The sequence below is a fragment of the Vipera berus genome, assembly GCF_964194415.1.
Source record: "Vipera berus genome assembly, chromosome: 4".
NCBI lineage: Eukaryota > Metazoa > Chordata > Lepidosauria > Squamata > Viperidae > Vipera > Vipera berus.
Window position 1 is genome coordinate 3,650,590 of NC_138206.1, and position 70,827 is coordinate 3,721,416.

Here is a 70,827-nt window from a genome sequence, read left to right on the forward strand (position 1 = left end):
GTGTCATCTGCAATATATAGATAACTAATATATAATAAATAAATAAATATATCATAAATAAATATAAATAATTGAAAAGAAAAAAAGAAATGGAACAAACAACAGAACTGAATGGCCAGATTTGATGGAGTCCTGGATCTTTTTTTCCTGTCTTCTGTTTTCGATGTCCCTGTGTTTCTAATTTTTCAGACATGGCAAAATGGACTTAATTAATTTAATTAATTTAATTTAATTCCATTTATATCCCGCCCTTCTCCGAAGACTCAGGGCGGCTTACAAGCTTAGCAGTAGCCTTCATTCTATGTATATGCCTGCTTATTAGGGCTTTCACACACACACACCCAAGCGGCATTATTACAAAGTCAGCTTAATTGCCTTGTTTAATTAGGAAATAATACTACTACGGTAGCATATTTATTCGTGACTGGATAGCCTTTCTGGACTTTTTACTCAAAATGGAGGAGGTCGGGGAAATAGTATGGCGTTTTATAGATTCGGTAATTAGGATAAAACGTGAAGAAAGAGTTTTGGATGTTAACTTAAAGAGGGAGGACAGACAATAAATTTATTTGTAAGCATGGCAGTCGAAAGCTGCTGCTTTGCACTTTTTTTTCTCTTTCCTTGATCTGAGCACAAAGGTGCTTTCCCCCCCCCCCAAAAGGCAACTGGACTTTCTTGCTTATGTTTCTTGCTTATGACCAGAATAGTCAAAAATCTCCATAGACATTTATCTACTCATAACTTTGATGTAAGTTTTTTTTCTTTTCTTTTTTCTTCTCTTTTCTTTTCAAAAAAGCTAATTTAGACATAAAGTGACCTTGGGGGTTGCTTGCGTAGCAAGAAGCACAAGCTGAAGAAATGGGTCAGTTCAAGGACCCACAAGATAGATACCAGTGGAAATTAGTTGAGCTTGCAAGAGCTAAGGATGCTTTTGTGTGTGTGTGTGGGGGGTGTTTGCCTCCATCCTGCCCCACTTCTTCACCGGGGACGCCCCATGTAGCTTCTAAGGTTGCCCAAGACAGGAAGAAGTCTGGGCTGCTTTCTCTCACGCGCGAAGCCACTGTGCCCTCCTGTGCTCACAACTGCAAATCGCACTTTTTTTCCCCTCTCCTCGTGTCAGCATCAAGACGTTTTGCTGAAGCATCAGCCATAGAAGGTTATTTCAGTGTGTGAGCAGAGCAGTGACCTTATCGTACGCCAACGAAGGAGAATATCGTGAAGCTCAGGGTTGAAGCAAGCGGGTTGAAGCAAGCTTGGTGGTTTTCGTGCAGACATTTCGTGACCCGACTAGGTAATGTCATCAGTGCAAGGAAGAAGTGGGGTGTGGGGGGAGGAGGAGGAGGACTCTGGGGTCCTGGGTGCTCTCTAAGCTTGGGTGGTTTTCTGGCAGATGTTTCATGACCCAACTAGGGAATGTCCTCAGTGTTAGTAGCTAGCAGGACTAGCGCTGATCATGTTACCTAGTTTGGGTAATGTCTGCTAGAAAAAAAAAACCCAGCAGAGAAAACACCAAGGACCCCACAGTTCTCCTCCTTCTCCTTCTCTACTACTAGTTTCCTCCTCCCCTTCTTTCCTTATCCACTCCATAAACCTCATTCCCAAGCTCAGAGAGCATCAAGAACCCCACATACGTATGTATGTGTGTGTATGTATATACACACATAGATACCACCAATCCTCAACCTCCTCTCCCTCTCCTCCTCCTCCTCCTCCTCCTCCTCCTTCCGGCACTGATGCAAGAAAACCACCAAGCTCAGAGAGCACGAAGGATTCCATAGTCGTCGTCCTCCTGCTCCTTTTCTACCACCAGTCTTATTCCTCCTCCTCCTCTTCCTCCTCCTTGCATTGATGATGTTCCCTAGTTGGGTAATGAAATGTCTGCTAAGCTCAGAGCACCAAGGACCCCATAGTTCTCCTTCTCTACCACCAATTCTCCTCCTCCTCCTCCTCCTCCTCACATAACCTAGAGCAGGGGTAGGCAACCTTGGTGGACTTCAACTCCCAGAATCCCTGAGCTAGTATGGGGAAACTATGGTCCCCTCATGACTCGTGGACTTCAACTCCCAGAATTCCTGAGCCAGCATGGGGGAACTATGGCCCCTTCATGACTCGTGGACTTCAACTCCCAGAATTCCTGAGCCAGCATGAGGGAAATATGGCCCCTTCATGACTCGTGGACTTCAACTCCCAGAATTCCTCAGCCAGCATGGGGGAACTATGGCCCCTTCATGACTTGTGGACTTCAACTCCCAGAATTCCTCAGCCAGCATGGCTCAGCTTGGAAACCTCTCCATTTCCCCTCAGCATAGCTGGCTCAGGAATTCTGGGAGTTGAAGTCCACGAGTCATAAAAGAACCAAGGTTGCTTAGAGTCACACAGTACCTGAGTTAGCCTGGCTTAAAAACCTTTTTAAAATTAATGATAAAATAATAAATAAAATAAAATAAATAAATACAATAATAATAAAATAATAAAACGCTGGACTAGTCAGGTGTTGTGGAGATGATAACACAGCATGTTGAAAATTCATGGCTGGGGGAAAAGAATGCGGCGGGGCAAGTCTTTATACCCCATTGTCAGAATCACTTATGTGAGATGGGAGGTTATACAAGTTGAATGAATTTAAAAAAAGATCTCTGACGAAGGAGCTTCACAGTTATACTTCAGCTGTCCATGGAAGTTCTATCAGTTTACTCCTCTTCATTCCCCAAAGCAGAGGTCAAATTATTGTTGTTGTGTTGATTGTGAGTGTCGTTCCTAATACTGAATATTGTTACTATACTAACGCCCAATTAAACTATTTTCAACCTCAGCCTACATTTCCCAAAATCCCCTGGTACATTTCCCCCCCCAACCCAAAACAGCTCGACCAATGGGAAGCAGCGAACAATCATTGGCGCCTACCCGCGCCAGAGAGCGGCCGGCTCTCAAAAGAACGTCAACTACGTTTCCCAGCGTGGCTCGCGGCTCTTTCCGCCCGCGTGACGCCAGCTGGCCAATGACGAGCGGGAGAACGGCCCTATAATCCTCTGCGCCGGCGGAAACCGCCTCTTTTTCCGCCAGAGCGGCGCGGCTCAAGATGGCGGTACAGATCTCCAAGAAGCGAAAGGTGAGGCTCTTCGGGGGGGGGGCCCTACCGATCCTACGGCGGGGCGGCGGGGGAAGAAATACGGCCGGGAGAAGACGCGACGGGTCGGGCGGCGAGGCGGACCGGCGAGGCGGGCTGCGACGATGGCGGGAGCCTCGGATGGGAGTGGATTGGCCCTGAGCCCCCTCCATCCCTCCGCTGCTCCGGCCCAAAGCCTACCGGTAGTTGGGTCTGGCTGGGCCAAGAAGGCAGCGAGACCGCGGCTAGACGGGCCCGGAAGCTGCCCTATAGCTTTATAGGTTTGCACGTGCTTCTTCCTTAGTAATATTCTAGGAATGCCGCATGGGGCACGTTTCCCTCCACAACAGCCCTGCGAGGTGGGTTGGTTTGCTAGAGAGGGGCTGGATCTGGTCTTGAACCTGGGTCCTCCCACCCAGCTTCCACAACAGCCTTGAGAGGGAGGCTGGGCGGAGAAAGAGGCCTAGACCAGGGGTAGGCAACCTCGGCTCTTTTATGACTCATGGACTTCAACTCTCAGAATTCCTGAGCCAGCTGGATCAGGAATTCTGGGAGTTGAAGTCCATGAGTCATAAAAGAGCCAAGGTTGCCTGCTGGCTCAGGAATTCTGGGAGTTGAAGTCCATGAGTCATAAAAGAGCCAAGGTTGCCTACTCCTGGCCTAGAGGCACTTTTTTTTGGGCGGGGGGGGAGAGCATATAAAACCCAGGATAAGACTGAGGAATTCTGGGAGTTGGAGTCCATACACTTTAAGATTGGAAAAAAAAAACATTGTTTTAGGGGTTCAAGGGAATGTCTATAGCAGGGCTCTTCAAACTTGGCCCCTTCGTGACTTGTGGACTTCAGTTCCCAGAATTCCTCACCCAACGTGTCTGGCTGAGGAATTCTGGGAGTTGAAGTCCTCAAGTCATAAAAGGGCCAAGTTTCAAGATCCCTGGTCTATAGTAACTCCCCTTCCCCCCCCCCCCCAAATAAAATAAAATAAAAAATCCTGTGAAGTGGCCTGGGCTGAGAGCACCAGGCCGAATTCCCCTGGACTTGCTTAATTTTATTTATTTTATTTTAATCCCATGTATATCCCGCCCTTCTCTGAAGACTCAGGGCGGCTTACAAGCTTAGCAGTAGCCTTCATTCTATGTATATGCCTGCTTATTAGGGCTTTCACACACACCCCAAGCGGCATTATTACAAAGTCAGCTTAATTGCCCCCAACAATCTGGGTCCTCATTTTACCTACCTCGGAAGGATGGAAGGCTGTATGATTCCCTTAACGTTTGTATTGGTTCGCTTAACAGAAGTCATAAAATGGGGCACAGCTCATTTAAATAATCGCTTTGCTATCGGTGGAAATTCTAGTCTCAGTTGTGGTAAGTCGATGATGTAACTACAGGTAGTCCTCGACTTAACGACCGCAATTGACACACACACCCCCAGAGTTTATGTTGCGAAGTTAGACAAGTGAGCTTTGCCCCGTTTTACCATCTATCTTCCCACCGTCCTTAAGTGAATCACTGCAGCTGATATATTAGTCACACGGTTGTGAAGTCTTACCTGCCTTCCCCCATTGTTGGAAGGTCGCAAAAGGGGATCAGGTGGCCCCTGGGACCGTCCTATATATGAACCAGTTGTCAAGCATCTGGATATAAATTGCATGACCCCGGGGATGCTGCAACAGTTGTCAGTGTGAAAAAAAAGGGTCATGTCACTTTTTTCGGTGGCGCTGTAACTTCAGATAGTCACTAAATGAACTGTTGTAAATCGAGGACAACCTGTACTTCTAACTGCTGTGAGTGGATCTGGGGGCCTCGGGTATTAAGTATTGTGACAGTCCCATTTCCAAAGTTATTATTATTATTATTTGGATTTATATACCACCCCTCTCCCGAAGGACTCGGGGCGGTATACAGGGCAATGAAAACACTATATACAACACATAATATACAGAAATTAAAATAAATTAAACCAAGTAGCCCAAAACAATAAAACACCTTCCAAAATTTAAAATCGTAATATCCCAGTCCCTCAGTCCAGGCCGGCAAGTTCAAATAGCCAAGTCTTCAAGTTGCAGCTTGCATTTCTGGCCTGCTGTTGTGGGCGGCATTAGGATAGAATAGGATAGGAGAATAGAAATAGAATAGAGATTAGGAGCAGAACAGAATAGAAATAAGAATTAAGAGTAGAATAGAATAAGGTAAAGGTTCCCCCGCACATGCGTGCTAGTCGTTTCCGACTCTAGGGGCCGGTGCTCATCTTCGTTTCAAAGCCGAAGAGCCAGCGCTTGTCCGAGGACGTCTCCGTGGTCATGTGGCCGGCATGACTAGACGCCAAAGGCGCACGGAACGCTGTTACCTTCCCACCGGAGTGGTCCCTATTTTTCTACTTGCATTTTTACGTGCTTTCGAACTGCTAGGTTGGCAGAAGCTGGGACAAGTAACAGGCGCTCACTGTTACGCGGCACTTCGGGATTCGACCCGCCAAACTGCCGACCTTCTGATCGACAAGCTCAGCGTCCTAACCCACTGAGCCATACAGAATAATAGAGTAGAAATAAAGAATAGAATAGAATAGAATAGAATAGAATAGAATAGAGATTAGGAGCAGAATAGAAATAATAAGAGTAGAATAGGAATACAGAATAGAAGAATAGGACAGAATAGGAATATAGTATAGAATGTACCCCTCTCCCTTCGGCAAAGACGCAACTGTGGCCTCTGGTGGACGTGTCAGTGGCCTCTCTTAAGCGTCGTGGTCTCTGCTTAAGGCAAAGAGGCCGGGCCAGGCTTCTGCGCCTTGTCTCTCTTGTGACGGAGCCGTCCTGGGCCGCCTTCTTCGGAGCCAAAGGAATCCCTTCGGTGATGATACGATGACGAGTCAGAAGAGGCCCCCCCTTCCGCCCAGGTTGAGCAATGCCGCGCCACGTTCTGTGGCTCTGTGTTGGTGGCTTTGGCAAAGGGGGGGGGTCCGCTCATTGGATGAACTAGAGGCATTTGTCTGAGAAGGGAAGCTCTTGAAAAGGCTCACTTGTCCTTAACGCTGAAATTTAATTAGTTGGTTTTTGTTAATATTTTTGGAAAGAACCACCTGGAAGTAAAGTTAGGATAGGATAGGATGGTAGAATGGAAGAGAACAGAAGGTGGATTATAGGTGCAGAATCGCTTACAGAATCAAATCATGGAATGGAATAGAAAACATGGAGTAGAATAGAATAATAGGAAAGAATTGGAATAGAATAGAAAATATAAAATAGAATGATAGGAAAGAATTGGAATAGAATAGAAAATATGGAATACAATAGAATAATAACTTTATTGTCACTTTGAATGTACACTAATCGGCATACATTACAATGAAATTTCATTTCGTTCAGCTTTCAACCTCGGCTCTTTTATGACTCATGGACTTCAATTCCCAGAATTCCTGAGTCAGCATAGCTGACTCAGGAATTCTGGGAGTTGAAGTCCATGAGTCATAAAAGAGCCGAGGTTGCCTACCCCTGCACTAGATAAATATGACAAAAATAAATACAGAATCGCGCATATACCCGCATGTATTATATGACACAGAGAAACAACAGTCTGGTTCGGGTTAGGCATACGTGTGCATGGCAAGACAAACGACTCTTGCGAGTTTACCAGACGGAGGGAACAAAAGTTGTGACAGAATCGGGCGGTCCTGCGTTGTTCCTCTCGTCGAGGAGGGTCTGCAAGGAAACGCTTGGCCCAGCATCTCACCGTTTGCTTTTTTCGTTTCAGTTCGTGGCCGATGGCATCTTCAAAGCTGAACTCAACGAGTTTTTGACTCGGGAGCTGGCCGAAGATGGCTACTCCGGGGTGGAGGTCCGAGTTACCCCAACCAGGACCGAAATCATCATCCTTGCCACCAGGTTATTTGTGTGGTCCTGCTGTCATTGTAGTTGCAAAAAAAAAAGTCCCTGAAACTCTTGTGTTTTAGCTCCCCCCACTTACTTGGGAGGAGCAGCTTCCTTTGTTCTTATTCTGGTTATTAGTCTATTAGTTGAGAGGGCCCTACTAGGGGGTGTAGATGGGACGCTGAGCAGGGCCTCTGTCCCAAATCTTAACAGTATGGGCACATTTATTTTCAAGTAAGTGGTCTTAAATATAATCAGCTCTGAACCATGCTAGGCTGGGTAAAGTTATCACGTGGGCAAGTCTAGATGTACCCATCACCACCCAGGCTGAAAACCTTTTGAGTTTCTGCGAGGTCTTCAGATCAGGACTCTGTAGTGTGCTTTCTAACTCTTATTAAAAGCCACAAGTTATCCGCTCACAAAAAAACATCCGCCTTATAATAAAAATTGTACTCAGAAAAGGTGCTAGCGGATACAAGCTTGTTTGCCACTGCAAATCTAACACCAGTCTCTGCCTATAGCGGATGTCCTTCAGCCAGTCCGTTGCAGTAGTCCAGTCATGAGGATGCCAAGGATGTGAGTGTCTGTGTGCAAGCTCACTTAGTCCAAGAAAGTTCACAACTAGTGCACGAGACATTGTCGTACGAGATTCCCCCGGGCCACTAAAAAAATCAAAAGCGGCCCCTTCGGTTTCAGAATCAGAATAGGAGCTGGAAGGGACCTTGGAGGTCTTCTAGTCCAGCCCCCTGCGCAAGCAGGAGGCCCTATGCCACTTCAGACCAATGGCTGTCTAGTCTCTTCTGAAAAACCTCCAGTGATGGAGCATTCACAACCTCTGGAGGCGAGCTGTTCCACTGGTTCACTGTCCTCACTGTTAGGTTTTAGAGTGAGCAAAATAACAAAGAGTTGGAAGGGACCTTAGAGGTCTTCTAGTCCAACCCCCTGCTCAGGCAGAAAACCCTGTCCTACGCTGGCTGAGGAATTCCGGGAGTTTCAGTTCGGAAGTCATAAAAGGGCCATGTTTGAAGACCCCTGCCCTACCCCATTTCAGACAAATGGGTGTCCAGTCTCTTCTTAAAAACCTCCAGTGATGGAGCCCCCACGTCTGGTGGCAGGGTGTTCCACTGGTTAATTGTTCTAACTGTTGGGAAATTTCTCCTTACTTCTAGGTTGCTTCTCTCTCTGACCAGTCTCCAACCATTGTTTCTTGTCCTGCCTTCAGGTGTTTTGGAGAACAGGTTGACCCCCCCCCTTCTTTGTGGCAGCCTCTCAAATGCTATCATGTCCCCCCCCCCAGTCCTCCTTAGTCCATTTCCATTGAGAAAAGATTTGCCATGCAAATCTTTTAATGCAGACATCATATGACCTTTCTCCCTGCAGTAGTTAGTAGCCGAGGTGGACCATTGTTGACTTTGTGTTACTCCTGAACAGTCTTAAAGGATCACGGGTGTTTGTAGGAATCTCTTTGCTTGTGAGCCTAGCTCTCTTATAAATTAAGTAGGTAGGTAGATAGATGTAGATAAATAAATAGGAAGGAGAGATATGTAGTTCTTGATTTATAACTGGACATTTAGCGACTGTTTAAATTTACAGAGGACACTCTGTCACATATCACTGGTGTGATTTTTTGCTTAAAACCAGCGTTTACTTCTGGGTTTGAGCAGAAACACCCCATAGTGAACCACGGACTGGCTTAACGATTGTTGCAAAAAGTGAAAATTGTGCTGCGATGACCCGCTTTACGGCCACGGTAGGCCACAGTTACAACCGGGACGGTCGTAAATTGAGGAGTACCTGCAGGTACATAAAACGGGCAGCTGTAGTCAGAGTAAGCGCGGTGTAAGTCACTTTAGATGCATGCCAGTTGTTGGAATAGAGCAGAAGAACTTGCGGACTGCTGAGAAGAGTTGGATCAAATCAGATGATCATTCCAGTAGCCGTTAAATGCAGGCTAGATTTTTTTAAATATATATATATATATATATGTATATGTATATATATGTGTATATATATATGTATATATATATATATATGTGCGTGTGTGTGTGTAAATTCAAATTGCTAATAAAAGAATTTTTTAGGGAGGCTGAAATGATCATTTCGAACTTCTTATGTTCTCATCAGTCAGTCAGTCATACCCTTTTTATCTGAGATTCGAACCTGGGCTGATTATCTATTAGGTAGTTGCTTTAACTTGACAAATGACTTGACATATATATATATGATTTTTTATTTATTTATTCATTCATTTATTTGTTTATTATTTAAGGGGAAATTTTCAAAGTCGTCCTGGTGGAACTGACCTAATGCCGTATCTTTGCCTTTCCAATTCAGAACTCAGAACGTTCTCGGGGAGAAAGGACGTCGGATTCGCGAGCTGACGGCCGTCGTTCAGAAGAGGTTTGGCTTTCCGGAGGCCAGCGTGGAGGTACAATGGCGGCCCCCGGGCTGGCTGGCGGAATTCTGGGCGTTGATCACTCCACCCGGTTCTTAAAACTTGCCAAACGCGTGGAAAAGTTTGCCTTGGCGCTTCTCTTCCCTTCAGTGACGATATCTTTGTCGATCAGAAGAGGGAGACCCCCTTGCTCAGAGCGAACAGCCTGGAGCCACGTTCCGTGGTGCTTTGGTGGTTAACTCTGACAAGGGTGTCCCGTTCCTTGTATGACCTAGTGCTTTTAGTCTGAGAAGGGAGTGATGAGAAGCAGAATTTCTCCCTTGAATTTAAAAGTCCCAAAGGGTGCTTTTCCAGCAGGCAACTGGACTTGGAAGACCTTTCCCTTCTCCAAGAAGCTTCTTCGGCTCTGACTGGATGGTGGGGAAATGGAAGGATTTATACTCCTTACAGGCAGCTGGTCATATTCCTTACGTTGGTCCTTCCATCAATATAAGGAATATGACCAGCTGTCTGCAAGGAGTATAAATCCTTCCATTTCCCCACCATCCAGTCAGAGCTGAAGAAGCTTCTTGGATGTCTGTGGAGATTTTCAATCCTCCAGATCCTGGTTGTCCCAAAGGTTGCTTTTTTTCAGGAGGCAACTGGACATCCTTCGATTTTCTTTGAAGACGTTTCGCTTCTCGTCCAAGAAGTTTCTTCGGCTCTGGATGGTAGGAAGGGAAGGATTTATACTCCTTGCAGGCAGCTGGTCATTTGCATCCTTTTAAAGGGTCGTTGAGGCCACTTGGAGGTTTGTCTGTGTCCTCAGGGTCACCTGAGTGGTGCAAATGGGGGTGGAGCCTTCTTGGAACTGCTGAACTGATTGTGTTGTAGACTGGAGATAGATCGATCCCCCGTTTGCACCACTCAGGTGACCCTGAGGACACAGACAAACCTCCAAGTGGCCTCAACAACCCTCTAAAAGGATGCAAATGACATTTTTTTCTGCAAGGAGTATAAATCCTTCCCTTCCCCCATCATCCAGTCAGAGCTGAAGAAGTTTCTTGGATGAAAAGCAAAAGGGTCTTCAAAGGGAAAACCAGAAAACCATCTTTGGGACAACCGTGAACTGGGATGACTGAGAATCTCCATACACAAGAATTGTAAAAGCCACAAATGGTTCAGTTGTGGCTTTTAATGGGCCATTTATTGTCTTATGTGTCGGTTGCGTGCCGAGTGTTGAATTTAAAAGGCAGCTATTGAAAACCTCTAGTGTGCGAGGAATCTACGTCTGAAATTTCTTGACAGGTGGTCTTCCTTTTAAAACAGTCCCATTTAGTGACCGAAGTTACAAAGCCGTGGAAAAAAGTGGCCTATGACTGTTTTTTCCACACTTGTGACAATTGCAGCATCCCCGCAGTCAACGTCGTCAAAATTCTGACACTTGGCACGTGTTTACGACGGTCGCCGTATCCCAGGGTCACGCGATCCCCTTTTGCGGACTTCCGACAGGCAAATTCGGCGGGGAAGGCAGAATCAACAGTTTGACTGATTTTAACAACTGCGGTGATTCACTTAACAACTGTGGCTAGAAAGGTCGCAAAGGTCGAAAACTGCCTCGCTTGGCCACAGAAATGCCGGGCGTGTGGTCTTAAGTGGGGAAATGGTCATAGGTTCCATTTTTTTTTCAGGGCCATCGCAACGGTCACTAAACAAATGGTTGCTAAGTCAAGCACGGGCCCGCATCTTCCCCAGAGCGGAAGTAAATTATTTTCCAAAGCAAGACGACTCCTGCCTGTTGCATGTGTGTGTGTGTGAAGCACGTTGCTTTTTCTTGCAGCTCTATGCAGAGAAAGTGGCCACCCGCGGACTCTGTGCCATCGCCCAAGCGGAGTCCCTGCGATACAAACTCCTGGGGGGCCTTGCCGTGCGTAGGTAAGCATGGAGGGCGTGGGGGGGGGGCTGAAGCCGGATCCGAGCTATCTTCTTCCTCCACTGGGTCTAGAAACTCTTGATTTGGCGCCACTTGCCTTCACATCTCCCAAATTAGGCAGAAACAACAAGGTAAAAGCGTTGGAAGGAACCTTGGAGGTCATCTAGTCCAGCCCCCTGCTCAGGCAGGAAACTCCAGACAAATGGTTGTCCAGTCTCTTCTTAAAAACTCCCAGTGTTGGAAGCAGTGGACTATATCCTATTCTATCATTCCCTATCCTATCATTCTATTCTAATCTATTTGTATTCTATTCTATATTTCTATTCCATTCCATTCCATTCCGCGTGCCTGGCTGAGGAATCCTGGGAGTTGAAGTCCACAAGTCATAAAAGGGCCAAGTTTGAAGAAACCCTGCTGTACACATGGAAGTGTGGCCCCTTCATGACTTGTGGGCTTCAACTCCCAGAATTCCTCAGCTAGGCACGCGGAATGGAATGGAATAGAATATGAGTAGAATAGAAATATAGAATAGAATAGAAATAAAAGAATAGAATAGAAATAAAAGAATAGAATATGAATAGAATAGAAATTAAGGATAGAATAGAAATATAGAATATGAATAGATTAGAATAGACTAGACTAGAATGATAGGATAGGGAGTGATAGAATAGGATCGAATATAGTCTATTGCTTCCAACACGGGAAGTTTTTAAGGAAAAACTTAAATTCCTGGCTCAGGAATTCTGGGAAGACCAGAAGTCATGAAGGGGGCCGTAGTTCCCCCATTCTGGCTGAGGAATTCTGGGAGTTGAAGTCCACAAGTCATCAAAGGGCCAAGTTTGAAGACCCCTGCTTCAGTCACTGAATAATTGTAAGTCAAGGACTACCTGTAGTTTAGCCGGTGTACACGCACACACACACACAGAGATTTCCCATTGCCAGCTGAGAGAATTCTGGGAGCTGAAGTCCACACATCTTAAAATGGCCAGTGTTGGAAACCCTGTTTTGATGTGTCCTTGTCTAGCTTCTTGTGCAACGTCAGCACGATGAAGTTTGAGTGCACCCCTCTCCCTTCAGCAAAGACGCAACTGTGGCCTCTGGTGGACGTGTCAGTGGCCTCTCTTTTTTTTTATTGAAAAGTTTTATAAAAGTTACAAAAAAACCCCAAAACCAACCCACCCTAAACCCCCCCTCTCCCTCCCCCACTTCCCAGAGCTGAGTACAGGGTTACAAATATAATAATCATAATCTAACTAACATTAACCAACTATATAAATAACCAAGTTCATAATGCGCTTTAACTCCCCTTTAACATAAATACAAGCAAAATAACAGTATACATAATAATAAAAACATAAATTAAAATCCAAATTATTAAACAATACAATATCCAAGTTATTAAACAATACTAATACTAAAAATAATAATAATACCATATACTTAAAACTAATAAAAATTCCACTATAATAAACTATTAATAATAATAACAACCTAAAATTTACTCATAGGCTAAATGGAACTTTTTAGTCCCATATTTATTCTGGATATAATCTGTCGTGTCAGTGGCCTCTCTTAAGCGTCGTGGTCTCTGCTTAAGGCAAAGAGGCCGGGCCAGGCTTCTGCGCCTTGTCTCTCTTGGGACGGAGCCGTCCTGGGCTGCCTTCTTCGGAGCCAAAGGAATCCCTTCGGTGATGATACGATGACGAGTCAGAAGAGGCCCCCCCTTCCGCCCAGGTTGAGCAATGCCGCGCCACGTTCTGTGGCTCTGTGTTGGTGGCTTTGGCAAAGGGGGGGGTCCGCTCATTGGATGAACTAGAGGCATTTGTCTGAGAAGGGAAGCTCTTGAAAAGGCTCACTTGCCCTTAACGCTGAAATTTAATTAGTTGGTTTTTGTTAGTATTTTTGGAAAGAACCACCTGGAAATAAAGTTAGGATAGGATAGAAAAAATGGAATTAAATAGGACGCGGTGGGTTAGGAGGCTGAGCTTGTCGATCAGGTCGGCAGTTTGGCGGGTCGAATCCCGAGTGCCGCGTAGCAGAGTGAGCGCCTGTTACTCGTCCCAGCTTCTGCCAACCTAGCAGTTCGAAAGCATGTAAAAATGCAAGTAGAAAAATAGGGACCACTATGGTGGGAAGGTAACAGCGTTCCGTGCGCCTTTGGCGTCTAGTCATGCCGGCCACATGACCACGGAGACGTCCTCGGACAAGCGCTGGCTCTTCGGCTTTGAAACGGAGACGAGCACCGGTCCCTAGAGTCGGAAACGACTAGCACACATGTGCGGGGGAACCTTTACCTTTACCTTTAGAATAGTTTATAGTTGCAGAATTACTTCTAGAATCAATGGAATGGAATAGAATATACATGCAGAATTGCTTATACAATCAAATAATGGAATTGAATTATAATAGAATAGATCTGGAAAGGACTTTGAAGATCTTCTAGTCCAGCCCCCTGCTCAAGCAGGAGAACCTACACCATCTCAGACATGTGACTGTCCAGTGTTTTCTTAAAAACCTCCAGTGATGGAGCGCCCACGCTTTCTGGTGGCAAGCTGTTCCACTGGCTAATTCTCAGCCCTATGCGATTTACACAACACTAAGCTGAATTCTCACCGGTCACGGTACATGTGCAGATGTCCTCTTATTAAGCGGGGCAAAATGCCGCCATCAAATTGTGACGGGCTGGAAAAAAAACTATCCAGCACACAACGTCAGAACGAAGCCTATTATTAATGGAGATTTTGCCGACTGCGTCGTTGTGACAAATGGAAGTAAAAAAATTTCTATTTGCATCGTAGATAACGTTTGTGATCTTTCCATTAAGCTTTCCGATTTTTGTGTTTTTACGGAAATTCGATGCGAGTGTGCCCTGCGTGGTTAGTTTTAAATTTTAATTAATTACACTTAAGAGGGCTGCCGACTCTGGTGCTTATATTTAAATCCTCCCCAGTTCTCACCCGGCTGTTCTCTCTGCGCAGGGCGTGCTACGGCGTCCTCCGTTTCATCATGGAAAGCGGAGCCAAAGGTTGCGAAGTGGTGGTATCTGGCAAACTCCGGGGCCAGCGTGCCAAGTCCATGAAGTTTGTGGATGGGTTGATGATCCACAGCGGGGACCCGGTCAACTACTACGTGGACACCGCCGTGCGCCACGTCCTCCTCCGACAGGGTAAGGGGGAGGGAGACCTCCGCACAGGCTCCATCGACAGCTCAAGATTTTGGAAGCCTCTGCCCCCTTCTTCCTTGTGGGAGGGTGGGGGTCTACCTCGAGGAACCTCTGCTGTGCTCCCTCTCAGGTGCCCACAATCCAGAGCATTTGTTGAGTTCAGATCAGAGGAGAAGTTTATCGTTGCTAGCTGTGCGGGTAGTTTTTGACTTTTAACAACCAGATTTAGCAATAGCCCTTCGGCTTACATACCGCTTCACAGTGGCTTACGGCCCTTTCTGAGCAGTTTTACAGAGTCAGCGATATTTGCCCCCCCAACAATCTGGGTCTTCATTTTAACCAACCTCGGAAGGATGGAAGGCTGAGTCCACCTTGAGCCTGGTCAGGATCGAACTGCTGGCTGTGGGCAGCGTGTTAGCCTGCATTCTAATCCCTGTGCCGCAGAAAGGGAGGGAGGGAGGGAGGGAAGAAGGAAGGAAGGAATAGCAATGGCACTCAGACTTACATACCGCTTCGCAGTGGTTTACAGCCCACTCAGCAGTTTTACAGAGTCAGCATTTTGCCGCCCTGCCCCCCCAAAAAAAACTGGGTCCTCATTTTACCGACCTTGGAAGGCTGGGTCCACCTTGAGTCAGTCATTCTAAACTTCCCCACCACAGCCCTTCCTTCCTTCTTCCCTCCCTCCCTTTTCTTTCCTTCCTTCTTCCCTCCCTCCTTCCTCCCTCCCTCCCTTCTTTTCCTTCCTTTGTTCCTTCTTCCCTCCCTCCCTTCTTTCCTTCCCTCTTCCCTTCCTCCTCCTCCCTCCCTCCCTCCCTCCCTCCCTTCTTTTCCTTCCTTCCTTCCTCCATCCCTTCTTTTCTTTCCTTCCTTCTTCCCTCCCTCCTTCCTCCCTCCCTCCCTTCTTTTCCTTCCTTTGTTCCTTCCTCCATCCCTTCTTTTCTTTCCTTCCCTCTTCCCTTCCTCCTCCTCCCTCCCTCCCTCCCTTCTTTTCCTTCCTTCCTTCCTCCATCCCTTCTTTTCCTTCCTTCCTTCTTCCCTCCCTCCTTCCTTTGCAATAGCACTTAAGATTTGTATACCGCTTCACAGTCCTTTACAGCCCTCTCTAAGCGGTTTACAGACTCAGCATATTTGCCCCCCCCCCAACAACCCGGGTCCTCATTTTACTGACCCCGGAAGGCTGAGTCCACCTTGAGCCCGGTCAGGATCGAACTCCAGGATGTGGGCAGAATTGGACCCGCTTAACCCTGCCTTCCAGCCCCGCCCCCTGTTCATCTCCTACAGCTACTTTCTAGCGAATCCGGACGCTGAGCAAGGGACCCTGGGCGTGTGTTCGGCTGCAGACCCATCGCGCGATCCATTTGGCCCCGATGAGGATTTCTGGAAAGGAGCTCCCCACCCCCACCCCGGTGAAGAAAAGGCCCACCTCACAGGGGGAGCGGGAGGAACGCTCGCCTCTGTTGCAGCCTGCCTGTTGCCCCCTCCCCTCCACCCTTCCAACCTTGTGAGTTTCTGCTCCTCTCATGGGCTCGCAGGCCAAAACGATCCCACCGCCTCAGTGGCTCTCCTTCTTTTGTTTGCAGGTGTGCTGGGTATTAAGGTGAAGATCATGTTGCCCTGGGATCCCAGTGGGAAGATTGGGCCCAAGAAGCCCCTGCCGGACCACGTCAGCATCGTGGAGCCCAAAGAAGAGATTCTGCCCACCACCCCCATCTCCGAGCAGAAGGGCACCAAGCCGGAGCAGCCGCCGATGCCCCAGCCTGTGCCCACGGCTTGAGAGGTAAGGGCCTGGCTCGGGTTTTTGCCCTGAAAAATGGTCTGCGGAGGGTGAGCTAATAATATAAGCCACCTTGGGAGGGGCTGTGGGGTCCTTGCTGCTCTCTGAGCTGGGTGGTTTTCTTGCGGACGTTTCGTGACCCAACTAGGGAACATCCTCAGTGCTAGAAGGGAGGAGGAGGAGAAGAACTCTGGGGTCCTTGGTGCTCTCTGAGCTGGGTGGTTTCCTTGCAAACCTTTCGTGACTCAACTAGGGAACATCCTCAGTGCTAGAAGGGAGGAGGAAGAGGAAGATTGGTGATAGAGGACATCTGTGGGGTCCTTGGTGCTCTCTGAGCTGGGTGGTTTCCTTGCAAACCTTTCGTGACCCAACTAGGGAACATCCATCAGGGTTAGAAAAGAATGGAGTTTGTGCAGAGGAGGAAAGGGACTAGGTCAGGGGTCTTCAAGCATGGCCCTTTTATGACTTGTGGACTTCCAACTCCCAGAATTCCTCAGCCAGCCTCGACGCTGGCTGAGGAATGCTGGGAGTTGGAAGTCCACAAGTCATAAAAGGGCCAGGTTTTTGAAGATCCCTGGACTAGGACGAGGTCCTTGCTGTTCTTTGAGCTGGGTGATTTCCTTGCAGACGTTTCATGACCCAACTAGGGAACATCATCAGTGCTTGAAGGGAGGGGGGTTTGTGGAGAGGAGGAAGATGATTGTGGGGTCCTTGGTGCTCTCTGAGTTTGGTGGTTTTCTTACAGACGTTTCGTGATGAAACTAGGGAACGTCATCAGTGCTAGAAGGGAATGGACTTTGCTCTCTACAAGCAAGCTACTTGTATATATAAAAAAACAGCAAACACCCCCCCCCAAACTCCCTTCTAGCACTGATGTTCCCTAGTTGGGTCATGAAACGTCTGCAAGGAAAGAACTCAGAGACCATCTAAGGATCCCAGTCTCGTCCTCTTCCTCCTTCTCCCCCCACTGATGATGATCCCTAGTTGGGTCATGAAACGTCTGCAAGGAAACCACCCAGCTCAGAGAGCACCTCCACCGTTCAACCCAAAGAGTTTCTCTTCTATAGACATAAGTCCCCTTCTCCAAAATGTCAGTAGCACATAAAAGACCTGGCATTCGTATGCTTGGGTCTTCTTAACCCTAGAACCAGGGTAGGCAACCTTGGCTCTTTTATGACTCGTGGACTTCAACTCCCAGAATTCCTGAGTCAGCATAGCTGAGTTTTTCTGAAGCATAGCTAGCTCGGGAATTCTGGGAGTTGAAGTCCGCAAGTCATGAAGGGGCCTTAGTTCCCCCATGCTGGCTCAGGAATTCTGGGAGTTGAAGTCCATGAGTCATAAAGGGCCATAGTTCCCTCATGCTGGCTGAGGAATTCTGGTAGTTGAAGTCCACGAGTCATGAAGGGGCCAAAGTTCCCCCATGCTGGCTCAGGAATTCTGGGAGTTGAAGTCCATGAGTCATAAAGGGCCATAGTTCCCTCATGCTGGCTGAGGAATTCTGGGAGTTGAAGTCCATGAGTCATGAAGGGGCCAAAGTTCCCTCATGCTGGCTGAGGAATTCTGGGAGTTGAAGTCCACGAATCATAAAGGGGGCCATTGTTCCCCCATGCTGGCTTAGGAATTCTGGGAGTTGAAGTCCATGAGTCATAAAAGAGCCGAGGTTGCCTACCCCCTGCCCTAGAACATTGCTTGAAAGTAACGGTGATTTTAGCACTGATACACGTTGACTGGCTTCTGAGGCCCTTTTGACGGATCGCTTTGTAATTTGCAAACGGCAAATGTATTATTCTTCTCCAACTTGGTAGCCTTACCCACCCACCCACCCACCCACCCACTGTGCTTCCTCCTCGGCAACTCTTACCAGGACATCCTCAAGGCACCAGTTGAGGGAAAACCGTTGCAAGTTACACGGGCCTATTGGCTGCGTGTCCTTCCAAAAGAATTAAAGACAATTTTGCATTTATGGAAGAGTTAAAAAAAGAGGTCTTGCCACCCAGAGTTCTTTTTAAACTAAAGGCGGGGGCTGAATTATTCCCTGATGCTTTTTTTTCTTTTTTATCTTGCAGGTTTTTGATTTAAAACCTTGAAGTTCTATTAAAAAGAAACATCTCTTAATAAAAAAAATTAAAAGCCATCAAGAAACGGTTCTTTCCTGCTCTAGGACTGAGATCGTGTCCTTCGGGAACTTAGTTTAATCCTTCCCAGACCAAATTGTGCTCTCAAATTAACGATAGCTTAGCCCGACTAACGTATCAGTTTTTCAGAGACCAGAGCTCGGGGGGGGGGGGGAAATAAAGGGTGGTGCTTGGACTTCATTAGTCCCTGGGATGGGAGACCACCAGGAAAGGCCAGGACTGAAGAGCTACTGTGGGCAGTTACAGGCCGCCCTCGACTTAACAGCCCAAATTGAGTCCCACAATTTCTGTTGCTAAGCAAGAGAGTTGTTCAGTGTATTCTGTCCCATTTTACGACCTTCCTTGCCCCGATTGGGGTAGGCAACCTTGGCTCTTTCATGACTCGTGGACTTCAACTCCCAGAATTCCTGAGCCAGCCATGCTGAGGGGAAAGGGAGAAGATGCCATGCTGAGCCATGCTGGCTCAGGAATTCTGGGAGTTGAAGTGCACAAGTCACAAAGGGGCCATAGTTCCCCCATGGTGGCTCAGGAATTCTGGGAGTTGAAGTGCACAAGTCACAAAGGGGCCATAGTTCCCTTGCTGGCTCAGGAATTCTGGGAGTTGAAGTCCACGAGTCACAAAGGGGCCTTAGTTCCCCCATGGTGGCTCAGGAATTCTGGGAGTTGAAGTCCACGAGTCATAAAAGAGCCAAGGTTGCCTACCCCTGGGATAGACCATGGCTAAAATGATGAGGGCGGCGACCAGCACACTAATAAGGGCTAAACTATTTTGGCCTCCAGGAGTTTCACTGTGGACGGCCTATAAAACTACACTTTTCTTGGTAGCAGTGCAGGAAAAGAAGGGGGTCTCTTCTATACCCTCTCTTGAAGTGGGTTAAGTCTCCTGCTTAAATATATATATTTTGCCTCCAAAATTTTCAGGGTAGGCTTTACCTCACCTCCAGCACTGACAGCCCCACCCAGCCGGTCCACTTCTTCTGGGGCTGAGGTTCTGAAGCTGCATTCGTGCCTGCATTTTGCAGTCAGGCCTTTCCAGAAGGCCTAAGCAGCCGAGTACCGAGCTTATATTAGGCCCACCCACCCACCCCCCAAAAAAAATCAAGCTAGGGCTTATTGTTGGTGTAGGCCTTACTTTTGGGGAAACACGGTATGTCCAAATTGAACAGCCCTCCTTCAACATAGGGGGAGGGATAAGACATCCTATATCTACAGTCTACAATTCTGGGAGTTGAAGTCCACGAGTCATGAAGGGGCCAAAGTTCCCCCATGTTGGCTCAGGAATTCTGGGAGTTGAAGTCCACAAGTCATGAGGGGGCCATAGTTCCCCCATGCTGGCTCAGGAATTCTGGGAGGTGAAGTCCACAAGTCATAAAAGAGCCAAGGTTGCCTACTCCTGGTCTAGTGACTTCAAAAGTTACGTTGGTGGGAAAAGTGACCTATGATGGTTTTTCACACTTAGGCCCACTGCCGCCTCCCCCCGTGGTCACGTGACCCAAATCTGCACGCTTGGCAACTGCCATGTGCTCAAGGCGGTTGCAGTGGCCTGGGAGGTCACGCGTGATCCCCTTTGGCGCCTTTCCGACGTGCAAAGTCCACGGGGAAGCCAGAGTCGCCTTAAACAACACTTATACTAACTTTTAACGACTGCAGTGATTTGCTTAACGACGGGTGGCCAGGAAGGTCCTAAAACAGGGCCAAATTCACTGCATGGCAACCGAAATTTGGGGCTCCGTTGCGGTATTTAATCGCCTGCCTTCTGGAATTGGGCAGCCGGGGAGGCAAAAGAGTGAGGAAGGAGCCAGGTCTTTTTCAGCTATTCCTGTCCACTTGGATGTCCGGTTGGAGGTGGATGCAAACAGCCGGAGTTTCCTGTCCTGTTGAAAGGGGCCATTTGGGAGGTCATTTGAGGACACACACCCCCAACCACAATGGCACCAATGGCTCACAGCCATATCGCTGTACGAACATCCTTATTCACAGGCTAGCATTGGATGCAACTCTGTGTTCCATCTTAAGAGGGGTCCCCAACCCCCCCCCCCCCCGGCTGTGGACCAGCAACCGGTCCACACAAACAAGGAAAGCCCCATCTGTGGGATGCAAGCAGCACACGAAACCACGTCCCCTTCGGTCCAGGGAATAACCCCATTTCACAGAACCGGTCCCTGGTGCCCAAGAGGTTGGGGGCTGCTGCCCTGTCCCCTTTGGGGGCTGCGTTCAGGACTCTTTCCTGCCATTCCCTGTCCACTCTGTAGGACCGAGAGGGTGACTGGCCCAGATCCCACCCCTTTCAAGTCCACATGTGCTGGATGGGGAATTCTGGGAGTTGACGTCTACACATACTAGGGGATTCTGGGAATTGAAGTCCACATGTGCTGGCTAGGGAATCCTGGGAGTTGAAGTCCACACATACTAGGGAATTTGGGGAATTGAAGTCCGTATGCTGGCTGGGAATCCTGGGAGTTGAAGTCCACACATACTAGGGAATTTGGGGAATTGAAGTCCGTATGCTGGCTGGGAATCCTGGGAGTTGAAGTCCACACATACTAGGGAATTTGGGGAATTGAAGTCCGTATGCTGGCTGGGAATCCTGGGAGTTGAAGTCCACACATACTAGGGAATTTGGGGAATTGAAGTCCGTATGCTGGCTGGGAATCCTGGGAGTTGAAGTCCACACATGCTAGGGGATTTTGGAAATTGAAGTCCATATGCTGGCTGGAAAATTCTGGGAATTGAAGTGCACTCATGCTGGCTGGGGAATTTGGGAATTGAAGTCCATCTGCTGGCTAGGGAAGTCTGGGAATTGAAGTCCACCCATGCTGGCTGGGGAATTATGGGAGCTGAAAGTCCACCTGGCCAAAGTTAAGATATGCTGATCTAGAACATTCATTCATCCCAGCCAACGTCAGAATTATTCGCAGCACAACCCAGCCTATCATTTCGGGACAATTTTCATTTTAAATCTTTTTCAGGGCTCTGCAAAGGGAGGGATTTTCTATTCCCCTCCAGAGCTGACGTGTTTTGACCAGGGATGTTAAAACCTGGCCCTTTTATGACTTGTGGACTTCAACTCCCAGAATTCCTCATTCAGCATGCCTGACTGAGGAATTCTGGGAGTCGAAGTCCGCAAGTCATAAAAGGCCCAGGTTTGAAGATCCCCTGGTTTTGACAGATGCTGTGCAGGGGCTGCTATGCCCCGCCGCCAGAGTCCTGTTCAGAAAGAGTACCGTTCACGGAAAAATATTTTATTGCAAAAATTGTACAACGGAAGTTCTGTGTGGTGAAGAAAATAGAGAGACATCTGAATCGCGAAGCATGGTTTAATTCACCCACCCACCCCCCCTTAACCTGTAATAGCACCTTTATCCCGCGTGGTCTGCAGTGTTGCGTGTTGGATCTGGCTTGGGTCTCCCCAAAAGACCATCTTGAGGTACCCTCCCCCCCCCCGGGTGGTGAGGCTGATCACACATGTAACATGGGAAAGGCATGAGGTTAGAAAAGGGGACACAGAGGTTCTATGCATGTTTTTTTCTACTTTACCTGAGTCTAGCCCTTTAAATTTAGACACACATGCTTCATCTTCAATCTTTAAAACGGGTCTTCAAGCTTGGCAACTTTTAAGGCTTGTGGACTTCAACTCCCAGAATACCTCAGCCAGCCAGGGCTGGCTGAGGAATTCTGGGAATTGAAGTCCACACGTCATAAAAAGGCCACGTTTGAAGACCCTTGCTTTAAAAACTTAAAAACCTTCATAATTTACTCTCATGTAGGATTCTACACTGCTGCAAACCAGCGCACATAGCTCGAACCGAGGGTTTAGCCTGCTCTGCAAATAATACCTGTTGGAATTGCTTACTAACCTGGTTAAGGCACATTCTGGGCACACCACCATCGGGAGAAAAAAATGTACATTCCTCTCTTATTTCAACTGTGGGGATTTTCAGCTAAACTCTAAAAAGTCTTGCTCTTTTCAACTAGGAGGTGCAAAATTTAAACAAAGCCCCCAATTTCCTAACTCCTGCATATTTAGTACGCCTGGTTTCACTTCGCCACTGCTTCAATTAAGGACGAGAGGCCAGTTGTGGTGGGGGGTTGTCACTAAACCGAGGAGTGCCTGTAAAAAGGTGGGCTGTTGTTTTGGGGAGTTGTGGCTGCCCTGTTGGCATTTTGAGGCGTGCAAACCCCGCTGCTCCATCTAAGCCAGGGTTCTTCCAACTTGGCCCTTTTATGATTTGTGGACTTCAACTCCCAGAATTCCTCAGGCAGCGTGCCTGGCTGAGGAATTCTGGTAGTTGAAGTCCACGAGTCATGAAGGGGCCATAGTTCCCCCATGCTGGCTGAGGAATTCTGGGAGTTGAAGTCCTCAAGTCATGAAGGGGCCATAGCTCCCCCATGCTGACTCAGTTATTCTGGGAGTTGAAGTCCTCAAGTCATGAAGGGGCCATAGTTCCCCCATGCTGGCCGAGGAATTCTGGGAGTTGAAGTCAAAAGGCATGAAGGGGCCATAGTTCCCCCATGCTGGCTGAGGAATTCTGGGAGTTGAAGTCCACGAGTCATGAAGGGGCCATAGTTCCCCCATGCTGGCTCAGGAATTCTGGGAGTTGAAGTCCACGAGTCATGAAGGAGCCATAGTTCCCCCATGCTGGCTGAGGAATTCTGGGAGTTGAAGTCCACCAGTCATGAAGGGGCTGTAATTCCCTCATGCTGACTCAGGAATTCTGGGAGTTGAAGTCCACCAGTCATGAAGGGGCCAAGTTTGAAGACCCCTCCCCCCCACCCGATTAATGCAGAAAAAAACAGGAATCAGATGGAAGTAGAACATTTTTAATTAGGGGCTTCCTTCCCATACTCTGCCTTGGAGCTCAGCTTGCAATTTCTGTAATTTTGAGTGTGGGTCCTCCAACTTTTTGTCTCCTTGGAAATACGTGTGTGTCCCCCCCTCCTCCTTTTAACCGGCTTCATTTCAGGCTACACCGCCAGGACTTCCTGTTCCGTTTCATAAAACTGAAAATGCAATACTCGTCACCCAGTAAGGACTTTAAATATTAAGTATATATGTGCCTGGATACCCACAATCAGTGCAGCCAAGTCCATGTTTTTAAAAGGAACCAAATACTCAAAAGCGTGCTTAAGCGGAGCACTTGCTTAAGTAAGTAAAAAAAAATAAAAATCCCCAATTCCTCTCAAGGTCTCTGTAAAAACACTCGGCGAGGTATCAATTTTCTCTTTGCAGAGTATATGTATTGCTTGCTAAATGCCCTCGTGGCCTCTGCCAGGTAGTCCTCAATTTACAACCACTCGTTTAGCGACTTCAAAGTTAGGACAGCAGTGAAAAACGTGACTTAGGAACCGTCCTCACCCAGCCTGCCCCAGCTATCCCACCCAGTCACGTGAACAGAGCTTGAGAGCTTGCAACTGGCATGTACTTACGCCAGTTGCAGCGTCCCAGGGTCATCTGATCTCCCGTTTGCCACCTACCCTGCTGGCTTCTGACAAAAATCAATGCAGGAAGCTGGATTGGCTTAACGCCATGTTAGTCGCTACGCACCTGCAATTTGCTTAACAACCGTGGGCAAAGAGGTTATAAAAATCGGGCAGGTCTCGCTTAACACCCGGCTCGCTTAGCCAATGGTGGTCGTACGTTGAGGACTGCCGCATTCTCCAAAATGCCAACTGGTTTTTTTTTGCAGCAGTGAGAACTTGGCAACGGCTGAGAAATTAAGGAAATAATTCTCCTTCCCAAGGTTACAATCTCACAACCCCGAAATTGGTCAAACTGGCAATTTAACCCTTTAGGGGGAAAAAAAAGAGATCCTCAAAAGCTGAACAGATCATTTTTCCTAAGAAGAGCACCTGGATCACACACACACCCCTTTCCTAAATCTTGGACTGCATGAAGAAGCTTCCAGGGCAGATAAAACTACACATAACCCTCGACGTAACAACAGTTCGTTTAGCGACCGTTCAAAATTGGGGGAGAAAAAAGTGACTCATGACCCCTTTTTCGCACTTAACGGCCGCTGCAGCCTCCCCACGGTCGCCTGGTCCAAAAATTCGGATGCTGGGCCACTGACTCGTATTTACGACGGTTGCAGTTTCCGAGTCACGTCACCCCGTTTGACAAGCCGAGTCACCGGGGGAAGCCAGATTCGCTCGACCACCGTGTCACTAACTGAAACAACGGCCGTGATTCGCTTAAAGACCGCGGCGAGAAAAGTCATAAAACGGGGCAAAAAAAAAACCACTTCAGGGATGTCTCCCTCGAACGGCGGAAATTTGAGGCTCAATTGTGGGCCGTAAATCAAGAACTACCTGTAATTGGAGATCCGGAACGCCCTAAATAGGGGGCAAAATCGGGAGGGGTGGGGGTGGAAAGTCCCTCGTCCTTCGCCATTTCCCTTGTTTGCGTTCAAATCTCACCAGCCTGGATGTCTCCCCCCCCCCAAAAAAAAAATGTAACGACTCAAGACGAAAGTGGAGCTACCGGTTCAAAAACAAGGCACCTATTTTGTCTCATTTCATTTCATGTTTTTTTTTAAAAAAAAATTAAAAATAAAAATCAACAGACCTACACGTAACCGGGAACTACAACCTACAATTCGTCGCGCATTTTGTCTCCCTTGGGCTTCACCAGCCTGCCGATGAAGAGGATCGAGTTGGTCTTATTGTCCTTGACCAGGAATACGAAGGGGTGGTCGACGTAAAAGAGTTTGGGGTTGCGGATTTCTTCGCGGCCGTACAGGTCCGAGTCGAAGGGGTTCCCCTCCGTGTCCAGCTCCAGGGCGGCCGCGTGGAAGACGTTGGCGAGATACAAATCCTTTTTGCCCGAAATCTTGGATAGGTCGGCTTTGTTTTTATCCACGGCTTCAGTTAAGCCGAGATCGGCTAAGTGTTTCTAAACGGGGAGAGAGAGAGAAGGGAGGTTTGAATCGTTTTTCCTGCTCGGCCATTGGCTGAACTTCTGTGATGTCACAGACAGTGACGTCGTAGACACAAGAGGAGAAACTTCCCGGCAGTGGGAGCAATTAACCAGTGGAACTCCTTGCCTCCAGAGGCGGTGAATGCTCCAACACGAGGTTTTTAAGAAGGGACTAGAAAAACCCATTTGTCTGAAATGGTATAGGCCAGGGTCTTTCCTGCTTGAGCAGGGGGTTGGACTAGATGACCTCCAAAGTCCCTTCCAAATTATTATAAAACTTTTATTCGTAAAACACTCAACTGAACACTCAAACTGACTGGCACCAATGGTTGACACGGTTTGCTGCCAGCATCCTAGGTATCAACCAGGTATTGGTGTTGTTGTTGTTATTTTATTGTTCAGGTTAATTCTACAGGGAAACCTCGACTTAACGACCACAGTGGGCCCCAAAATCTCCAATTAAGTGCATTTCCCCCCATTTTTATTTAATAATTTAATTTGTATACCGCCCTTCTCCCGAAGGACTCAGGGCGGTGAACAGGGCAATACATAATAAAAAACAGGATACAAAAATTAAAAAGTAATTAAACAAACAATGCCCGTAATAAATTAATACATATTAAAAGTTAAAACCGATTATAAAACCCAACCCCAACCCATCAGACCAGGCCAGCTTGTTCAAAAAGAAAGGTTGACCTTCCTCGCCTCTGTCGTTAAGTGAATCACTGCCCTTAAAGTGAGTCACACGGTTACTGAGTGAACCTGGCTTCCTCGCCAACTTGGTGCTTGCCGGAAGGTCGCAAAAGGGGAATCAGGTGAACACCGGGAACAAGGCAACCGTCATATACACGAGTCGGTCGCCAAGGATTTGAATTTTGATGACGTGGCCACGAAATTGGGTTGCTCAACAAAAGGGCCGCAGCTCTGACTGTTTTGCAGCCTCCGTCGTCGGTGGCATTTACTGTGTTTTACAACAGTTTGGCTGGAAATAGGCAGCTGTTTCCAGTTTTGGGTTAAACTGGTTGACCCGTAGCCAACTGTTGGTTTGTTCAACAACCGCCATATTCCCTTAACGACTGCTGTAAAAAGAGGTCGTAAAATTGGATGGGTCTTGGGGGACGTACCCATTTTAAAATCATAACCGGCAAGCTCCATTATGGTCCTATCTCAAGGACCACCTATACTATGAACCCTCCTCAAAGTTACAACCGTTGCACGTCCCTGCCCTCACATGGTTGCGACTGCTTGGCAACCGTCTCGCATTTACGACAATTGCAACATGCTACCATCACCATATGCAGCCTTCCCAGGAAAGCCATGTCAATGCGGGAAGCCGGATTCGCTTTACGACCACGGTAAAAATGGTTGTAAAAACAGATCAGGTCAGGTTGATGATTCATTTAAGAAAGCCATCGCTTAGCAATTGAAATTCCAATTCCGTCTGCGGCATAAATTGAGGACTGCCTGTGTTTTTGCCCTCAGAAGCTGTGAATGCTCCAACACTGGAGGTTTTTAAGAGACTGGACAGCCCTTTGTCTGAAATGGTATAGGGTTAGGGTTGAGCAGGGGGTTGGGCTAGAGGACCTCTTAAGGTCCCTTCTGACTGTTATTCCCTTCCCTTTCCTTCTCCACTGGACAGCCACTTGTCTGGAATGGTATGGGGTCTTCTGCTTGAGCAGGGGGTTAGACTAGAAGACCTCCAAGGTCCCTTCCAACCATGATTCCCACCGGACAGCTGAGGCCACTCACCTGAATGTCGTGGCTGACCTCCAGGCTGACCTTGGGCAACGAGATGGCCACTGACCGCTCCTTCAACTTGCCCAACCAAATCTGCAGCTGTTCCCGGGTCAGCAGCTTCTCCAGGCGTTCCAAGGACTCAACGTGGTTCGGCATGATGATGATCAGGCTGGAGAGCTTGTGAGCCAACGGCATCTCCACGATCTGCAGTTTCTCCGCCTCGTCCTCATAGTACTTGTACAATCCTGCAGAAAGGCATAAAAATTAGAATCGGCGAGCTGATCAGACTCTGGAAAAAAAAGAGTGCAGAGGAGAGCAACAAGGATGATCAAAGGGACTGGAGGCTAAAACACGTGAAGAACGGGTTGCAGGAATTGGGCATGTCCAGTTTAATGAAGAGAAGGACGAGGGGGTGACATGACAGTAGTCTTCCAATATTTGAGGGGCTGTCACAGAGAAAAGGGGGGGTCCACCTCTTCTCCAAAGCACCGGAAGGCAGGACAAGAAGCAACGGATGGAAACTAACCAGAGAGAGAAGCAACCTGGAACTAAGGAGGAATTTCCTGACAGAACAATTAACCAGTGGAACTCCTTGCCTCCAGAAGCTGTGAATGCTCCAACACTGGAAGTTTTTAAGAAGAGACCGGACAACCCTTTGTCTGAAATGGTACAGGGTTTCCTGCCTGAGCAGAGGGTTGGACTAGATGACCTCCATGGTCCCTTCCAGCTTGATTCTGAATTAAACTGAATTGAATAGAATATATCTAGTCTGGTGAAAAGAAGGACGAGGGGGGACATGACAGCAGTCTTCCAGTATCTCAGGGGCTGCCCTAAAGAAGAGGGAGTCAAGCTCTTCTCCAGTGCACCTGAAGACGGGACAAGAAGCAACGGATGGAAAGTCAAGGAAAGAAGCAACCTGGAACTAAGGAGAAATTGCTTGACAAGTGAGAACGATTAACCAGTGGAACTGCTTGCCACTGGAAGCTGTGGGTGCTCCATCACTGGAGGTTTTTAAGAAGAGACTGGGTAGCCATTTGTCCAGAATAGCATAGGCTCTCCTGCTTGAGGTTCGGAGTAGAAGACCAACTTCAAATGGTCAGTAAAAGAACTGTTGTAAGTCAAGGACTAGCTGCAGCCTTATAGAGTCAGAAGTTTAATGTTCCTTCCTTCAGCCTAACATGCATTCACGGTTCACAATATACAGCTAGCCCGGTGTTACTTTTGCGGAAAAATGCAAAGATTTTGTTCACCTCGTTTATTGCCTCAAACACTTAACGGAAAAATCCCAGCGAAGATCCTGGGACAAAGGAAACGAGGGGAAAAATCATGCTTTGTTGTTTGTTTGTTAAAGAAAATCCAGACTTCCTTACCTGTACGGTGCATCATGGAAATGCCGACTGTGTAGGAACGTGTCACCATGAAGCCACGATTGTCCACCATCTGGTGATGGAATCTCTCGTCCCAGTGCGCTAAGCAAATCAGAAAGGATGCATTAATGCAAAATTGCAACAATGGGAAACGTTTGCAAAACCAAGGTTTAGATCAGGGTTTTCCAACCTGGCCCACTTTTAAGACGGGCGAACTTCAAATCCCAGGATTCCCTGACAATAATTCATTCTTCTTGATGTGTATCCCCATTGTGGCCTGCTTACTCTCTTATAATCCCTTTCTCTGTAGTCTCTCCTCTCTAGGAGGCAGAAGGAAAGTAATAGGCATTGCTGGCTGGGGAATTCTGGGAGTTGAAGTCTACCCAGGTTGGCAAACTCTCTCCTAGATGCATTCCTAACGAACAAATGAACTTTTTGAGTGGCCACCAAGTAGGGTCAGCCATCGGAGGGGTCAAAACAAGAGAAGACGGCAGCCACCACCTCCATCTTTAACTTCCTGACCCGTCTTCCGACACCCCACCAAGCAAGTCTCCAGCCTGTTTCCCCTCTGACTCAAAAGCTCTCCATCCACCGGGACTCACGTTTGAAGAACATGGCGTTGACAAGCAAGGCCCCGTCGGTCTTGGTCATGTCTTTGGTGACCTCGGGCAGCTTGCCGTCCGTGGTCTGGGCAGCCCACTCGTTGATGGACTTGAGGGCGCTACGCTTGTCTCGGAAGTTGATCTTGGAGTGCTCGCAGTTGTAGTGCTTCTTGCTGTTTTGCACAAAGTCCTCGGCGAAACTGATGGAGCTGGGCCCGTAGAGGCGGCTTCCGAGCTTCCAGGTGACGTTCCTGGCCGTGGCGTTGCTGACGTCACTCAGCAGCTCCGAGAGTCCAGTGTGGATGTAGTCGTCGTTGAGCTTGCTGGCGCTAAGCAGAGCCTTGGCTTGCGAGGCCGTGCCGTCCCTCCCTCCCAGAGACACCAGCCCCAGAGACGACGCCACCACCACGGGAGACACCAAGATGTTCTCCAGGTTCTTGTCCTTGGCCATCACGTTGTAGAGGTTGAAGGCCAGGGTGGCGCTGCGGTCCGCCAAGGTGGTGGCCTTCTCGCTCAGCTTCTTCTCTTTCGTGGTCGGCTTCTTCTCCGCCGCCACCTTCTTGTCGGAGGGGACAGCCGTCGCGAGAGCGCAGAGCGCGAGGAGATGGATCAACCAGGTGGAATCCATGCTAACGGCGAGCAATCCAAACCTACGAGAAATCAAAATGGCGGTCACGGTGATGCAGGAACTACATTTCCCACAATGCCTGAGAGCACTTGAGGCTACGGTGGGAAAATTAACAGACATTGATAGACTTACAGGTGGTGCTGGACGTACCACTCTTCTCTTAGGGACCGTTCAAAGTTACAACAGCACGGGACAAAGGGACTCTGGACTGTTTTTCACACTTAACGACCATTGCAGCATCCCCCTGGGTCACGGGATCAAAATTCAGATCCTTGGCAACCGACTCGCGTTGATGACCAGGGTTGCAATATCCCCTTTTGCGACCTTCTGACACGCAAACTCAATTGGGGAAGGCAGATTCACTTAACGACAGTGGCGAGAAAGGTCGTAAAAAGGGGCAAAATTCGCTTAACAAACGTCTCCCTTAACAACAAAAAGTTTGGGCTCAGCTGCAGCCGTGAGAACCACGGTATTGTGTTAGAAAATACAAAATACAGGGAGTCCTCAAGTTACGACCCATCGCTTAGTGATCCCTGAAAGTTACAACAGAACTGCTCCCCAAAATGGCTACCTCTTCCATATAGTCACATGACGGCATTTTGGGCACCCGGGACCTCGTCCACCTTTGCAACTGTTTATAGCATTGCAGTTTGCAACAACAATGATTTATGATTTTTTTTCTCAAAACTGGTGTTTACTTCTAGTTTCCAACAAAAATGCCCATTGTGGACAATCTGTTTGCTTAAAGATCCCCACAGAAAAAAGAAAATGTTGTAAAATCAGGTCAGTCGCAGGAGGACCCATTTTACAACCGTAGTTCTGGGTTCAGTCACAGCCGTGAGCCAAGGATGCCAAACACCAACTGTACTCAATCCAGGGAATTTTAATTCAAGCACTTTATATAGTCCAAGAGGGGAATTAAATATAAGACAGAGTGTGAAGGCAGACATTGAATTAATAATAATAATTATAATAATAATAATAATAATAATAATAATAATAGGAAGAAGAAAAAGAAGTAGTAGTAGTTGGAAGGGACCTTGGAGGTCATCTAGTCCAACCCCCTGCTCAGGCAGGAAACCCTACAGCATTTCAGACAAATGGCTGTCCAGTCTCTTAGAATAGAATAGAATTGGAAGGGACCTTGGAGGTCATCTAGTCCAACCCCCTGCTCAGGCAGGAAACCGTACACCATTTCAGACAAATGGCTGTCCAGTCTCTTCTTAAAAACTTCCAGTGTTGGAGCATTCACCACATCTGGAGGCAGGTAGTTCCACTGGTTAATTGTCCTCACTGTCAGGAAGTTTCTCCTTAGTTCTAGGTTGCTTCTCTCCTTGATGAGTTTCCATCCGTTTCTTCTTGTCCTGCCTTCAGGTGCTTTGGAGACGAGGTGGACCCCCAACTCTTCTTTGTGGTAACCCCTGAGATATTGGAACACTGCTATCAAGTCACCCCTAGTTGTTTAATAAAGTTAATAAATTGCATTTTGCAAAAGACCATATTCCAAAAATAATAATAATTCCCGGTGATATGTAATACAGGTTTTTCCCTTCCCTAAGCTCTTAGGCCTCCCAATCAGCACTTCCTGGCTGTGGAGCATGGATGCTGTAGTCCCCAAACACCTGGAAGCGGCTGGCTATATAAAAAGCCAGTGAGACCGAATCACAGACGCGTTCCCCTGAAAATCCACTAGAGGGCGTCCAGGATTTACCTTTACAATTTGGAATTTCCCCAATTTTAAGAATTAGATTAAAGATTTAGCTAGAATCACAACGCAGGTAGACCTCAACTGACGACCACAATTGACCCCAAACTTTCTGTTCCTGAGAAATCAGTTAAGTGAGTTTTGCCCCATTTTTAGGGCTTTTCCCCACGTCATAAGGGGATCACGTGACTCAGGGACACTGCAACCGTCCTAAATGTGAGTCGATCATCATGCATCTGAATCTAAATCACATGATGCAAAGGTCATAAGTGAGAAAAACGGTTGTTTTAAGCCTCTTTTTTCAACGCCATTGTAACGGTCACTAAACAAATTGTTGTTAAGTCAAGGTCTACCTGTATTTCTTCCCCTCCCCTGCCACGCTCCACTTGGTTTACAATTGAGTGTAACTTTGGAACAGGAACTCAAGGAAGAAACAGGCAGATGCGATCTCAAGAAAACAGCAGCAACCAAACGCTGGCAATAGCAGAGAAGGGCACACGCCAGTGGCAAAGTACATGCCAGTTTCAATGCTTGGTACCTTCCACTTGAAAGGAGTTAAAAAAAGGGACACACATCTCACCCCTAACTTTTGACGTTTGAGGGCTGATAGACAATAAGTGGACAAATAATCCACCAGGAAAAGAGGATGATAAATCGCTCCCTTCCAATAGATTTTTGCAAAATAAGGGGCTGCCCCCAAAGAAGAGGGAGCCAAGCTAATCTCCAAAACGCCCGAAGGCAGGACGAGAAGCAGCAGATGGAAACTAATCAAGGAGAGAAGCAACCTGGAATCAAAGAGAAACTTCCTGACAGTCAGAACAATTAACCAGTGGAACATCTGTTGTTTTTGTTATTATTAGGGTTCCTGCCTGAGCAGGGGGTTGGACTAGATGACCTCCAAGATCCCTGCCAACTTTTATTCATAAAACATGAAACTCAGTCAACTGAACACTCCAATTTGACTGGCACTAATGGTTGGCACGGGCTGCTGCCAGCTTCCTAGGTATCAACCAGGTATCTTCTTAAAATGTAAGATGTTCCGAGTAGCGCAGTTTTTTGTAGCTTTGCTGGAGTTATTGCAGGAAGCTGCCATTTCTTGGTGTATTTTGCAAAGTTTTGGGACATCGTTCCCAGTGCCCCGATGACAATGGGTATCCTGTTACGCGTGTCATCCATAATCCTGAAAAAGCACCTTTGGGACAACCAGGACCTAGAGGATGGAGAAGCTCCATAGACATCCAAGAAGCTTCTTTGGCTCTGACTCTATGGTGGGGAACGGAAGGATTTATACTCCTTGCAGGCAGCTGGTCATTTGCCTTCTTTTAAGAGGGTTGTTGAGGCCACCTGGAGGTTTACCTGTGTCCTCAAAGTCACCTGAGTGGTGCAAATGGGTCTGGAGCCTCCTTGGCTGCAGGATGTTTTTCTGCCCTACTCAGTTGCACCACTCAGGTGACCCCGAGGACACAGACAAACCTCCAGGTGGCCTCAAGGACTCTCTGAAAAAAGCAAATGACCGGCTGTTTGTAAGGAGTGTAAATCCTTCCATTCCCCACCATCCAGTCAGAGCAGAAGCAGCTTCCGGGATGAGAAGCTAAACGTCTTCAAAGGAGAAAAAAAACCAGAAAGTTCAGTTGCCTCTTGAAAAAAAGCACCTTTGGGACAACTGCGACCTGGAGGACTGAGAATCTCCATAGACACTTCCCCAGACCCCACCCCCACCCCGCATTTTTGTTTGAAGCAGGGTTTCTCAACTGTGACCACGTTAAGACCTGTGGACTTCAACTCCCAGAATTCCCCAGCCAGCCACGCTTGGCAAGCGACTGACTTTTACAACTGTTTTCAGCATCCTGGGGCCGTGAGACCATGTTTTTGCCAAAAGGAAGAAAAAAAAAGTTACAATATTTACTGGTTTTTAGCAAAAAAAATTCTATACCAGGGGTAAGCAACCTTGGCCCCTTCATGACTCGCGGACTTCAACTCCCAGAATTCCTGACCCAGCGTGGGGAAACTTTGGCCCCTTCATGACTTGCGGACTTCAACTCCCAGAATTCCTGAGCCAGCGTGGGGAAACTTTGGCCCCTTCATGACTCGCGGACTTCAACTCCCAGAATTCCTGAGCCAGTGTGGGGAACTATGGCCCCTTCATGACTCGTGGACTTCAACTCCCAGAATTCCTGAGCCAGCATGGGGGAATTATGGCCCCTTCGTGAGTTGTGGACTTCAACTCCCAGAATTCCTGAGCCAGCATGGGGGAACTACGGTCCCTTTGTGACTCGTGGACTTCAACTCCCAGGATTCCTGAGCCAGCATGGGGGAACTATGGCCCCTTCATGACATGCGGACTTCACCTCCCAGAATTCCTGAGCTAGCGTGGGGAACTATGGCCCCTTCGTGAGTCGTGGACTTCAACTCCCAGAATTCCTGAGCCAGCATGGGGGAACTACGGCCCTCTTCATGACTCGTGGACTTCAACTCCCAGAATTCCTGAGCCAACATGGCTCAGCTTGGAAACCTCCCTTTTCCCTCAGCATGGCTGGCTCAGGAATTCTGGGAGTTGAAGTCCACGAGTCATAAAAGAGCCAAGGTTGCCTACCCCTGGTCTGTAGTGATTGGCTTAATAACTGCCACAGTTGTAAAAATGATCGAGTTACAGTTACGTGGTGACCGGCTTTACGACTATGATTTATGACTGCAACGGGCAGGTTCCATTATCACTGTAAATCAAGGAGTAGCTTAAGCTGAACAAGCGAGAAAGCTTCCACAGCATGCTGTTACCTGCTCAGGAAAGCTGTTGAAATTCTTTCACTGGGTGTGATGGGTGCTAAGATACACAACCTTACAGGAATTAACAGAATAAGAGAGTTTGGAAGGGACCTTGGCGGTCTTCTAGTCCAACCCCCAGGAGACACTCCTATACCATTTCAAATAGTTGTCTAATCTCTTTCTTAAGAAGAGACTGGACAGTCACTTGTCTGAGATGGTATAGGTTCTCCTGCTTGAGCAAAGGGCTGGACTAGAAGACCTCTAAGGTCCCTTCCAGATTCTATTCTATTCTATTCTATTCTATTCTATTCTATTCTATTCTATTCTATTCTACTGTGTTTCTATTCTATATTTCTATTCTATTCTATTCTATTCTATTGTTTCTATTCTATTCTACTGTGTTTCTATTCTATATTTCTATTCTATTCTGTAATTCTATTCTATTCTATTCTTAGCTCGCCCAACTTCTTATTTGCACAAATGCATTCACATGCAAAAAATGTTTTTCTTCGCAGAGTCTGCTCCTCCAACGGGCCAATTTAGCCACACAAGCAGCCTCCGATCACCGATGGGTAGATACCCAATCCTTGATCATTTGTGGTAGATCCTGGCTCATGCAAGGGGTTGGACTAGAAGACCTCCCAGGTCCCTTCCAACTCAAGTTATTCTGCAATTCAAGGTTTGCATTTTTCCAACAAGGGCTTTCATTTTTTTTAACTTCCAAATCATCGGGACCTTTGTTTACGGCCAGTTTTCAAGGCTTCTGCTATTTAAGCCGGTCATTTGTAGCGATGAAAATCTGGATTTAACATTCGAATGGTTTCAACCTTTCACCCGCAGGCAGTTTCAATTTAATTAGCGTGCCGCTAATTAAAAAAAAACCCCACCAGGTGAGGAAATATCCCTTTTTTTGGGGGGGGGGAAATATTTCTTCACCAGATTTCCCTGCCCTCCAAAAAAGGACAAGGTGGTGTGTGTTTTTTTTAAAAAAAACAGACAGTCCTCAGCTTTTACCCAAATTCATTTATTGACCGCTTGAAGTTTACAACTATTCCATCAACGCTGAAGCATGGCTTTGCAGCCACACGCACAGTCACACCCACCCACACACACACAAAAAAAGAAACCTCAGGCTGCAAATCACTGCAGATGTTTCCAGAAGCTCAATCCTTTCCCCCCACCCCTTATGCTTCCATCACCACCACACACACACACACACACATACACACACACACCCGCCCCGCCATGCCACGTAGGCAGGCAGGCCCAGCCTGAAAGCTTTTGAGACAAAGCCCGTTATTATCGCGCAAGCTGCTTGTCAGGAAAAAGGATGTTGGAGAGGAATCAAGGCCAAACCCCACCGGTTTTTATAAAGTCCCAAATTTAACTTTGATTTCCCTTTTGTGTGTTTCTGCACACGCATTTGCACATGCAAATGGTTGAGTCTTCGGGGTCCCTTCCACTTATTGCAGCAAAATGCAACCAACCATTTAGAGAGCCGTTATCTCAGAAAGAATTTCCAGTAAATAATCTTTTGTTTCTAATTCTGCAGAGGCTTGAGGCTTCCTGTGTTTCCAACTTTTAAGATCAAAATGTCTACACGCTTCTGATTTGCAGAATCTATCCTTTCTTCTCTTCCTTCTCTCTTTTTTTCCTTCCTTCCTATTATTCTTTCTCCCTTCCTCCCTTCCTCAATTTTATCGGCCACCCATCTTACCACGGGGTATCTGGGCGGCTTACAAGTCACATCGGTAAGTTAAAACAAAAAAGTTAAAATCAAACATTAAAACCAATGTTTTGATATCCAAGGGGTGGGGGTGGATATGTTTAATTAACTCAATCAACCACCTCCATCTTTAGCCAGATATTGGGATGGCAAACAAGATTCTGGCTTAGCAAAGTGGTTTATTTACATGCAGGCAGTATTCAGAGTGGCTTTTATTATTATTATTACTATTGGTTAACCGGTTTAAATTTTCCTTATTTCTCCTAAGCTGACCTCTGTAAATCTTCCTTTCTCCGTCCAAGGCGCAAAAAGGGACATCAGATTTGCTATTTAAACAGCCCCGCAGGGTTTTAAAAGTCCATTTTTTAAAGACATCCTGGTGAGATTGTATTATACCGCCCTGAGTCCTTCGGGAGAAGGGTGGTATACAAATTTAATAAATAAATAATAAATAAATAAATATTTCCCACCCAGCGAATGAGAAGCTATCAGCAAAAATACGAATAAGTCCAACATCCGTTTGAATAGGCTTTAGCGAGAGACACCCTCCCCACCGCCAAACCAAAGAATCACTAACCACAATTTTTTTTTGTCTGTTTCTTTTCTAACTTTTTATTTCCTGCATAAAATTCCATCTTCCACCGATTCTGAGCCATAGGCATCCTAACCGTTATTTTCCAATCTAGGTCAGGACGCGGCAAGCTTTGCTTTCTGGATGCTTGGTTGTCAGGGGACAGTCTTCTCAGCCCTTTTGCAGAGGGCAAAATTAAAAATAAAACTAAAGGACAGCTAAATTTAAGCTTAGCCAGGCCAAGTCAGTCACGGGGCAAAAAGTTTCTAAATCCAAGCAACCAATGCTTGGATTTATATCCTCAGAAATATACTTTTATTTAGGGCAGGCAATGGCGAGCTTTGCTCCTTCTGCCAGCTACGTTCCATTTGGAATAAGCCACGGTCACAGCCTGAATTCACAATCAGGGTTTCCAAACCCTAGCCACGATGGAACAAGCAGACTTCTTGAAAGGGAACAACAAATCGGGGTTTATTACAGAGAGCAGCCCTCGTCCACCTGCCTATCCAGCTGCATCAAAGACTTAAAAATGTCATTTATTTTTAATTTTAGAATTAGAATAAGAGTTGGAAGGGACCTTGTAGGTCATCTAGTCCAACCCACCCACAAGCAGGAGACGAACCGCCCCACTACACCATTTCTGACAAACGGCAGTCCATTTGTACCTGGGCTTGACCCCGCTTTGGTTTATTTTTAAAACGTGAAGGGAAAAGCCAGGAATGCCTCGAGTTTGGGGGGTTGATGCAAGAAGCGGAACCAGAAAAAAAAAGTTTTCTGCTCCTTGCTCTAAGTCTTAATAAGTCGTGTGAATGCAGTCCACTTGTCTAGTTTCCCCCCACCCTTCCCTACTGCATCCTCCGGGCCCCTTCCCGAATAGAAACGGTACATCGTCCCCCCCCTCCCGCAGCATCGGCTTGAGCCAAAAGACACCCCCCCAAAAAAAAAATCCGGGACCTGAATGCAAAGGCTCAGCGCATCTGGACCGTCTGGATGGGCTTTCTCTTGCATGCACCCGGGGGGGGGGTGATTTTCGCCCAGGGAATTTCCCCCCCCCGCCAGAAGAAGGACCCGCCCAGCAAAGCCCAGGTTAACCCACCCGCCAGATCTCCAGCTGCTCCCGGGAATCCTCCGGGTCAATTCCTGCGCGCTCTCCCAGTTGCCGCCGCGCCGGAGTTTGCAAGCCAAGCGCTTTGGGGGTACCAGCCCCCCCCACTTCTGGGCTGATCTGGGGGGTCTGGAGAACCCACCCCCCTCCCCTGGTGAACTTCTGTCCTTTCCTCCGGCTGGAAACCAGGCGCGCGGTGCTCCAGAGAAAAGGCAGGGGCCCTCGGGTCCACGCGTCGTGCGAATGCAGCCCGCTTTCTACTCGCGTCCCTGATCTTTGCGCAAAGGGGACCCGGCCGGGGACCTGGGAAGGGAGGGGGGGGACAGACCATGCACGGCTCGGGGATGATGGGACATACGATGCGCGGGTTGGGGCGGATGATGGGACTTCCCACGCACAGGTCGGGAAGGGATGCCGGGAGATAAGCCTGCACGGGCTGGGCGGGGATGATGGGGGCATGCCACGCACGGGCTGGGAGGGGATGATGGGGGCATGCCACGCACGGGCTGGGAGGGGATGATGGGGGGCACATCACGCACGGGCTGGGAGGGGATGATGGGGGCATGCCACGCACGGGCTGGGAGGGGATGATGGGGGCATGCCACGCACGGGCTGGGAGGGGATGATGGGGACACGCCACGCACGGGCTGGGAGGGGATGATGGGGCACGCCACGCACGGGCTGGGAGGGGATGATGGCACTTCCCACGCACGGGCTGGGAGGGGATGATGGGGACACGCCACGCACGGGCTGGGAGGGGATGATGGGACACGCCACGCACGGGCTGGGAGGGGATGATGGAACTTCCCACGCACGGGTCGGGAAGGGATGCCGGGGCATGCCACGCACGGGCTGGGAGGGGATGATGGGGACACGCCACGCACGGGCTGGGAGGGGATGATGGAACTTCCCACGCACGGGTCGGGAAGGGATGCCGGGGCATGCCACGCACGGGCTGGGAGGGGATGATGGGACATGTCCGCCCCCGGGCGCAGAAACGCGATGGGGACCCGAGTACGGGTCGGGGGGGCACAAGGAAGGCGGACCCCAGCGCTGGAGCTGGCAATCCGGCTTCACTCCGCTTCAGCCGCTCGAGTCCTCTTGTTTTGCAAGCGGGACGGGCCCGAAAGCTTGCAAAAAAGCTCCGCCGCTGCCCGGCCGAGAGGCTCGCAAAGGCCGGCCGGCCGTGGCCCGGGACCCGCTCCCTCCTCCCTCCCTCCTCACCTCGGGGCTTGCAGCGGGCGAGCCTGGCTTGCAATAAAAAGGCCGTGGGAATCCTCCGCGCTCCGGACTGGCTTGCACGGGCCGAGCCGCCGCCGGGCCAGGGGGCTATATAAGGGGGCCGGAGAAACTTCTGGAAAGGGGCGGGGGGGGAGGGGAGGGGGAGGGAAACTTCTCCAAATTCCTCTTGCAAGAGGAGGCCCTCCCCTCCCCTCCCTCCCCTCCCCGCCGCTGCCGGGTCCTAACGTCGCTCGGCTTGCGGCAGCTGCGGAACCGCTCCGCTTTGCGACCGTCTGCCTTCGCAGGCGCAGCCGCGAGGATTTTGCCAAAAGCGGGGTTCAGGCAGCGTCACCCGTGGGGAAGCGGTCCACAGCCGGGGTTCCTGAACTGGGCTGCCAGTTGTAGAGCAGGGGAGGGTGGGGAGAACCTGGATGTGGGTTGCTGTGAGGGGGCACATAGAATAACAAGAGTTGGAAGGGACCTTGGAGGTCGTCTAGTCCAACCCTCCCCCCCAAACTGCCCAAGCAGGAGTCCCTACTACACCATTTCTGACCGGACGGCAGTCCAGTCTCTTCTTGAAAGCTTCCGGCCGTGAAGCTCCCACAACTTCCAATATATATATATATATATAGATTGTTGGGGGCAATAAGCTGACTTTGTAATAATGCCGCTTGGGGTGTGTGTGAAAGCCCTAATAAGCAGGCATATACATAGAATGAAGGCTACTGCTAAGCTTGTAAGCCACCTTGAGTCTTCGGAGAAGGGTGGGATATAAATGGAATTTAAAAAAATAATATATATATATATTATTTGTATATATATATATTATTTGTATATATATATATTATTTATATATATATAAATCACATATAAAGCTCTCCATGGCCCGCTCTTGGGCCCAGGCCAACCTGCAGGGTTGATGTTCTGGGGGGGAGGGGTGTCTGGAATGGAGAAGAAGGCACAGCCTCTCAGGGACGTTGGGCTTTGCAAGGAGCAGCACCATGGAACTGCAGCAGTAATTTTTTTATTTTATTTTATTTTATTTTAATTCCATTGATATCCCGCCCTTCTCCGAAGACTCAGGGCGGCTTACAAGCTTAGCAGTAGCCTTCATTCTATGTATATGCCTGCTTATTAGGGCTTTCACACACACACACCCCAAGCGGCATTATTACAAAGTCAGCTTATTGCCCCCAACAATCTGGGTCCTCATTTTACCTACCTGGGAAGGATGGAAGGCTGAGTCAAGGGATGCTGGAGCATCCCTTGAACACCATCAGCATCGACAGACACAGACACACAGACACACACACACACACACTCACACACATGGTCAGTCAATTGCAAAAGAACATGGAGACCTTAACCACCATCAGGCATCCCCACGTGCCTCTCCCAGGTCTTTGGGAAGGACCCGACAGGTGGATCAAAATGCCAGATGCGGCCTGAACATCTGGCTGACGGGCGCGATAAAACTCTAATAAGTCCTGGATTGACAGGTTTGTCCTCCGGAGAATCCGTGTGTGTGTGTGTGTGTGTGTGTGGAACTCACACGTGAATGCCAAACAATGGCTTTGTGCAACGTGGGTTGCAACCATTGGACAACGTCTCTCGCTTCATCTGGGGGGGGTTGTGGGGGGGACAGTTTGCCAAAAGAAGGAAAAGATTTTGGCCAAAGGAACGGAAAGTTTTGGAGCGTGCAGCCATTCGACTTCTGGGATACTCTGTTTCTTTCCTCCACGGCATAACCGACACCTTGCTTGCTTCCCCCAATTCTGGGTGGGTCACCCCAAAATTAAACTGTCCCGCAAATATCGTGAAGTGGGGAGCATCTTTGGAAGGGCCCCGTAAGTCGGTGATCACAGATCCTCCCAGTCCTAACTAGAGCATTTTCCCGGCCTTCTGAGGTTCAAAAGCTGAGGGGGGGGGGCTCATTGGGATGTCTCGGAGGGGAGAGGCTGCGAGACGGGGAGGGGGCAGCTGTAGGAAGAGCTTCTTGTCATACGGGTAGTCCTCGACTTACGACCACAGTGGAAAACCCCAATTTTCCATTGCTAAGGAAGAGTATTGTTAAGTGGGTTGTGTCCTATTTACGACCATTTTGGCTTCCGTTGTTCAGTGAATCATGGCAGCTGCAAAGTGAGAAAGAGGGAAGGAAGGAGGGAGATGGGAGGGAAGGAGAAGGAAGGAACAAAGGGAGAAAGGAAGGAAAGGGGGAGTGGGATGAGAGGAAGGAAGGAAAAGAAGAAAAGGGCAAGAGTTGTGCCCAATTTTATGAACTTTTTTTGCCAGAGTTGTCCTGTCTCCCTCCCTCCCTTCCTCCCTCCCTCACTTCTTCCATCCTTCCTTCCTGTCTATCTCCTTCCCTCCCTCCTTCCTTCCTTCCTTCCTTCCTTCCTTCCTTCCTTCCTTCCTTCCTTCCTATCTCTCTCCCTCCCTCTCTTCTTCCATTCATCCTTCCTTCCTTCCTTCCTTCCTTCCTTCCTTCCTTCCTTCCTTCCTTCCTTCCTTCCTTCCTTCCGAATTGAGGTAACTGAGTGACACTCGGAATGCAGCATCCAGTTTTGGTCCCCACCATGTAAAAAAGATGTTGGGACTCTGGAAAGAGTGCAGAGAAGAGCCACAAAGATGATTAGGGGACTGGAGGCTAAAACATAGAAGGAACGGTTGCTGGAATTGGGAATGTCCAGTTTAATAAAGAGAAGGACCAGGGGGGACATGATAGCAGCCTTCCGGTATCAGGGGCTGCCCCAAAGAAGAGGGAGTCAAGCTATTCTCCAAAAAGCCCCTGAAGGCAGGAGAAGAAGCAACGGATGGAAACTAGTCAAGGAGAGAAGCAACCTAGAACTAAGGAGAAACTTCCTGACAGTGAGAACAATTAACCAGTGGAACAACCTGCCTCCAGAAGCGGTGAATGCTCCAACACTGGAAGTTTTTAAGATAAGACTGGACAGCCGTTTGTCTGAAATGGTAGGGTTTCCTGCCTGGGCAGGGGGTTGGACTAGATGACCTCCAAGATCCCTTCTAACATGATTGTTAATATTAGTATTATCCTTTACATTTTCCTAAATGTTCATCTATTCTCTTCCGGATTTCTCTGCTCAGATCCCTCTGGGCTTTCCTAAATTTTTGGAAGAGCAGGAGTTAAGGGAAGCAGGATCCAGATGTTATACAATCCCCTGAGAACAGCCTGAATTGTGTGGGGGGGGGGCGCAAGGCATCATCTGAGCTGGAAAATCCACATTGGTCAAGTTGTGTTTTTTTTTCCCTCCTGTTGACTCAAGCCAATCCCCTCCGAGCAGTGATTGCTTGCTTCGGAAGACACACATATATACACACACCCCCGGCATCCACGAAATAGTTTTTTTTTTCTGGGAAGCATCAGATTGAAAATCCCTTTTATCAGTGACAGAACCAAAAAAATACCTGTGAAAAAGGAAGGAGGGCGCCAGGGATTGATGAGACGGGTTTCGGGTTCACTGAGGACTAGTGTGGTGAAAAGGCATCATGGGTTTTCGTTGTGTTCGAAGCCCTTCTGTGGGATTTTTCTGAATTTCCCAGAGTTCCTCAACTAGCATGAATATAGGATTCTCAACTTTGATTACTTTAAGCTGGGTGGACTTCAACTCCCAGAATTCCCCAGCCAGCAAAGCTGGCTGGGGAATTCTGGGAATTGAAGTCCACCCACCACAAAGACGCCAAGGTTCAGAAACGTTGCTCTAGCACAGGGGTCTTCGAGCTTGGCCCTTTCATGACTTGTGGACTTCAACTCCCAGAATTCCTCAGCCAGCTGGCCTGAGGAATTCTGGGAGTTGAAGTCCACAAGTCATCAAAGGGCCAAGTTTGAAGATGCCTGCTCTAGCACGATTGGCAGATGCAAAGAAGATCAACCAGGTGAATGGAGAGACTTCGCAAAGAGAATTGCCACAATATCCTCAATTTTTGGACTACCGTATTTTCCGGCGTATAAGACGACTGGGCGTATAAGACGACCCCCTACATTTCCTGTTAAATTATAGGGTTTGGGCTATACTCGCCGTATAAGACTACCCCTCTTCCAATGCACACCAAATAAAAATTAAAAAACATCAGATTTGATTTTAATATGGTAATTTTAATTCAAATGCTTATGACATGCAGGTGCTTAGTAGGAAAACTGTCACTTATAAACATAAGGCTGTTTGTCATCAAACATGTAAACATAAAACAGTGCAAGTGGATATAATAATAATAATAATAATAATAATAATAATAATAATAATAATAATAATAATAATATAATTAGTAGTAGTTGGAGGGGACCTTGGAGGTCATCTAGTCCAACCCCCTGCTAAGGCAGGAAACCCTATAAACCCTGTAAAAAATCACATGCAGCTTCTTCTCCAATTGGTCCCGCTTTCCCTGCGCAGACTAAATGGGAGATCCGCTCCAGGTTTTCCAGCCAGCCCTGTCCCTAAATTTTCAGCACCCGGCGTATAAGACGACCCCTGACTTTTGAGAAGATTTTCATGGGTTAAAAAGTAGTCTTATACGCCAGAAAATACAGTACATTTGCTCTGGCTTTTTCCAACTTTCTTCCAAACCCGCAAGGGATTCCTTTTATTTATTTTTTTAATTAAAAAAGGCAAAAGTTTCTTCGGAGTCAATAGAGCGTCGGAAGGAAACGCTCTGGAAAAACTGATGAGAATTGGAGCACAGACGGTCCTCGGTTTACAACGGTTCATTTAGTGACCGAAGTAACAAAGGGCAGTGAAAAAAAGCCCCTTATGACCATTTTTCACACTTCTTGACCCTTGCAAGCATCCCCGTTGGCCCCGGGATCAAAATTCAGGCTCTGGGCCACCGTCTCCTATTTATGACAGTCGCAGAGTCCCCGAGTTCCGTGATTCCCCCTTTTGCGACGAGCCAAGTCGCTAAGGGAACCCGATTCACTTAAAAGCCCTGGTGCAAACTTAGCAACCGCACGGATTGCCTTAACGGATAGCGGCAAGAAAGGTTGTAAAATGAGGCACGTGTCTTGTTTAGCAACAGAAATACTGCCTTGCATTTTCAAAAATTGCAAGTTGGTCAGTTTTTGATTTACAAAGGAAGCGGGTTCACCCCCCAAAATAATAACAATTGAAACCTTATGTTTTAGGATTTACGTACAGTCAAGTTCTTGTCATGGGGCAGCGGGCTTCTAATATGTTATTTTTCAATCAGAAGAGAGCTGGAAGGGACCTCGGAGGTCATCTAGTCCAACCCCCTGCTCAAGCAGGAGATCCTATGTAGCATTGCAGACAAATGGGTATCCAGCCTCTTCTTAAAAACCTCCAGTCTTGGAGCACCCACAACTTCTGGAGGAAAGCTTTTTAATCAAGACGTTTCCACGTTCCTTCTCTGTTCTCTTGACTTCTCTGCCCAGAAGCCTCTTCATGTGAGATGGGTGATTAGGCAAATAAGAATACATAAATAAATTCAACCTTTCCCTTTAAAAAAGAAAAGGAAGAGAAGAGGAAAGGAATCAGCCTTGCACCTTTAAGATGCCTGCAGCCACATTCTTTCTCTGCAAATTTCTGGTGCAATTCCTTGAAATTGGAGCGAGGACAGGCGTGGCTTCCCCCACAGCGTGTCTTCCGCCTTCCCCTTTGCCACGCTGGAAAGTCTGCAGCCTGCCAAAGAAATGGGGAGGCTGGACGAGAATCTTCTGTTAATGACAGGGCTGAGCCATTCTTTTTTTAGCATCCTCAGATGGAGCAGGATCCCATCAGTGGGAGGAATAGGATAGGATAGAACAGAAATACAGAATAGAATAGAATAGAATAGAATAGAATAGAATAGAATAGAATAGAATAGAATAGAATAGAATAGAATAGAATGGAATAGAATAGAATAGAATAGAATAGAATAGAATATATGGAATAGAATAGAAATAGAAATAGAAATAGAATAGAATAGAATAGAATAGAATAGAATAGAATAGAATAGAATAGAATAGAATAGATGGAATGGAATGGAATAGAATAGAATAGAATAGAATAGAATAATAAAATACAGAATAGAATAGAATAGAATAGAATAGAATAGAATAGAATAGAATAGAATAGAATAGATGGAATGGAATAGAATAGAATAATAAAATACAGAATAGAATAGAATAGAATAGAATAGAATAGAATAGAATAGAATAGAATAGATGGAATGGAATAGAATAGAATAATAAAATACAGAATAGAATAGAATAGAATAGAATAGAAGATAGGATAGGATAGGATATAGGATAGGATAGGATAGAAAATGAATAGAATAGGATAGAATAGAATAGGAATGGAATGGAATAGAATAGGATAGGATAGGATAGGAAATATACAATAGTATAGAATAGAAAGGAATGAATGGAATAGAATAGAAATAGGAATAAATGGAATGGAATAGAGTGGAGTGGAGTGGAGTAGAATAGAATAGAATAGAATAGAATAGAATAGAATAGAATAGAATAGAATATAGGAGAGGAGAGGATAGAATAGAATAGAATAGAATAGAAATAGAATAGATTCTATTTCTATTCTGTTCTATTCTGTTCTAGATTCTAGATTCTAGATTCTGTTCAATAGAATAGAATAGAATAGAATAGAATAGAATAGAATAGAATAGAATAGAATAGAATAGACCTGGAAGGGACCTTGGAGGTCTTCTAGTCCAGCCCTCTGCTCAAGCTGGAGACCCTATCCCATTTCTGACAAGTGGCTGTCCAATCTCTTTTTAAAGACCTCCAGTAATGGAGCCCCCACAACTTCTGAAGGCAAAGCTGTTCCACTGGTTAATTGTCCTCACTGTCAGGAAGTTTCTCCTTAATTCCAGGCTGCTTCTCTCCTTGTTCAGTTTTCATCCATTGTTTCTCGTCCTGCCTTCAGGTGTTTTGTAAAATAAGTTGACACCCCCCCCCTCTTCAACTGGGCCGTGGAAACAAGCGAAGCCCCATCCGTGGGATGCAGGCAGCCTGCCAAGCCACATCCCCTCCGGTCCACGGAAAAACCTCTCTCCAAGGAACTGGTCCCTGGTGCCCAAAAGGTTGGGGGCCACTGCTCTAGTGTATCCTGGAGTAAGCAAAGGGGGTGGCTAGATGGCCTCTAAGGACCCCTCCACCTTCACAATTCTGTAATTCTGCAATGTGAAAACGATAAACACATGGAGCCATCTTATTGGAATACTATGGCTTAAAAAATCTTATAAATAATACCTTTGAAAGGAGAGGATAATAAAACACGAAGAGAAGGCCTGGAAAATTCTATTATCAAAAATATTCCTCGCCTTGACATGTTCCCGCTATCCAGGGCCTTCCCACACCGACCCCCCACTTGCCCACCCCCCCAAAATCCATTAAGGACGAAACTTTAATGTGCACAGTCCCAGAATCTGCACAGGTGCTATGTAAATGTATTTTTGAGAGAGAGCGGTGGAAGTATAAAGCTTATTTCTTTTAAGAAATGGACACACGTGATTTGATTTAATTGAATGGGCTTCCTGATTCCAAGAAAAATCCAAAAAAATTGCTTCTTTCTTCTCACTGTACAAACTTAAAAAGCATTTCAAGTCTCTCTCCCTCCCTCTCTCTCTCTCTCTCTCTTTCTCACTTACTCTCTTTCTCACTCTCTCACTTTCTTACTCTTTCTCACTCTTTCTCTCTCCCTCTCTCTTTCTCTCTCCGTCTGTCTTTCTCCTTCTCTTTCTCTCTTTTTCTTTCTCTCTCTTTCTCACTCTCTCTTACTCTTTCTCACTTTTTTCTCTCTCCCTCTCTCTTTCTTTCCCTTTCTCTCTTTCTCCCTCTTTCTCCCTCCCTCTCTCTTTCTTTCTCTCTCTCCTCTCTTTCTTTCTTTCTCTCTTACTCTTTCTCACTCTTTTTTCTCTCCCTCTCTCTTTCTCTTTCTTTCTCTCTTTTTCTCTCTCTCTTTCTCTTTCTTTCTCACTCTCATTTTCTCTCCCTCTTTCTCTTTCTTTCTTTCTCTCTCTTTCTCTCTCTCTTTCTTTTTCACTCTCATTTTCTCTCTTTCTCTCTTTCTCCCTCCCTGTCTCTGTGTGTGTGTGTGTGTGTGTGTGTGTGTGTGTGTGTGTGTTTCGTAGATTTATAAAAATATAAAAACTGTAATTTACATTTGGGGCATCTCCCAAACAAGATGGAGAGATTTCCAGAACCTTCAAGAAATCGTGATGATGCAACTCTAGAAAAAAGTTTCAGGATGGCTCTTTGCTAGAGAAAGCCCAGATGTTTGCCATCCAGGCCAGCTGTTAACGACCCCTCCCTGAAATTTGCCTCTCCCCTTCATGATTTGGGTTCGAAAGCCGGGAAGGTTGCCAGCCTGGCCTTCCATTCAGTTCTTTCAAAGTTAGGATTAAAACTTGCACTGAGCATCAGAAGTTAAAACTTCCAAATGATTCCCCGCCCCCTTGAGCTCTGGCTTTCTTTCTTTCTTTCTTTCTTTCTTTCTTTCTTTCTTTCTTTCTTTCTTTCTTTCTTTCTTTCTTTCTTTCTTTCTTTCTTTCTTTCTTTCTTTCTTTCTTTCTTTCTTTCTTTTTCTTTCTTTCTTTCTCTTTCTTTTTCTTTCTTTCTCTTTCTTTCTTTCTTTCTTTCTTTCTTTCTTTCTTTCTTTCTTTCTTTCTTTCTTTCTTTCTTTCTTTCTTTCTTTCTTTCTTTCTTTCCACACACACACACACACTTTAGTAGCTGCAGAAAAATAAAAATGACCAATAGGAAATGCAGAATAAATGTGGAAAAAAATATTCATTTGAGTTTTATTTTATTTATTAAGAACATTGACACGGCCACCCAGCTCACTCATGGTGACTCTCGAGCGGCTTACAAAAATAAAATCTCAACACAAAAACCCAGTAACACCCCCAGCCCAGCCCCCTGGGAACAACAGTCAAACCAACCGCTTGATAGGAATAACAGAATCAACAGAGTTAGAAGGGACCTCGGGGGTCATCTAATCCAACCCCCTCCTTGAGCATGAGACCAGCCTATATCATTTCAGACAGGTGCTGGCTGTCTGAAGCCCAGATACAGAATTAAGCCACTAATGCAAGAAACGGTCTCTCCCAATGATGTGCCCCAAATTCTGTTTTTTTCTGTTTTTTTCAAGTTACAGACATAGCTCCCCCTGGTGGACTATTGAGGCACGATCACCACGGTGGGAAACCTTACTGAAAATGCACATTAAGCACTTCATTTTAGCAGAGCGGAAAATACCTTTTCCCAGCCAAAAAAGGGGTGGCTTTAACATGCCTGCAGGAGCCACAGTTATTTCTGTTGGGTATTATTACAGATTGTACTGTTATAGATACTAAATTGATGTTAAATTTAATTACGGCGGCAAGACCTTTGGTAGCGCAGTATTGGAAGAAGGAGGAACTGCCGACTATAGAAGAATGGACTTTAAAAGTTTCTAACCTGGCGGGAAATGGCAAAGATTTCAGCATATTTGAAAGAACATTCGCAACAGAGATATATTTTGGAATGGAGGAGATGGATCGAATATATTCAGAATAAATATGGGACTAGAAAGTTTCATTTAGTATATGAATAAGTATTAGTATTATAGGATGTATTACTAATTAGGTTATTTAGTTATTTAGTTACATTAAGAGGAGTTAAAGTGCGATAGAATTTACAGTGTCTTTTTTTAGTTGGTTAGCATATTTTAGCTTAAGCTGGTTAAAGTTTATACCCTGTATTCAGCTCTGGGAAGTTGGGGGGGGAAGGGGAAGGAGGGAGTTTATGTTTTTAAAAATGTATTTTAAAACTTTTCAATTAAAAAAAAACATGCCTGCAGGAGCCAAGGAAGCATTTTGACTGCAGACGCTGCTATGCTGAACTGCCGGCGATAAGAGTAGTCTACCTCTGCGTAGTAAATTCCCAGGACGGGCAGCAGGGGAGAAGAGCTACAGGTAGTCAATCGATCAGAATGGAACTGGATGGGTAAGTCCTCGCACATCATTGAGCCCAACATTTCGGTTGCTAAGTCAGGCCTTTGCTAAGTGAGTTTTGCCCCGTTTTGCGACCTTTCTTGCCACCGTTGTTAAGTGAATCACTGCAGCCGATAAGTTAGCCACTTAAGTTAAGTGGATCCAGCTTCCTCCGTATGACTTTGCTTGTCAGAAGGTCGCAAAAGGGGATCACGTGACACACACACACCCCGGGGATGCTGCGACCGTCATAAATACGAGTCCGTTGCCAGGGGTCCGAATTTTGATCACGTGACCCTGAGGATGCTGCAACGGTCATAAGTGTGAAAAACGGTCCTAAGTCCCTTTTTTAGTGGAACGGCCACTTAAATGAACTGTCGTAAGTCGAGGACTCCCTGTAATAATTGAAGAGACAAGGACCTGCCACACATCACCCCAAACTTAACAATTGCCGATAAGAAAGACAAAAAAAAAGTCCCAGGCGTGGGTGTGGCAGGACATAGAAACAGCTGGAGAAAAAAAAATCACAAAATACAAAAAGTTGCAAACAGCAGGAGAACAACGATGGCAAAAGAAAGCGAATTGTAGTACCAATAGGGTACAATCCCAAAACATCTGGAGCATCCCTTGGACACCATCGGCATTGACAAATTCACCATCAGTCAATTGCAAAAGGCAGCTTTATAACTGGAACAGCTGACATCCTGTAACGATACTTTTTTTTTTAACAACGCCAAACTTCCCCATCTGTCTATCTCAGATCTTTGGGAAGGACTGGACAGGTGGTTAAAAATGCCAAATCCAGTCTGAACATCTGGCTGACTGATCAACCATAATAGAGTGCTTTCAACTAGAAATGCTCTGACACTGGAAGTTTTTAAGGAGAGACTGGACAGCCATTTGTCTGAAATGCTATAAACTAGAGTTTCCTGCCTGAGCAGGGGGTTGGACTAGATGACCTCCAAGGTCCCTTCCAACTTCTTCTTCTTCTTCTTCTTCTTCTTCTTCTTCTTCTTCTTCTTCTTCTTCTTCTTCTTCTTCTTCTTCTTCTTCTTCATCATCATCATCATAAAACTTTTATTCATTAAACATGAAACTCAGGCAACTGAACACTCAAATTGACTGGCACTAATGGTTGGCACGGGCTGCTGCCAGCATCCTAGGTATCATCCAGGTATCTCCTTAAAATGTAAGATGTTCTGAGTAGCACAGTTTTTTTGTAGCTTTGCTGGAGTTATTGCAGGAAGCTGCCATTTCTTGATGTGTTTTGCAAAGTTTTTGGACATCGTTCCCAGTGCCCCGATGACAATGGGTATCACTGTTGCACGTTTCATCCATAATCGTGCAGTTTCGATGGCCAGGTCGTGGTATTTCATTTTTTTCCCCAGTTCTTTTTCTTCGACTCTGGCATCTCCTGGTACAGCGATATCAATCAGCTGTACGCTTCGGTTGTCTACAACTGCAATATCTGGCGTGTTGTGTTCCAAATGGCTATCTGTCTGTATTCGGAAGTCCCACAAGATCTTCACCCTCTCATTCTCGACAACTTTTTCCACCCTATGTTCCCACGACTTTTCGGACACAGGCAAGTCGTATTCTTTACACAATGCCCAGTGGAGGAGGAGGAGGAGGAGCAGGAGGAGGAGGAGCAGGAGGAGGAGAAGGAGGAGGATTATTATTATTACCAGGCAATAATATTTTTCCTCTAAGCTGCAATTTCTCAGCTTTAGCAACTGTAATATGGGTGGACTTCAACTCCCAGGAGAATTGAGAATTCTGGAAATTGAAGTCCCCCCCAGGCTTAAGGTTCCTTAGATTGAAAAATGCTGATCTATTCTAAAGCATAAGCCTGTATCTACCAGCAGGTGGCGATCAAGGACAGGTCTAAATATGATTAGAATTAGAATAACAAGCGTTGGATGGGACTTTGTAGGAGGTCATCTAGTCCAACCCCCCTCCCTCCCCTGGCCAAAATGGATGTTTCTCAATCGCTTTATCCATCCTGCATCTTTCTCATGCAACAACTGAGTGGGTCAAAGGACAGAGAAAAGTAAATCTCCATATGAGAATTGCAATTTGGGGGTGGATGTCGTTGACATCTTGAATGTCGCCAGGGCTGATATAACCTCCAGCCCACCTTGGCCTGTTCTGGATCTTAGCAAGGGACTGGGGGACACCAGGCTAAGCTACCAAGTCCAATAAAGATTTTGGAAAAAATAGCAGGGTGTTCTTCCATACAGGTCATCCTCAGCTGGCAACCATTCATTTAGTCGCAAGGTTTGTTTTTCTCACCATGCACATCATGTATACATAATCCGAACTAGACTGTTGTTTCTCTGCATCATATAATATATGTGAGTATATGCATAATTCTGTATATATTTATTTTTGTCATATTTATGTAGCGTATATTGGAGGTGGTGGCCCTTTGAGAGCTGAATGCGGCGAAATTTCATTTTAATGTATGCCGCATAATGTATTAGTGTACATCCAAAGTGACAATAATTATTATTCTATTCCATTCCACATTTTCTATTCTGTTCTGTTCTGTTCTAGTCTAGTCTAGTCTATTATTTCTATTCCATTCCACTCCATATTTTCTATTCTATTCTATTCTATTCTATTCTATTCTATTCTATTCTATTCTATTCTATTCTATTCTATTCTATTCTATTCTATTCTATTCTAGTCTAGTCTAGTCTAGTCTAGTCTAGTCTAGTCTAGTCTAGTCTAGTCTAGTCTATTCCATTCCATATTTCTATTCTAGTCTAGTCTAGTCTAGTCCAGTGTTTTTCAACCTTTTTTGGGCAAAGGCACACTTGTTTCATGAAAAAAATCACGAGGCACTCCACCATTAGAAAATGTTAAAAAATTTAACTCTGTGCCTATATTGACTATATATAAAGTAATTCTCTTGAATAGGAATCAAATAAACACAAAGAAAGTATTTTATAATTACTTTTCAATTTTTCCCACGGCACACCAGGCAACATCTCGCGGCACACTAGTGTGCCGCGGAACAGTGGTTGAAAAACACTGTTCTAGTCTATTCTGTATTTCTATTCTATTCCATTCCATATTTCTATTCTATTCTATTCTATTCTATTCTATTCTATTCTATTCTATTCTATTCTATTCTATTCTATTCTATTCTATTCTATTCTATTCTATTCTATTCTATTCCATATTTCTAGTCTAGTCTAGTCTAGTCTAGTCTAGTCTATTCTGTATTTCTATTCTATTCCATTCCATATTTCTATTCTATTCTATTCTATTCTATTCTATTCTATTCTATTCTATTCTATTCTATTCTATTCTATTCTATTCTATTCTATTCTATTCTATTCTATTCTATTCTATTCTTTTCTATTCTATTCTATTCTATTCTATTCTATTCTGTTCCATATTTCTAGTCTAGTCTAGTCTAGTCTAGTCTATTCTGTATTTCTATTCTATTCCATTCCATATTTCTATTCTATTCAATTCTATTCTATTCTATTCTATTCTATTCTATTCTGTTCTGTTCTGTTCTGTTCTGTTCTGTTCTGTTCTATTCCATATTTTCTATTCTATTCTATTCTATTCTATTCTATTCTATTCTATTCTATTCTATTCTATTCTATTCTATTCTATTCTATTCTATTCTATTCTATTCTATTCTATTCTATTCTATTCTATTCTATTCTATTCTATTCTATTCTATTCTATTCCATTCCATTCCACTCCACTCCATTCTATATTCTGTTCTGTTCCGTTCCGTTCCGTTCCGTTCCCTTCTATTCTATTCTAGTCACCGCTCTGCTTAGCAACGGAAATTTGGGGCTCAGTTGTGGTCGTAAGTGGAGGACTACCTGCAACAGTAACTGAGTTTCAACATGCTGGGGATAAACATGCGTCCATCATCTGGCTAAAGTTAAAAAAATTAAAATAAATGACATATGAAAATAAATAAACAAAAAAAAAAACTCAGGCTCCATGGACCACTAGCTCTTTTTCTGCTGTCAGCTTTCTATGTTTCTATAATAGAATAACAGGGTTTTGGATGACCTTGGAGGTCATCTAGTCCAACCCCCTGCTCCAGCAGGAGACCGCGTACCATTTCAGACAAACGGTCGTCCAGTCGCTTCTTTAAAAACCTCCAGTGATGGAGCGGCCACCACTTTTGGAGGCAAACCTGCGCAGAACCCCTGGCAAGAAGCAGCCTGACAGGCCTCTTGCGCCTCGCACGATGTCCTTCCAATGTTCAGATCCACAGGACTAAGTCATTCAACAGGAGTTTGGCAGCCCCCACTGGTCCTGAACTGGGTAAATGGGGAAGACTGGCACTGGCTGAGATCAGACGCAAAATGTTGTGATTCTGTTGACAGACAGGGCCAGGCTAGGGAATGCAGGGTGATTGAATGGCTTATGGCGGGGGGGAGGGTCTTCAAACTTGGCCTGAGGAATTCTGGGAGTTGAAGTCCACAAGTCATCAAAGGGCCAGGTTTGAAGACCCCTGGCTTAGGGCATCAACTATTCTCCAAAGCACCTGAGGGCAGGGCGAGAAGCAACAGATGGAAATGAATCAAGGAGAGAAGCAACCTGGAATTAAGGAGGAATTTCCTGAAAGGGAGGACAATTAACCAGTGGAACCACCTGCCTCCAGAAGCGGTGAATGCTCCAACACTGGAAGTTCTTAAGAAGAGACTGGACAGCCATTTGCCTGGAATGGTAGAGGGTTTCCTGCCTGAGCAGGGGGTTGGACTAGATGACCTCCAAGGTCCCTTCCAGCTCTGTTATTCTGTCACAGGCTCTATTATCTGTCATCAGAGGTTTTGCTTTTTATCCTGGTGTCTTAACCACTAGACCCGGGGGGGGGGGGTGTCTTCAAACTTGGCAAACTTTAAGACTTGTGGACTTCAACTCCCCCAGGGCTGGCTGAGGAATTCTGGGAGTTGAAGTCCATGAGTCTTAACGTTTTGCCAAGTCTGAAGACCCCTGCACTAGACCAAACTGGCTCTCGGTGAGGTTGCATGAAAGTCTTGTAATTGCAGCTTAGCCTGATATTTAAACCGGGTTTTTTACGTCGCCTCTCGAGATTTAAAATCTGTCATTTCACCGAAAGAAGTTTTAATTACGTGTTCTTTACAGCGATACGTGCTTCGTTCCCCCCGGCTTCTCCAGATAAAATGTGGTCCTGTGTACATTTATTCATTTCCCCCAATCTAGGGCCCTGGAAATGCAGGAAGTAACGTCTCACTTAACAACATGCTCAGTGGAACGACCTGCCTCCAGAAGCGGCGAATGCTCCAACACTGGAAGTTTTTAAGAAGAGACTGGATACCCATTTGTCTGAAATGGTGTAGGGTTTCCTGCCTGAGCAGGGGGTTGGACTGGATGACCTCCAAGGTTCCTTCAAACATCATCATCATCATCATCATTGATCATCGCATAGTCAGCCAGATGTTCAGACTGGATTTGGCATTTTTGTCTACCTATCGAGTCCTTACCAAGGACCTGGGATAGGCAGATGTGGATGTTTGATGGTATTACTGATCTCGTTGCAGGATGGAAGCAGTTCCTACTAAGGCCGCCTTTTGCAATTGACTAATGGCGAATTTGTCAATGCCGATGATGGTGTTCAAGTGGTGCTCCAGCTGTTTTGGGATTCCCACTTGAACACCATTGGCATTGACAAATTCGTTGTTTATTATTATTATTATTATTATTATTATTATTATTATTATTATTATTATTATTATTATTATTATTATTATTATTATTATTATTAAACATAAATTTGAGTCTCAATTGTGGTCATAAACCGAGGACTACCTGAATTCTGTGAAATCGTGGGGCTTGGGGGGGCTCTTCCCTCCCCCTGCTCATACCTCCTTCCCATCCTACCCAAAATTATTTACCCATGGTGGCAGGTTTGCCTCCTTTGCGCCCGGTGAGGCTTTGCCATGACAGCCCATGAGCACATGGCTGCTCATTAAATGAATTACAATTCTGCGTTGACTGCATGACTTCAAGCAGTGGGAGGGAGGGAAGGAGAAAGGAAATGAACCAACGGGCAGGAATTAAAGAGGCTTTTCCAGGGCTGTCCACTCTCCCTCCCCGTATCCTGTTTACCAGCTGATTTAATCCCCGGTGAAGCTGCTTTTAAATCCCTCTCGCGGGCCTTTTATTTTTATTTCGTTTTCTTCTGTCTTTCCTTCGTGCCCTCATTTATCTCTCTTTTCTACTTCTCATTCTTCAGAGGCCTCTCCATTCAAGAAGTAGAACACACACACACAGGTTGCCCCTCGACGTACGGCCACACAGTGGAGCCCAAACTTTTCTGTCGCTAAGCGAGACATCGGTCAAGTGGGTTTGAGTCCACTCGTCGACCTTTGTCGCTAAGTGGATCGCTGCGGTTTGTTAAGTTAGCAACCCGGCGGTTGAGAAGAATCTGTCTTCCCCCGTTAGCTTTGCTCGTTGGACGCCGCAAAAGGGGATTACGTCACACACACACACACACACACACACACACACACACGGGACGCTGCAACCGTCGTGAATTTGAGTCCGTTCCCCAGTGGCTGAATTTTGGTCAGGTGACCGTGGGGGGGGGATGCCGCGAAGATCGTAAGTGTGAAAAACGGTCGTAAGTCCCTTTTTCCGGGGCCCTGGTGACTTTGGACGGTCACTAAATGAACGATGGAAAGCCGAGGGATTACCAGGAAGTGTGATTGTGGGGCACCTGTTCACACGATCCGTTTCAAATTCTGACGCAACAGAGAGTCCTCAATGTACTGACTTACTCCTGGGTGCAGGATTTCCGTTGCTAAGCAAGGCAGTTGCTAAGGGAGAAAAGCCCGATTTTATGACCTTTTGGAGCGCTTGTTAAACAAAGCGCCACGGTTGTTAAGTGAATCGCTTGGTCGTTAAGCGAATCTGGCTTTCCTCCATTGAGTTTGCTTGTCAGAAGCCGGCTGGGAAGGTTGCAAATGGGGACCCCTGGGAAGCCACAATTGGTAATAAATACATGCCGGTTTGCTAAGTGCCCGAATTTTGATCACTTGACTGTGGGGACCCTGCAGCGGTCGTAAGTGTGAGGACCGGGTTATAAGTCACTTTTTCCAGTGCCGTTGCAACTTAAGAAAGGTTGTAAATCGAGGACTCCTTGCACTGCAATCACATTTATGTAAGATCCTATGTTTCCAATGCCTTTCTGTGCAAGTCAAAAGGGATTGCAAAGTGAAAAAGATTTACCTGGATCGAAATTCAGAAAAAAACGTCTCAGAAAAACGGAGATTTTCCTGGCCCGGAAGTTGCCTGAGATAAACCTAAAATCTGCATTTACACAATCAAGCTACGTGAAGGCTAGCTTTGGTTTTGCGCCACTGGCTACGATTCTAGGTTCCTGACCTTGGCGCCTGATTTAGAGTGATGGCTTGCCGATAGAAGGCTGAATGTGGCTTGTGTATCAATTCTGTTTGCCTGGCTGTCTTAACTTTATTTACTGTACAGGATGTTGCTACTGTCTGCCCACCGAAGCATTATTCAAGCTGAACAAGTGATAAATGGGTGCCTGGATATTTCAAGCCACCGGATCTCTTCCAAAGGCTTAAAATCAGGAAGGGGTCTGGAAGCACCACTTCCAAGTCACAAAGGAGAGGAGGGGGAGGAAGAGGAGGGGGAGGAAGAGGAAGAGGAGGAAGGAGAGGAGGAGGAGGAGGAGGAGGAGGACTGTGGGGTCCTTGGTGCCCTCTCAGCTGGCTTGTTTCCTTGCAGACGTTTCATGACCCAAGTAGGTAACATCATCAGTGCTAGAAGGGAGTGGGGATTGTGGAGAGGAGGAGGAGCCTTGCAGACATTTCATGACCCAAGTAGGTAACATCATCAGTGCTAGAAGGGAGGGGGGATTGTGGAGAGGAGGAAGAGGAGGAGGAGGAGGAGGAGGAGGACTGTGGGGTCCTTAGTGCTCTCTGAGCTGGGTGTTTTCTTTTGCAGACGTTTCTTTACCAAACAAGGTAACATCATCCGTGTCACAGTGCTAAGCAGCAGTAATGATGCTTACCTAGTTTGGCAACAAAACATCTGTAAGACGTCTACGGCAGCAGACTTGTATTAGAGAGATCCTGAACACAGATTCGTATTTTCCATTTTTTAAAAGAAAACCACCACTACCCCTCCCTATTTTGTGCGGTTTTCCCCTGGCAAGAAACTGTGTGTGTGTGTGTGTGTGTGTGTGTGTGTGTGTGTGTAGTGTCGATGTCATCCGTGCATCAGCAGCACAAAATCCTCCTGGCTGACAGCAACTTAGGTGACAACAGACAAGCGTTTTGTGGGTTTCGGGGCCCTTGCAAAGGCGGAGGTGTGGGAGCATCCAGGAGGGGCTCCTAAAGGAACGGCTTTCTCTAACCCCTAGGCAATACTGCCATGTCATTTCCTTCCCTTCCCTTCCCTTCCCTTCCCCTTCCCCTTCCCCTTCCCTTGCAATTTCCAAGATGTTTTTCCTGTCCTTGGGAAAGAAAACTCTAAACCACAAAAGAGTTTGCTTCTCCTCAGCTTAGCAAACTGGGTGAAGTTAAACCCAGGAGTCAATTTGGTCAGGAAACCAGCGTGAAATTAGCATACCATTCACAGCCTGGCTTGATTCAAATCGAAAGCTAGCCAACTTCTATTGAGAATAATTGAGTTTATTTTCTCAATAAACTCTCGTCTGGCTTGCCCTGTGCTTTATTAAACACCGGAGGTCAGTGCAAAGTGTGAAGCAAAATACTGTGGTTTTTTTTTTTTGCCTTCCGCAGTCATTGGCTTACAAGTACATGATAACATCTAGATCTGGGGTCTGCAACCTTGACGTTAAGACTTGTGGACTTCAGCTCCCAGAATTCCTCAGCCAGGCTGAGGAATTCTGGGAGCTGAAGTCCACAAGTCTTAACGTTGTCAAGGTTGCAGGCCTCTGATCTAGACCAACAGCGCCAATCAACTGTCAGAAGGTTGCAAAAGGGGATGACATGACACACACACACAACCCCAGGACACTGCAATCGTCATAATAAACGTGAGTCAATTCTCACACGCCCAAATGTAAATCACGTGACCGTGCGGACACTACCACGGTTATAAGTGTGTGTGTGTATGTGGGGAGAAATGGTCATAAGTCACTGCCTGTATTACTCTTTCTTTCTTTCTTTCTTTCTTTCTTTCTTTCTTTCTTTCTTTCTTTCTTTCTTTCTTTCTTTCTTTCTTTTGTTTTGATGAATTTTTGATTGTCAGGCAGTTGACATCTGGGCTGATTTGTTTCCTTTTTACCGAGAAAAGATCCTGTCGTTTCATCCAAAGTGGACAGGTTGAAATTTGACACACTCACCTGCCTGTCATTAAAAATGTAGCCAAGATGCTGAAATAACTTCCCTGGATGGATGGATGGATGGATGGATGGATGGCCCAGAAGGGCATAGAAACTGGTCCAGGACAAGCAGTGAATAATAATAATAATAATAATAATAATAATAATAATAATAATAATAATAATAATAATAATAATAATAATAATAATTAATAATAATAATAATAATAATAATAATAAAAAGAAGAAGAAGAAGAAGAAGAAGAAGGAGGAGGAGAAGAAGAAGAAGAAGAAGAAGAAGAAGAAGAAGAAGAAGAAGAAGAAGAAGAAGAAGAAGAAGAAGAAGAAGAAGAAGAAGAAGAAGAAGTTTAAAGGGACCTTGGAGGTCATCTAGTCCAACCCCCTGCTCAGGCAGGAAAACCTATACCATTTCAGACAAATGGCTGTCCAGCCTCTTCTTAAAAACTTCCAGTGTTGGAGCATTCACAACTTCTGGAGGCAGGTTGTTCCACTGGTTAATTGTTCTAACTGTCAGGAAGTTTCTCCTTAGTTCTAGGTTGCTTCTCTCCTTGACTAGTTTCCATCCGTTGTTTCTTCTCCTGCCTTCAGGTGCTTTGGAGAATAGAATAACAGAATAACAGAGTTGGAAGGGATCTTAGAGGTCATCTAGTCCAACCCCCTGCTCAGGCAGGAAACCCTGTAGCATTTCAGACAAATGGCTGTCCAGTCTCTTCTTAAAAACCTCCAGTGATGAAGCACCCACAACTTCTGGAGGCAGGTTGTTCCACGGGTTAATTGTCCTCACTGTCAGGAAATTCCTCCTTAATTCCAGGTTGCTTCTCTCCTTGGTTAGTCTCCATCTGTTGCTTTTTCTCCTGCCTTCAGTCTGTCAGAAATGTCCTTTTTAGATTTTTTTTAATCGCTCCGAGTTCCCTCGCAATTGCAGAACAGTTTGGCAAATGTAATGGCCAGTTCTGGGTATAAATGGATGTTTACTTGCCGGAAACATTTCAAATTCTTCTTCATAATTGCAGAGTTAAATTATACATGTGGACGAAAGAACGTTCCCCACAAACCGCGACGTTCCCATGATTTAAAAATCCAGACCGGAGAGATGGTCAGTGTGGGAGGGTCATTCCAAGCTTCCAATCACACACGGAAAAGCCAACCACCATCCTAGGCCTCACCGAGAGGGGGTGACATCAGGATGTAGGGGTGTGGTAGTGCGGCGGCATTTGGAATACAGGCAAGGCCTCGACTTACGACCGTTCATTAAGTGACTGTTACAACGGCACGGAAAAAAGGGGACTCGTGACCCTTTTTTCACCCTTACGACCGTTGCAACATCCTCGGGGTCGCGTGGTCAAAATTCAGATGCTCGGCAATGGGTTCACACTTAACGACCGTGGCAGCGTCCCCTCTCTGACAAGCAAAGTCCGTGGGGGAAGCCGGATTCGTTTAACAGCTGTGTTACTCATTTGACAACCGCAATGATTCACCGCACAGCTTTGGCAAGAAATGTCATAAAACGGGGCGAAACTCACTTAACCAATGTCCTCGCTTAGCCACAGAAGCTCTGGGCTCAACTGTCGTAAGTCGAGGACTTCCTGTTACTCTACGGTATCCATAGTTGTGTTTATTTTCCTTTCTAAAACTCTTTGGTCTTTCTCCCCATTTTCGCTCGCTGCTCTCAACCCTGCTTTCTGTCATCAAGAGGACTAGCAACTTGGCTTTCCAGAGCTCTCCAAATACCACCGTCCAATGAATCCTCCCCCATTGCTAAGCAATAATAGATCACGGCTTGCTAATCATTAAACCCCGGAATGCAAAGTTTAAACAATTTGCCTTCCTTTTTTCTTGGAAGGCTTAATTCCTGAGAACGGAATGGGTTTGTCGGCAGATCCCTGCTTATCTTGTCCGCTGGCACGTTGAACAAGTTCACGTGGAGGATAAAAGTCCTCTTATTTCTACTCAGCTCTGGGTAGCTGGCTCCATTTCTGCCTTGAGAACAAAGCTCCCAGAATTCCCAGCAAAGATGTGCTAGGAATTCTGGGAGATGGGTGCAGACATGGCGGATCGAAGCGTCTGATGACGTGATCTCATGGAACTGTCCAACATTTAATAAAATGAACTAATTGGAAAAGCAGATACAGGACGGGTGGATTTTTTTCCTCCACCCTAGCTTAATATGGATACTCCTTGTTTAACGACCGGTTTACTTAGCCAAAGTTCAAAGTTGCAACACACACACACACACACACACACACACCACGGCCCAAAAAATGCTTGGCTACTTGCATTACGGCCATTTGCAGCAGCCTGCAGTCACTTGACTGCCACTTGTAAACCTATTTTAATTCCACTTCATTCCTTGGAGGTCATTAGTCCACGGCTTTTCAACCTTTTCACCCACTGTACCACTTTTAGGATACGGCAACACCCGAGTACCACCAGTCGCCTAGCAAGGTGTCAAAAACTTGATGACCAAAAAAAAAAGGGAAAAAGTGATGAAGTACAGGTAGTCCTCGACTTACAACAGTTTGCTTAGTGACTGTTCGAAGTTACAGTGGCACTGAACAAAGTGCCCCCCAAGCCACAGCCGAGCAAGACACCTGCCTGCTAGCCCGGTGGCGCTATTCCTCCTGTCCGAGGTTTTCACTGTTATGAGGATTGGCAGCAGGGGTGGGGTGTGGGGGTGTTTGGTTTTTATTCCCCCCCCCCCCCGTCTGCTGGGTGGTTGCAGCAGGTTTTGGTCACTTCACGTGACCCTGGGACACTGTGACCGTCATACATATGAATTGGTTGCCAAGCATCCGAATGTAAATCACAAGACCCTGGAGAGGCTGCAACATTCCAGCTGATTGGCGCTTCTTCTGGGCTCAGCAGACACGCCAGGATCAGCGCTGAGCTCCAGCTGGATCCTGGTGCTGATCCTGGCGCTTCCTCTGAGCCCCGACAGCCCTGCAGCTCCAGCCGTCTCTCGCTCGGGCTTGCGCGGTGCTGCCACTGGTTCAGCTCATTCCCCTCCCCTGCTACCACTTCTCTAGGATGGTCGCGTACCACCTGCCAGGTGCCAACGTACCACAGGTGGTACCCGTACCGCTGGTTGAAAAGCCCTGCTCTAGTCCAACCCCCTGCTCAAGCAGAAGATCCTATACCATTCCAGACAAGTGGCTGTCCGGTTTCTTCTTAAAAGCCTCTTAAATAGGATGGAGCACATACAACTCCTGGAGGCAACTTTGGTTGATTTTTCTGACCGTTAGTTCCATGTTGAATCTCTCCTTGATTAGTTTCCACCCGTTGCTTCTTGTCCTGCCTTCAGGCGCTTTGGAGAACAGCTTGACTCCCTCTTCTTTGGGGCAGCCCCTGAGATACTGGAAGACTGCTATCATGTCACCCCTTGTCCTTTTTCTTCTTATTTTGCCCAAAGGAGCAAAATAACAGAATTGGAAGGGATCTTGGAGGTCATCTAGTCCAGCCCCCTGCTCAGGCAGGAAGCCCTATACCATTTCAGACAAATCATTGTCCAATCTCTTCTTAAAAGCCGCCAGTGATGGAGCATCCACAACTTCTCGTGGCAAGCAGTTCCACTGGTTAATTGTTCTAACTGTCAGGAAATTCCTCCTTAGTTCCAGGTTGCTTCTCTCCTTGATTAGTTTCCATCCGTTGCTTCTCGTCCTGCCTTCAAGCGCTTTGGAGAATAGCTTGACCCCCGCCCCCCCATCTTCTTTATTTTACATATGTTTTTATGTATTAATTAAATTTAAATGCCTCCCGTCTCGCTATCAAGTGACTCTGGTATATGGGTAGTCCTTGACTTATGACTGCCCCCCCCCCAAATCTGAGCTCAAAAATTGTGTTGGTAAGCAATGCAGGTAAGCAAACTGTGCCTCATTTTTACAACCTTTTTACCACGGCCGTTAAGTGAATCAAACAGTCGCTAAGCAAATCTGGCTCCCTCCTTTGACTTTGTCGGAAGCCGCCTGGGAAGGTTACAAATGCTGATCCCGTGATGGTAAAACGGTCACAAATACAAGCCAGTTGCCAAGCCTTTGAATTTTGATCAGGTGACCACGGGGAGGCTGCAACGGTCGTAAGTGTGAAAAACGGTCGCAAGTCCCTTTTCCCCAGTGCCTTCGTAACTTTGAACGGCAGGTAAATGAATGGCTGTAAGTCAGGGATGCCATCCCCCATTTGCAAATTGGTTTATTTCTTTTTCAGATTTCCATCTCCGCACTTACTCTTCGTTGCCCCTCCAGCTAGCCCAGGGGTCGGCAACCTCGGCTCTTTTATGACTCGTGGACTTCAACTCCCAGAATTCCTGAGCCAGCATAGCTGGCTCAGGAATTCTGGGAGTTGAAGTCCACGAGTCATAAAAGAGCCGAGGTTGCCGACCCCTGAGCTAGCCATTTTAAAAACGCAGCCGCTGGTATTAAAACGATAAAACATGCCAGCCGACAAAACGAGGGATGCAATCAAAGCCGTAAATCCGGCGGCAGAGAAAATAAATTGACGATTAAATCTGTGAAACGGAAGCAGGACACTTCCCTCGGTGCCAACATGCAAATTGAACAGGCCACGTTTTTTTGGAAAGGAACCCAAGTTATGTAGGATCCTATTTTAACACACACACACACCCAAAAAAACAGACCCAAAAAAAAGCTTTATTTATTCCACCGCTGGCAAGTTTGCAATGATTTCCAAGCACCGTAAAAACGAATCCGTCTTTGGTTAAATGGGGCAGCCACAAAACCAAGCGAAGCGAAAAAGGGGTAAATGTTTTTAGCCCCTTGCTTCTAACAATGACAATCGAAATGTCGCAACTGCATGCTGAGGGTAGCAGAATAACAGAGCTGGAAGGGGCATTGAAGGTCTGCTAGTCCAACCCTTTGCTTGAACAGGAGACCCCTATTGCTAGACAAATGGTTGACTATGAGCCAGCCGTGTGCAGCAGCAACCAAAAAAGCCAATACAATCCTGGGTTGTATAAACAGAGGCGCGGAATCAAGATCACGCAAAGGGTTAGCACCGCTTTATCAAACCCTGATAAGGCCACACCTGGAATAATGCAGCCAGTTTTGGTCACCATATCACAAAAAGGATGTTAAGAGTCTGGGAAAAATTCAGAGAGGAGCAACTAAGGTGATCCAAGGCCTGAACGTACGAAGAATGGCTGCAGGACCTGGTTTGGCTAGTCTAAAGAAAAGAAGAAATAGGGGAGACATGATAGCAGCGTTCCAGCATTTGAGGGGCTGCCACAAAAAGAGGGGGTCACATTATTGCGCAAAGCACCAGAGGGAAGGACGAGAAACAATGGTTGGAAGCTGATCAAGGAGAGAAGCAACCTGGAATTAAGGAGAAACTTCCTGACAGTGAGGACAATTAACCAGTGGAACTCTTTGCCACTGGAAGTCGTGGGCGCTCCATCACTGGAGGTTTTTAAGAAGAGACTAGACAGTCACTTGTCTGAAATGGTATAGGTTCTCCTGCTTGAGCAGGGGGCTGGACTAGAAGATCTCCAGGATCCCTTCCAGATCTATTCTATTCTATTCTATTCTATTCTATTCTAATTCTATTCTATTCTATTCTATTCTATTCTATTCTATTCTATTCTATTCTATTCTATTCTATTCTATTCTATTCTATTCTATTCTATTCTATTCTATTCTATTCTATTCTATTCTATTCTATTATTGTAAAAACCTCCAGTGATGGAGCATTCACAACTTCTGGAGGCAGGTGGTTCCACTGGTTAATTGTTCTCACTGTCAGGAAATTTTTCCTTAGTTCCAGGTTGCTTCTCTCCTTGATGAATTTCCATCCGTTGTTTCTTGTCTTGCCTTCAGGTGCTTTGGAGAACAGGTAGTCCTCCATTTACAACCGGCCACTTAGCACAGGGGTCTCCAATCTTGGCCCCTTTGAGACTGGTGGACTTCAACTCCCAGAATTCCTCAGCCAGCTTGGCTGGCTGAGGAATTCTGGGATTAGAAGTCCACCAGTCTTAAAGGGGCCACGTTTGCGAAACAGTGGTTTACCAGGCGAATAAACCCCCAAGACTACAAGCCACGGCTTAGACCCAAAAACAGAGGATGCCAACTGTGTTTCTACAATCCGCTTGGCCGTCGCTGTGTCAAGCAGGCTGGCAAGGCGTAAAGCAGGGCTGTGCCACCGAATCGCTCCTTTTTTTTTTAGCAAAGGCGCCCCTGCGGAAGGCTGAATAAAGGCATATTTTTAAACTGTTTACTCTGCCTAGCTGCAAAGTGACCTTGACTTGCTCAGGGCCAAGCTGCGTGGAGCTGCTGCAAAGCCGCAGATCCTATTATCCTCCGGCTGCAGTTTTGCAGGAGCGATGGAAGTCTTTGCCTTCTGTTTGCTGGCACTGGGTACGTCTAGTTTAAGGAAAAGAAGGACCAGGGGCGGTGGCAGGATAGCGGTCTTCCAATATTTGAAGCGAGGGCACAAAGAAGAGGGGGGGGGGTTGTCCACCTCTTCTCCAAAGCGCCTGAAGGCAGGTCAAGAAGCAACGGATGGACACTCATCAAGGAGAGAAGCAACCTGGAACTAAGGAGGAATTTCCTGACAGTGAGGACAATTAACCAGTGGAACTGCTTGCCACCAGGAGTTGTGAATGCTCCAACACTGGAGGTTTTTTTTTTTAAAGAAGAAACTGGACAGCAATTTGTCTGGAATGGTAGGGGGTTGGACTAGAAGACCTCCAAGGTCCCTTTCCAACCCTGTTATTCTTTAGCAGCGGATTTCCTCTCTGGCCAGGAAATTGAATTAAATCATCGTATTGGTCCCTTAACCTTTCCTTCCTTAGGGGGTTGGACTAGAAGACCTCCAAGGTCCCTTCCAATTCTGTTATTCTAATTCTAATTCAATAATGAATATAGACTAGACTAGACTAGAGTAGACTAGAGTAGACTAGACTAGACTAGACTAGACTAGACTAGACTAGACTAGACTAGACTAGAATAGAATAGAATAGAATAGAATAGAATAGAATAGAATAGAATAGAATAGAATAGAATAGAAGCTGGAAGGGACCTTGGAGGTCTTCTAGTCCAGCCCTCTGTTCAAGCAGAAGAACCTATATCGTCTCAGACAGGTGAATGTCTAGCCTCTTCTTAAAGACCTCCAGTGATGAAGCGCCCACCAGTTCTGGAGGCAAGCTGTTCCACTGGTTAATTCTCTTCACTGTTAGAAAGTTTCTCCTTAATTCCAGGTTGCTTCTCTCTTTGATCAGTTTCCAAGCATTGTTTCTCATCCTTCTAATAGTTCTAATTCTAATTCTAATTCTAATTCTAATTCTAATTCTAATTCTAATTCTAATTCTAATTCTAATTCTAATTCATTTAGGTTTAAAGCAGAGCCCGTGCCATCAAATCGCCTGCTGGGTGCCCAGGTGGTGCCCGCCAGCCCATTTCCTAGTGATTGGCCCAAAGTCACCCAGCTGGCTTTCATGCATAAGGCGGGACTAGAACTCACCGTCTCCTGGTGATTGGCCCAAAGTCACCCAGCTGGCTTTCATGCATAAGGCGGGACTAGAACTCACCGTCTCCTGGTGATTGGCCCAAAGTCACCCAGCTGGCTTTCATGCATAAGGCGGGACTAGAACTCACCGTCTCCTGGTGATTGGCCCAAAGTCACCCAGCTGGCTTTCATGCATAAGGCGGGACTAGAACTCACCGTATCCTGGTGATCGGCCCAAAGTCACCCAGCTGGCTTTCATGCATAAGGCGGGACTAGAACTCACCGTATCCTGGTGATCGGCCCAAAGTCACCCAGCTGGCTTTCATGCCTAAGGCCGTACTAGAACTCATAGCCTCCTGGTGATTGGCCCAGTCACCCAGCTGGCTTTCATGCATAAGGCGAGACTAGAACTTACCGTCTCCTGGTGATCGGCCCAAAGTCACCCAGCTGGCTTTCATGCATAAGGCGGGACTAGAACTCACCGTCTCCTGGTGATCGGCCCAAAGTCACCCAGCTGGCTTTCATGCATAAGGCGGGACTAGAACTCACCATCTCCTGGTGATCGGCCCAAAGTCACCCAGCTGGCTTTCATGCATAAGGCGGGACTAGAACTCACCGTATCCTGGTGATCGGCCCAAAGTCACCCAGCTGGCTTTCATGCCTAAGGCCGTACTAGAACTCATAGCCTCCTGGTGATTGGCCCAGTCACCCAGCTGGCTTTCATGCATAAGGCGAGACTAGAACTTACCGTCTCCTGGTGATTGGCCCAGTGACCCAGCTGGCTTTCATGCATAAGGCGGGACTAGAATTCACCGTCTCCTGGTGATTGGCCCAAAGTCACCCAGCTGGCTTTCATGCCTAAGGCCGTACTAGAACTCACAGCCTCCTGGTCTCTAGGTCAGCAGCTCAACCACTAGACGAAATTCGACCTCTGGTTTGTGGAATAAGCCCCATTCGTACTTCCTCGACCCCCACACAAAATGTCAGGCTGGTCTTCTCAAGATCTCCATCCCTTGTTTTCTGCATATGCTTACAGGGGGAATCTCGCTGGCTTTTATCCCAACATCCCTGCGAGGTAGGCTGGAGTGGGAGGGAACGATTTTAGCCCGAAGCCGCTCAGTAAGCTTCCTGGGTTGAGGGAAGATTTGAACTGAGTCTCCCTGGTGCCTACCCCACATCTCAACCACAACACCCCACTGGGTTTAACAATGCCAATCGCTGGGTGTTGGCAGCGGAGATTAAGCAAGATTTTGTGTTAATCTCGACAAGTGACACCACCTCCTCTTTGCACAATTCTCTTCGGCCTCTGCCAAGGTTGAGTTGCGGTTGAGGTGCTGCTGGGAAGACAGCGCTGATCGCTCTCGCAACCCGAAACTGATCAGGGCATGTCAGTTTCTCCCTGTAGAATGGGTGTCCCCAAAGGAAGGTCAAAAAAGTCAAGATGGTGGCACATGAGGGCAAGATCAAAGCTGTGGTGGCCATCAAAAGCCAGTGGGACTCTAATTGCACCTTGGGGGCTGCCATCTTGGGGATTTTAGCCGCCCTCCGTGGCTCTGGCCCACCTCGCAAGGTTGTCGGAGGTGAAAATAGAAAGAGGGAGAAGGAAGGAGAACGTGGAGCTCCTGGTGGCAGGATCCAAGAAACAAACACAAGCGGTCCTCAACTTACGACGACAATTAGGACCGGAATTCCTGTTGCCGAGCAAGGCAGTTGTTCTTAAGCGTGTGATTTTTGTGACCTTTTTGCCACAAACTTTAAGTGAATCAGGAGGTCGTTAAGCGAATCCAGCTCCCCCCCCCATTGACTTTGTCCTTGCCGGAAGCCGTCTGGGAAGGTCATAAAAATGGGGATCACGTGACCCCAGGATGCTGCAACCATCGTAAATACATGCTGGTTGCCAAGCGCCCGGATTTTGATCACAGGACCGTGGAGATGCTGTGACCGTCATAAGTACGAGGACCGATCGCAAGACCCTTTTTCTTCCAGTGCCGTTGTAACTTTGAACAGTCACTAAATGGATTGTTGTAAGTGGAGGACCACCGGTGATACTGCAGCATCCTTTGCAGAGGCCAGCTAATAGCAGATGCAGATTTTTAAAAAACCAAAACTTATCCCTTGAAGGTGGCTTCTTCATGACTTCCTGGCTACACCTGTGTAATTATTTTTAACAGCAATACCTTAGAGCAGGGGTAGGCAGCCTTGGCTCTTTTATGACTCGTGGACTCCCAGCATTCCTGAGCCAGCCATGCTGAGGGGAAAGGGAGAGGTTTCCAAGCTGAGCCATGCTGGCTGCGGAATTCTGGGAGTTGAAGTCCACCAGTCATGAAGGGGCCAAAGTTTCCCCATGCTGAGTCAGGAATTCTGGGAGTTGAAGTCCACAAGTCATGAAGGGGCCATAGTTCCCCCACGCTGGCTGAGGAATTCTGGGAGTTGAAGTCCCCAAGTCATGAAGCGGCTGTAGTTCCCCCACGCTGGCTCAGGAATTCTGGGAGTTGAAGTCCACGAGTCATGAAGGGGCCATAGTTCCCCCACGCTGGGTCAGGAATTCTGGGAGTTGAAGTCCACGAGTCATGAAGGGGCCATAGTTCCCCCACGCTGGGTCAGGAATTCTGGGAGTTGAAGTCCACGAGTCATGAAGGGGCCATAGTTCCCCCACGCTGGGTCAGGAATTCTGGGAGTTGAAGTCCACGAGTCATGAAGGGGCCATAGTTCCCCCACGCTGGGTCAGGAATTCTGGGAGTTGAAGTCCACGAGTCATGAAGGGGCCATAGTTCCCCCACGCTGGGTCAGGAATTCTGGGAGTTGAAGTCCACAAGTCATGAAGGGGCCATAGTTCCCCCATGCTGGCTCAGGAATTCTGGGAGTTGAAGTGCATGAGTCATAAAAGAGCCAAGGTTGCCTACTCCTGCCTTAGAGACTTCTTGTTGTTTTCTTTGCTTTTTTTCCCTTCCAAGTCTGGGCATGGTGCTGTGATTTCATAGTGGTCTCCCATCCAAAATCCCAACCAGGTGCTTGTAATTTTTGTTTTGACTGCAGTTCTTCTTTTTCTTCCAATTTCTTTTGGTTTTTTGGGGGGGAGGGGAAATAAATCTAAATAGGTTTCTAATACAGGTAATCCTCCACTTTAAAAAACCACAACGGAGCCCCAAATTTCCGTCGCGAAGCAAGAGTCGGTAAGTGACTTTTGCTCCGTTTTGCGACCTTTCCTACTGCAGTTCTTAAGTGAATTGCTGCAGTCGTTAAGTCAGTAACACGGTTGTTAAGTGAAACTGACTTTCCCCCATTGACTTTGCTTGTCAGAAGGTTGCAAAAGGGGATCACGTGACACACACACACACACAGCCCGGGACACTGCGACCGTCATAAATGTGAGTCGGTGGCCAAGCGTCTCAATTTTAATCACGTGGCCACGGAGATGCTGCGATGGTCGTTAAGTGTGAAAAACGGTCCTAAGTCACTTTTCGCAGTGCCGTTGTAACTTCGAACGGACGCTAAATGAATTGTTGCAAGTCGAGGACTACCTGTAGATAAATTCAGACTTTGTTTGGGGTTGTTTTTTTTGGGGGGGGGGAGTTGTGATAGATCTTTGTGCGGAGGAAAAAAACGGGGAACCAACATGCGTGAATCGTATCACTGCCTGCTGCCCGACATCGGTTGTGGGTCCTGCTCAGATCTGATTAGGGTTAATTTTGGAAGCTTCTTCAAAGCCGAGGAAGCTTCCGGGAGGAGAAGCGAAACGCCTTCAAAGAAAAACAAGAAAGTCCAGTTGCCCCCTGGGAGGGAAAAAAAAAACATCTTTGGGATTTTCTGAAGCACCTTTTGGTTTTGGCCTCGTTTGGCCTCACTTTGTGGATTTCCAGGCCAGCGTGGGAAAGCCGTCGTTTGTGTGTTTGATTTATGAGCTTGCTTTTCCTCAAAGCAAAAAACTCCGCGTTCTGGCCTGTCATTTTTTCCCCCCACGATGACAAGCCCGGAGGGTAGCCTGTAAGCGGGGGTGGGGGGGGGTAACTTAATCAAAGGAAGTGTGAGCATTCACAGTCACAAGGAGGAGGGTGAACCAGGGATGTCTCTGCTCCTCTCCTTCACACCTTCGCACCCAGCGGTGTGATATCTTAATATTCTTATCAGTGGTGGGATTCAGCCGGTTCGCACCACTTCGGTAGCTAATTTTTTTTTTTGTCGCCCAGGCCCAGAATGGACTTCCGGAAGTGGCATCCGCGCAGGGAACCGGTGGTTCACCTATTTGAATCCCACCACGGATTCTTCTCAGAAGATTTACTATTCAATTCGTACAGGCAGTCACTGACTTGTAACCCTTTGCCATAGCGATGAATATCTGTAGCTTGGGTGTAGGGCGAAGGAGGAAGTTTAGTTCTCCGAGCTTGTGGGTTGGTTTCCGAACGTTTCGTGGAGCTGAGGGGACGTTGGTGTCGGTGTCCCTCTGTTGTTAAGGGGGTTTAAGGGTGGGTGTGTCGAGCGAGGGTCTTGTGATGGGTCGGCTATGAGTCATCAGTGAGAGTCTTGCGATGGCTCTTGTGATGGGGAGGTCACGTCAGGTTGGGGTCATCGGGAGCTGAACTGCTGATGGGAATGGGGGATCGCGCGGGATGGTTAAGGGTCGGTGTTGTCTTGGGTTGGCTTGGCGGTTGATTTGGATCTGGAGGCAGAGGTCCCCAACCTTTTGAGCACCAGGGACCGATTCTGTGGAAAGTGTTTTTTCTTGGACCGGAGGGGGCATGGTTTCACGTACTGCCCTGCTCAGGGGTGGGGCGACACTAGAGTCGGCAGGACGCTCAGGGACGGCGCAGCGCTAATGCCAGCGGGATGCTCAGATGCGGAGTGGCGCAAACGCCGGCAGGATGCTCAGGGGGATGGGGTGGCACTGACGCCAGTGGGATGCTCAGGGGATGGGGCAGCGCTAACGCCGGTGGGACACTCTGGGATGGGGTGGCGCTACAGCTGGCAGGACGCTTGGGGGATGGGGTGTTGCTAATGCCGGCAGGATGCTCCCCGCTAGCGTGAGTGTGTGGGGGTGTGGGACCCCTGTCCTGAGGGGTCTGTGGGCTGGTTGTGGGTCGATGTGTCTGTGGATGGAATTGCTTGTGGTATGCCAGGCTTTGGTGAACTCACAAGGGTGGTGGGTGGCAATGTGGCCGATGGTTTTTGTGTTGCTCCAGTCGAACTGGTGCTGTTTGGTGTCGGTGTGGGTGGAGATGAAAGATTTGGGATCGTGGCATTTGACTGCCAGCCGGTGTTCGTGGATCCTGGTTTTTAATGGACGCGATCTTTGTCCCACGTGGAATTCCCCTGAACATGTTACCTAGTCTGGTAATGAAATGTTCGGAAACCAACCCAAATCTCCACCCTTATAACCATTTGTTTAGTGGCCCAAGTTAC

At 46.9% G+C, this 70,827-nt stretch overlaps 2 protein-coding genes across 3 annotated transcripts; one reads left to right on the top strand and one right to left on the bottom strand.

Moving 5' to 3' along the window:
* The first annotated feature begins 3,043 nt into the window (after nt 1-3,043).
* RPS3 (ribosomal protein S3) lies at nt 3,044-18,364 on the top strand. Its single transcript, XM_081327872.1, has 7 exons — nt 3,044-3,109; nt 6,858-6,988; nt 9,308-9,401; nt 11,188-11,282; nt 14,259-14,446; nt 16,024-16,220; nt 18,284-18,364. Exons 1-6 carry the CDS (start codon nt 3,080-3,082, stop codon nt 16,215-16,217), a joined length of 732 nt encoding a protein of 243 aa, XP_081183998.1. The 5' UTR covers nt 3,044-3,079; the 3' UTR covers nt 16,218-16,220; nt 18,284-18,364.
* Nucleotides 18,365-23,147: 4,783 nt separating this feature from the next.
* On the bottom strand, nt 23,148-38,804 carry SERPINH1 (serpin family H member 1). Of its 2 annotated transcripts, XM_081327846.1 has the most exons (5): nt 38,697-38,804; nt 28,975-29,624; nt 28,376-28,474; nt 27,018-27,250; nt 23,148-25,244 (listed from the first exon to the last, which is right to left on the bottom strand). In XM_081327846.1, the coding sequence occupies exons 2-5, from the start codon at nt 29,600-29,602 to the stop codon at nt 24,942-24,944; spliced, it is 1,263 nt and encodes a 420-aa protein (XP_081183972.1). In that variant the 5' UTR covers nt 29,603-29,624; nt 38,697-38,804; the 3' UTR covers nt 23,148-24,941. The 2 variants fall into 2 exon arrangements, with proteins under 2 accessions (XP_081183972.1, XP_081183971.1); XM_081327845.1 differs by lacking the exon at nt 38,697-38,804 and having other exon boundaries at nt 28,975-29,813.
* Between the last annotated feature and the right edge of the window lie 32,023 nt (nt 38,805-70,827).

Coding starts and splice junctions, on each gene's coding strand:
- RPS3 (XM_081327872.1), top strand. CDS start 3,080: ATGGCGGTACAGATCTCCAAGAAGCGAAAG. Junction 6,989..9,307: donor ATCATCATCCTTGCCACCAG/GTTATTTGTGTG, acceptor TTTCCAATTCAG/AACTCAGAACGTTCTCGGGG. Junction 9,402..11,187: donor TTCCGGAGGCCAGCGTGGAG/GTACAATGGCGG, acceptor TTTTTCTTGCAG/CTCTATGCAGAGAAAGTGGC.
- SERPINH1 (XM_081327845.1), bottom strand. CDS start 29,722: ATGTCTGTTAATTTTCCCACCGTAGCCTCAAGTGCTCTCAGGCATTGT. Junction 28,475..28,974: donor CAACGCCATGTTCTTCAAAC/GTGAGTCCCGGT, acceptor TGATTTGCTTAG/CGCACTGGGACGAGAGATTC. Junction 25,245..27,017: donor AGGTCAGCCACGACATTCAG/GTGAGTGGCCTC, acceptor CTCCCCGTTTAG/AAACACTTAGCCGATCTCGG.